The following is a 72089-nucleotide window of genomic DNA, read 5'->3' on the forward strand; positions in this document are numbered from 1 at the left end:
CTATCTTGGAGGTTTGCTGATGTTGTGCCTCTATTTAAGAAGGACTGTGAAAAAAAACCTTGGGGTTAGGATATACATGCATTTTCAAAAGGCAAGGCTCAATTAGGGATAGTCAGCATAGTTTCATGCATGGGAGGTTGATGGTCTTTTCCTGGCTCTTGAATGTCATAGATGTTACTGACTGCGATCAACCCAGCAGAAAATCTTATCCAGATTTGAACGGAAGTGGCGGCGCCTAACGGCTGCGGCTCGCTAGCAGTCTGTTCGTCTTTTTTCCTTTTTTTTTGTTGTGTGTCGGTGTTGGGATGGTTTTTGTATTTTTTTTTTTTAAATTTGGTTGTGTATGTGTGGGGGGTGGTGGTGTGGGTGGGGGGTGGCGGGGGAAACTTTTCTCTTCCTCACGGTGCGGGGTGCGGCTCGGCTGCGGGGCCTAACATCGCCCGGTGCGGCTCGGCCGCTGGACTTTACATCGCCCGGTGCGGCTTGGCCGCGGGACTTAACATCGCCCGGTACGGCTCGGCTGCGGGACTTTACATCGCTGGTGCGGCTCGACCACGGGACTTTTCATCGCTGGTGCGGCTCGGCTGCGGGACTTAACATCGCCCGGTGCGGCTCAGCTGCGGGACTTTACATCGCTGGTGCGGCTCGGCTGTGGGACTTTACATCGCTGGTGCGGCTCGACCACGGGACTTAGCTGCGCAAGGCTTGGTCGCGGGGCCTTTCATCGCCCGGCTCGGCCGCGAGACGTTTCAGCGCCCGGTGCGATTCGGCCGCGGGGACTTCCATCCCCTTGCGGGGACTGTGTGGGTCGGTCGGGGACGAGCTGTCTGTCCGTGGGCGTGGGGAAGAGAGTGGAAGTTTTGTTGCCTCCATCATAGTGAGGGGGTGTTTGGAGTCACTGTGATGGACGTTTGTGTTGGGGCTATGTGTCTTGTGTTCTTTTTTTCTATGACTGCTATGTAGTTTCGTTCGGTACTTCGGTACCGAATGACAAATAAAGCTCTGTTATACTCTGTTATACCACTGGAGAGATAAAACAGAATAACAATCAATGGTTTAAACGGAGATGTGATTTTAAAGAAGGTTCCAATGGCAGCCCTTTTCCCTAGCCAGTGGCAAATTTTGAGTAATGATTAAATAGACTGCTGGAGTGCAACAGATCAGATAGAAGAAAAGAGTTAAAGAAAGAGCTCATCCTGCCTCCTCCATGACTCTCAACTAATGTCACTGAAAGACCTATCAATCTTTTTCCACCACTGGGAATGAATATCTGTCATCAGACCAGCTGGGAGACTAGGCAAAAGGAAATGGTATTGTATATTGGCAGATCTAGACACCAACATTTAATTGATATCAAGAAGCACAGACACCTGGGTGCCCATGATAGCAACTGTAACATAAATATCAGTCATTCCAGCTGAGTGTTGGCAAATGCAGCCCTATTGAGATTTCTAGCCAAAGTGTCTATCCTCAGAGAGTTAACTATATGGGTATTACTTAGGTCGTTATACTTCGGCGAGACCAAACACAGACTGGCTGATCATTTCGCTGAACACCTTCGCTCAGTCCGCCTGATCTCCAGGTTGCCAAAAAATGTAATTCCCCTTCCCATTCCCACACTGACCTTTCCGTCCTAGGCCTCTTCCGTTGTCAGAGTGAGGCTAAACACAAATTGGAGGACAGGATCTCATATTTCGCTTGGGCAGCTTACAACCCAATGGTATGACTCTTGATTTCTCTAACTTCAAGTAATTCCTGCATTCCCTCTCACTCCATCCCTCCCCCACTGAGTCGCACCAGCTTCTCATTCTCCCCTAGCAAACAGCTAACAGTGGCCTGTTTCCTTTATCATCATTACTTTTTTGCATATCTTTCATTCATTTGTTCTATATCTCTCTACATCACCATCTATATCTCTCATTTCCCTTTCCCCAGACTCTAGTCTAAAGAAAGGTCTCGACCCAAAACATTACCCATTTCTCTTCACAGATGCTGCCTGTCCCACTGAGTTACCCCAGCATTTTGAGTCTATCTTGGGTATTACTTAGCTTGGGCATGGGATGTGAGTGATATCTATCCCCAAAATCAGAATCAAGTTTTGTTTTTGGTCATTAAAAGTAATGGAGATATTCTCAAAGTATGTCACAACAACAGGGTGGCACGGTGGCACAGCGGTAGAGCTGCTGCCTTGCAACACCAGAGATCCGGGTTCAATCCTGACCACGGGTGCTGTCTGTATACTTTGTACAATCTCCCCGTGACCTGCGTGTCTTTTCTCCGGGTGCTCCGGTTTCCTCCCACACTCCAAAGACGTACAGGTTTGTAGGTTAATTGGCCGGTAAAATTGTAAATTGTCTCTGGTGTGTGTAGGATAGATTTGGTGGACGGGGATCGCTGGTCGGCGCAGACTCGGTGGGCCGAGGGGCCTGTTTTTGCGCTGTATCTTAAGCTAAACTAAACTAAACCAAAACCTTGGTGATTGTCAAAGAGCATGGTGAACTGAAAAAAAACATTGATATGTTAGCTCAATGAAAAGGAAGATAGTGAGACTCTGGAGGTAACTTCCCCTGCATAATCTCAGCAAGGCTGAGACCCACTGATTGATCCCATGCAAAATCCAGTGGTGAAGCAAAAAAAAAGATTCAATCTTCTGAATTTGTCGACAAGTACGAGACTTCTATTTTATAGCATATTCACAGAACTGTTTAACTGGCTAAACACCAACAGTCCCATTCAGAACCACTGATGTCAGCAAAGTGTGACCAGATCCAATACATGTCAGCGTTTTCTTTAATTGAGTGTAAATACCATTCTCACGATTAATAGTTTCAATTAACACTTACAGTTATTTCAATAAAATGTGTTGTTCTCATAGAATTTCAATATTACCAGAGAGTAACTCATATTTGCCCGAGAGGAACAACTAGGCAAATGTCGATAATTCACAGAAAAATGTTCAAAAACAATTTGCTTTAAAATTTTGAGGAGATAAAATATTTCCTTTCCAGCCTGGAGTGAAGGCTCATTCTGCTTTCAATTAGCAGGTTTTGGAGTGCAGCTGATTTTTGGACAAACTAATCCTAGTCGAGCAATTAGTTTTGCACACAAGCCCATTCCTTTGAGAACCAACTTGTTCTTCAAGGAGATTGAATACATTCAGATTTTCACCATTCTTTCAGTTTTGCTAAATTTTGTTCACCAACAGAACTTGAAAACATGTTCAGCAATTAATATATTTTAAAGTATATTTATGTTTCCTTAACAATAAGTAACACCTATATTGCTTTTATTAGAGCTCTTGTTAATTCATGAGTCTTTTATATGTGAAATGTCTTTTTTGTCTTATCTATATGTAGCAGACAAGAATGGCACTGTGAATTTGAATGTTGTTCTTTCACCTCTGAAACATGGATTTGAATCTAGTCCAGGCTGATGAGATGAAAGCTTTTCCTCTCTGATGGATGTAAATGAAATGAATTTGGACAATCTGTGGCAGATGTGAATCCACGGTACAAATCTGCCCATAATTCAGCACTAATTGACATAAAAGAGCTGAAATTCCTCAGTGTGCTTTTTTAGCAATGTTGTCGACCCATTTATTGTAAGCAAGCTTTGCTGAAATGGGGAACAAAGGAATTTCACATTAACTAGCTCATTAAAAATATGCCCAAGGAAATTTCTACCTCAAAGCTGACAACCTCATTCAGATGCCATAAGGATGTCTGGTATGAGAAATGGAAATTACGGTCTCCTGCAGTACTGGATGTTTTTTTTAGCAGGGGTAGGGGGTGGAGAGAGCTTAAATGTGGAACTTTGCTGTGTTGCATCTAACCTGTGAGTGCTCTGTGTTAAAGCTGCTCCATCTTTGTTCATGCTTTCTTACAGAAAAGCTTCACCGGAGAATTTTAAGAAAACACCGGACCAAGTGGACCCATTGGGCCCAAACCTCTCCTGCATTGGTGCAGCACCCTTCGCTCCCCTCTCACCCCCCTCCCCTCCCCTCTGCACCCCCTCACCCCCTCCCCCCCTCACCCCCCCTTCCCTCCAACCCCCTCCCCCTCACCCCCCCTCCCTCTCTCCCTTCCCTACACCCCCCTCCCCCTCCTCTCTCCCCCTTCCCCTCCCCATCCCCCCCACTTCATCCCCCTCAACCCCCCTTATCCTCCCTCCATCCCCTCCCTCCCTCCCTCCCTCCCCCCTCACTCCCTAGGAGATAGATTTAAACTTTAAAATGTGAATAACTTAAAAAATATAACACCAATTTCAATGAAACTTCTTCAATTAGCACCAAAGGGATGACGGTGAGTAAGGTGGGCCTAAAATTGTACGCTATCGTGTACTGTCTTGGCTGTGGTTCAGGAACAAACAAACAAACAAACAAACAAACAAGTTTTAGTATATAGATTTTCATTTCACCTCAATGGTGACTCCATTCTGAGGTCAAACATGGTTTGTTTTGTTCAAAGTAACATTCTGAGGAAGGGCACTGACCACTTCAGCATGTATTATGAACACACATTTGTAACAATAGAGCACAGAGCACAATGCAAGAGTTAATTGCGCTGTCGGTGATTGAAAAGGCTCAGATCATGAGTTCCCACTGTCAGCCGCCCATGCTAGAGAGCTTCAGACACAAAAGGAGCTGTCTGCAGGGAAGAGAAGAGAAGCACTAGTGAACTAGACCCTTAAGCAGCTTTCACACTGTGCTTAGTGGAGTGCATGTGACTGACAACTTCTGATGGGGCTTACATCTGTGAAATAAGGAATCGTGATAATGGCGAATGTAGCTTTTCCACTGATGACCAGGTCAGCATCAGCAACAGCAGTTGCCAATGATATTGGGAAGGCAATATACGCTATAAGTGTCAGAAAACCACTTTTGAAGTATCTACAGCACATTCCCTTTTTAAGTCAAGGCTTACTTTATTCTCCAACACAAAACTCTTCTATATTTACCAGTTTAAACACATCTGACTATGCCCGTGCCACACATATAAGGTGCAGGTATTGGCAATCCCATGTCTTATATCTCATTCTACCTTATCCTCAGGTAAATGTAAGGATAAAGCGAGTGAATCCAGGGCACTAGAGCTTATTGCAGTCGTGAGAAGTAAATTACAATTAGGTGGCCAGTAAATTGCAGATTGAACGACATGGAATTATAGAATAATATTGGATAATGGTTTAGAGAGAGACCATTCTGCCCATTTTGACACATTAGCCAAACAATTTGCAATCTAGCCTCCAACACCATATCATCAGTGAGTTTTATACAAATACCAGCCGCACGGTGGTACAATGGGCAGCACGGTGGCGTAGCGGTAGAGCTACTGCTTTACAGTGCCTGAGACCCGGGTTCGGTCCTGACCATGGGTGCTTGTCTGCATAGAGTTTATGTTCTCCCTATGACCTGCGTGGGTTTTCTCCGAGATCTTCGGTTTCCTCCCACACTCCAGACGTACAGGTTTGAAAGTTAATTGGCTTGGTGTATGTGTAAAATTGTCCCTAGTGAGTGTAGGGTAGTGTTAATGTGCAGGATGACTGGTCGGTGCAGACTCGGTGGGCTGAAGGGCCTGTTTCCATGCTGTATCTCAAAACTAAACTAAACCTGCCCTAGATTAACTTTTTGCTAACTTTTTCTTCAACCAATTATTACGCATCTATCTCTCTATCAAAGTTTCAAGGTTTCAATGTCAATTTATTGTCACATGTACCAATTAAGGTACAGTGAAATTTGAGTTACCATACAGCCATACTAAGTGCAAAGCAACAAGTCACACAACCACATAAAAGTTAACATAAACATCCATCACAGTGGATTCCACATTCCTCACTGTGATGGATGGCAATAAAGTTCAATCTTCTTCCTCTTAGATGAAACAGAATATTCATCTTATTCATCCTATCTATGCACCTCATTATTTTACACATATGAATCTTCTCTCAACTTTCTCAATTCACTTATGATATGGAAAGCTGGGTTCAGTGGAAACCAGCCAAAACATCTGAAGAAGGGTCTCGACCCGAAACGTCACCCATTCCTTCTCTCCAGAGATGCTGCCTGTCCTGCTGAGTTACTTCAGCTTTTTGTGTCTATCTTCAGTTTAAAACAATATCTGCAGTTCCTTCTTATACAAAACATCTTTTAGTCCAATATTCAAAGGCAAAATACTGTGGATCATGGAAATCTAAAATGAAAGGTGGAGACACTTGAAATATTCAGCAGCTCTGGCAGCATCTGAAGAGGGAGACACAGTTAACATTTCTTGGCTGATGGAAGATCATTGACCTGAAATAATAACAGCTAAAGGGGACAAATGCTGGAGTAACTCAGCAGATCAGGCAGCATATCTGGAGAACATGGAAAAGTGATGTTTCGGGCCGGGTACTTTCTTCAGGTGACCCGAAATGTCACCTATTCATGTTCTCCAGAGATGCTGCCTGACCCGTTGAGTTACTCCAGCACATTGTTTCCTTTTGTGTAAACCAGCATCTGCAGTTCCTTCTTTCCACATTAACTGTTACTCTCTGTGACGATACCGCCTGACCTGCTCAGTATCTCCAAATTTGTTTTCTTTTGCAAATTGTGGATAAGGAGGGGAGGGAGGGGGTGGGGTTATGGGTGAGGGATCAAAAGGAAAGTCTAAGATGGACACAAAGCTGGCTGTGGAGGCTACAAATGGCTGTGGAGACCATCTTTGGGTATTTTTAAAGCGGAGATTACCAGTACTTGATGAGCAAGGGAGCTAATGGTTACAGGCAGGGGGCAGGAAATTGGAATTTGAGAGGGAAAGATAGATAATCAAATGGTGGAGTAGACGCAGTGGACCAAATGTCCTAATTCTGCTCCCGTGACATGAACTTAAGGAGGGAAATAAAAAGTTATATTTAGAAATGTAAATAAGACAACAAAATCTCATAAAAATTCTACGTGTGTCATTCAAACATTCCTATCTCAGCATTTGCTCACCTTTTGTTTTCATTACAACTCTACCATTTTCTGTGCCGCAAATATGTTTCATTTCTGACTTTATACAGTTGTGATGAAAGTTGATGATTAAAAATGTTTGTTTAATATCTCGCTCCATAAATGCTGCCCGAGTTACATTTTCTATTTTTATTTCTATCCTAATATGCTGGTACACAGTATATACTGGTTCTAATATGGGCACTAAAGACAACCCTCTCAACCACAACCAAATGGTTTGTGCTGCTGAATACCTTTCTGAGGAACATACGTATTATGCCATCCGTTTGACAATCAGATCAGCCCTAATACTTTGCAAAATCCACATAATGTAAGCCTGCCAGAAGCAATGATTTTTCTTTAAAGCAACATAAAGATAGTGCTTTAGTTCCCTATTCTGAACAGCCTAAATTAGCAGCATGTTATACTGGGAAAAGATAGTGACCTCTATCTTGTCCTAATATAATATGCTGTTAATTCAGTCTGTTCAGATGATGTTCTGCTCCAGATTTAGCAGCAAGAAGATGAAACCTCAGAGAAAGTAAGCATGCAATAACAGCAGGCAGTGAAGAAAGCTAATGGCATGTTGGCCTTCATAACGAGAGGATTTGAGTATAGGAGCAAAGAGGTCATTCTGCAGCGGTATAGGGCCCTGGTGAAACCAAATCTGGAGTGTGAGTGTGCAGTTTTGGTCTCCTAATTTGAGGAAGGATATCCTTGCTATTGAGGCAGTGCAGCATAGATTCATGAGGTTAATCCCTGGGATGGCGGGACTGTCATATGAGGAAAGATTGGAAAGACTGGGCTTGTATTCACAGAAGTATAGAAGGATGAGAGGGGATCTTATAGAGATGTATAAAATTATAAAATGACTGGACAAACTAGATGCAGGAAAAATATTCCCAATGTTGGGGGAGTCCAGAACCAGGGGCCACAGTCTAAGAATAAAGGGGAGGCCATTTAAAACTGAGGTGAGAAGAAACTTTTTCACCCAGAGAGTTGTGAATTTGTGGAATTCTCTGTCACAGAAGGCAGTGGAGGCCAATTCACTGGATGAATTTAAAAGAGAGTTAGATAGAGCTCTAGGGGCTAGTGGAATCAGGGGATATGGGGAGAAGGTAGGCACAGGTTACTGATTGTGGATGATCAGCCAGGATCACAATGAATGGTGGTGCTGGCTCAAAGGGCCTAATGGCCTCCTCCTGCACCTATTTTCTCTGTTTTTATGTTTCTAAACTACTTAATACTGCTTCATGCCATTTCCCCCATGCGTTCCATTGACCTCCTGTCGATGTCGTAAGCAGAGATCAGGATTAATGTGAGAATGATAGAGTTTATGGCAAATAAACAAGTCATAATCCCATACGGTCTATCCTCAGTGTTTATGGTCGACACAAGTCATTTGGCATCTCCTTTCATCTCATTTGGCATCTTCCTTCATCGCACCTAACCATTATTTCCTTCTAGTGTGTCTATCTTTTGTGTCTATCTTCGATTTAAACCAGCATCTGCAGTTTCTTCCTACACATTATTTCCTTCTAATCCACTCTCTCTGCAGCATTTATATGATTTCTCCTTACAAACATCTCTGCTCTTTGTTTCAACTCCCCTCCACGTTAGTGTGTTTGATTCTAATCACTCACCTGGTTAATAAAAGGTACTCCTGACTACCTCAGTGAATATTTCAGTAACTATCCAGAATTTGTGACCCTGGTTTGACCTCGTCAGCCATATTGCAGATCAATTGCTCTCCCTCTGTGCAAATTTAAAAGCAGTGCAATTGAGGTTTTTGTCATTGCTTTTGTCACGCTTCTTTATTACACTCTACAGTAAGGTGTAGTAAAATCTGCGGTAATAAAGTATAATGTACCTGACTTACTTAGTATTCTGAGCACATCTTATAATATACCAGTCAGGACCAGTACAAGCCAGTCGGAAAAAGTAGTTTGTCCTGGTATGAACTGAAATTTCTAAGTGTCAATCTCATACAAATCAGGTTAGATATATTACTTCCCTGGCAGAGGCAAAGATTTTTAAATTTAGTGCAGTATGTTTGCAAGTTATTGATGTTGAGTTAAATATCTCAGAATAATATGCTTTGAAATAACTTCATGCAATTTTTTCCCTTTCAAGAATGAATAGCTTAACATGGATTATAAAGCCTGTGCCTTTCAACACTGTATATTTACAAAATCCAAAGTATAATTGCATTTATTTATTTCTTTCTGTTTGTCCAATTCAAATGAAAATTAAACCGTCCAGTTTAGAATAGAAAATGCTGGAAGTTCATTGGGATAGAAAGAGTGAGTGCATACTATTTTGTATCTGTCCAAAGTATTGGTTCAGATCCTGATGCAAACATGACTTAAGATCAGATTTACTGCTCCAGATGGCCACTCTTGCCAGGGCAATAAAGAGGGGCAATCTTGTTGGCACTCAAGTTGGATGATGAGTCTCAACAGTAATTAGGCATCAGGCATCAGCAATTGGAAACCTCAACAGATGGAGGCTGTGGTTGGAGCTTTGCCTTCTGTCAATAGTCACAAAAAGCTAGAGTAACAGCGGAACAGGCAGCATCTCTGGAGAGAAAGAATGGGGGACATTTTGAGTCGAGAGCCTTCTTCAGACTCTGACTTTTGTCTTCTGTCAAAACTGTTAACTAGTCCATGATCTTAACAACTTTTCATTGTGTTAGACACCCTAATTCAAAACATTAAATAATTTTAAAGCTATTAAAATTGAAGACAATGGTTTTAAACAATTAAGTTACATTTTTTATAAAGGTATAGAAATAGTTCATTGCAACACTCGTCAAATGCATAGAAATTATTAAAGACATTAAACTAATGCTATGAACCCCCATGTTTAGATTTTTTTAGATTTAGAGATACAGCGCAGAAACAGGCCCTTCGGCCCACCGGGTCCGCGCCGCCCAGCGATCCCCGCACATTAACACTATCCTACACCCACTAGGGACAATTTTTACATTCGCCCAGCCAATTAACCTACAAACCTGTACGTCTTTGGAGTGTGGGAGTAAACCGAAGATCTCGGAGAAAACCCACGCAGGTCACGGGGAGAACGTACAAACTCCGTACAGTACAGCACCCGTAGTCAGGATCGAACCTGAGTCTCCGGCGCTGTTATGACAGTTCAGGTAATAGAAATTTCCCCTTATGGAATTCATAGATCACTATAAGAAGGAGATGCTGAGTATAAATTCATTGTTATGAAATATATGTGCGAAACAAAACCCTATATAAACACAAAATATGAAAAAAATCAACACATTTTTACAATTTTGCCAAAGGTTCAAATTGCAGAAAATGGCTATACATGTTGTTTTCTAGTTATCCCTCTGATTTGCTGGGGTGTACTCCATAATGTTTGTTAAAAAGTTGTTTTTCCTCCTGAGCTGCATCGTGAGAATCCCCATTGAAATCCATAGGTATACATCCCACCACTAGGCCTGACCAAGCACAAGATTTGAGCGCTGATTTCACTAAGGCAATGATTGGGAATCCCATCAAAATTGGCACACCATGTGGAGTCCAACAAAGCAGCTTAGGGACAGATATCTATTGTTATCTGTCATTCAGAAAGTCTCAGAGGTCTGCCTTTAGCATCCCATGCATGAAAGTCCCATATCCTCCTGATTTTTAACAATTAAAGCTATGAGTTGCATTTCAGAAATTCAGACAGGTAGATTATGCTCGTTATCATCATTTGATTATCTTTAACAAGATTACTCCTTCCTTCAATCATTTCCAATTTCCTCTTCTGATCAATACCACCTTCCTTCTCCTGATCTTTGACTTTGTGTCTCCTCATTGCTCGTCCTCCTTCTCATGATCACTGTCCCTCCATTTCTGATTTCTGACCTCTTTTCTAATCATTACCTCCTCATTCTCACAATCTCTGATCTCTTCCACCTGCCTACCACTTTGTATTTTTGTTTAAGGTTCACCACACTTGATATCTTGTTTTTAAAATAAATTCAAATTTCCAACACCATTTTGATTTCAGATTTTCAGTGTACCAAACTGGAAAATCCTAATTTTCTCCCTGATCTGTACTCAATTTATAGCCTTCAAAAGGACAATGGTACTCTGTTCTTCCCTCATTTAATGTTGCCACCTCCTTCTTCTGAGCACTGCCTCTTGCAATCGCTTCATCTCTCATTTAATGTCCCCTGCCCTCTCTGAATCAATGTCACATTATTTCTCCACATCACTCATCTATTTCTTCTTTCAAACATCTCCCCTCTGCTTTCTCTCTCCCACATCTGTCCCTTCTTTCATCTGATCATTGCTCATTCTGACTGAGAGGCCCTCTAGATCTTTGATTATCATCATTAAGTCCTGATGTAGGGTCTCATCCCAAAATGACAACTATCCCTTTGCCTGCAAGGGATATAGCATTGCTTGCCTGCAAGCAAATAGAACGCTCGGCCTTCTTAAAAGAAATTTCCACGCATGTAGTACATCCGTCAAAGAGAATGCCTACAAGTCCTTGGTCAGGCCCAAATTGAAGTATTGTGGAGCTGTATGGGATCCTTTCAACAACAACAACAAGATCACCCTGGAGAAAGTACAACACCGAGCAGCTCGCTTTGTATGTAATGACTACAAGCGCAAATCAAGCGTGAATAATATGCCGACTTCTCTCACATGGGATACCCTAGAGCTCCGCAGAATCAGGCTAAGACATTGCAATTTACAAAGAGATTCACAAAATCACGGCATCAAATCTCCCGTCATCCCAGAGCACCAACTGCCATGAAACATGACAAAAATACCGATCCCTACATCATCAACTCACTGAATTTCAATAAACTTTGCTACCAATATTCCCTTTACCCTAGGACGATAAGGGAATGGAATATGTTACCACCCAACACACCCGATGTCCAGTCATTTAAAAAGGGGATTGAGCAACTAGATCTCCTCAACTTGGTCAAAAAGGCCCACTTCAAAATTTAATCACTACTCTACTCACTCCGACCTGCGCGAGATAACCACTTATTTAAAACCATCAGTGAAGTCCTTGGGGTGACAGTGAGGCTTTGCCCACTTGTAGCTGTATTCGGCGTAACAGATGGAACTTTGGGTTTAAATGCAAACCAGTCTGACATCATTGCATTCACATCACTTTTGGCCTGTAGGAGAATTTTGCTGGTCTGGAAATCTACAACTCCTCCATCTGCTGCCGCTTGGCTAGAGGACATAATGTTTTTTTCTAAAACTAGAAAAGATCAAATTTACACTAAGAGGGTCTGTGAAAAAGTTTTATTCAAAATGGGAACCTTTTCTGTCATACTTTGAGAATCTAAAAGAACTACCCACTGACTGAGGGCACTTGATTGTAGTTGGGGATCTGCCTTTAATTATGTTTTTAATTTATTTACTTATTTTTGTTTACACAATTGCCGATTACCTCACAGGATGGCTGATGCATAATGAATGAGTGTATCCTGAACCATCTGACATGTAGATATGTATGGGCCTGCGCCTTGGAAGAATGTAGAGGTTTTGCTGTCAAATTGTGCATTTGTATTTGTGATATGATGTATTGTGAACACATCAGCTGCAAAGGGGTGTCCAGGGAGGGTGGGTGAGGGTTATTTTTGTTGTTATATATAAAAAACAAAATGGAGGGGAATGTAATGCATTACATCATTCGTATTGTATCTTTCCTTCAATAAAAACATTTTTTTTTTTAAAAAGGGCCACTTCAAAATTTAATCACCACTCTACTCACTCCGACCTGCGTGAGATAACCACTTATGAGGTGTTTGCGCAATAATCAACCAGAACCAGAAAGATACTGCTTGGCCCACTGAGTTCCTCCAGTAGTTTCTAATTTTGCTGGCTCTTGTGGCTCTTCTTGATCTCTGCTCACTTTAGATTTCTGACCACTGCCCAACCTCACAATAGAAACATAGAAACATAGAAAATAGGTGCAGGAGTAGGTCATTCGGCCCTTCGGCCCAGCACCACCATTCAATATGATCATGGCTGATCATCCAAAATCAGTACCCCCCATTCCTGCTTTTACCCCATATCCCTTGATTCCATACACACACACACACACACACACAGTGAAACTCCCTTCGCACCATCCCGTCTCTCTCTCACACACACACACACACACACATCCAATGAAGCTCCCTTCGCACCAACCCATCTCTCACACACACACACACAGTTACACACACACCATCTCTGCCTCCTCCTTTTACGGATGACTGCTCTTCTTTTCTCTCGGTCAGTGAATTCTTCCCTCCCTTTTTACTACGTTTTTGCCAATACCTGTCCCATTTGCTATCCCTCTTGCTCCACCATTAGTTAAATTACTCTAAACAAATACGCCATCTCATTTGGCACTATGAAATTATTTGGGAATTCAGTCCTGGTTGGACATAATTTGTATGACGTTTCACCTCATAGGCATTAATGCTGCAACTTAAAAACACATATGAGGCTCCTATACATGCGACGATATTGAGATCATATTTATAACTCATAGAACAATTATACCTTCAAGAATTTCTTTCACATGACATATTCTTGCTGCGATATCTGCACCCAGTACAAACCAGACCATTGCAGAAACAACAGAAAAGCTTGTAAACTTAATTGTCTATTGCTGAAACTGGATTTTATTAGAATACAATTAGGTGCTAATCTTTCTCACGCATTGAGGAATAGTTCATTAAAATGGAGCACACCTAAAGCAAAATATAAAAACTAAACACAGAATATTTTCACCAAATACTTAACCTGTGATAGATTTAGGACAAAAAAGATAAAGTTGCTTTATCTTATGTAATTGTTACCTTTACTATAAATAACCAATTTGCATCTGCCATGGTATCCAGAGGGAATTAACACAAATTTGTAGTCTCGTTATTTGCATGTCCATTGGCATTGGTAAAAAACAGCAGTTAAGCAGGTTGAAGGTGAGAAGGGGGAAGGATTAAAAGAGTTATACAAAGCAAGTTTTCCTGTCCATGCTGTGGTAAATGCCTGGAAGATGCTGCCTGGGAAGGTGATAGAAGAAGACGCAATAGCAATACATAAGAGACATTGAGACAGGCACCTGAACAGGTAGGGAATAGAGAAGGATATTAGACATTTGCAGGCAGATGGATTAGTTTGGGTTTTTTTAAACACAAAAGACCTGGAGTAACTCAGCAGGTCAGGCAGCATCTCTGAAGAATGGATCAGTGATGTTTTGGTTTGGGACCATTCTTCAGACTGATTTTGTGGGGAGAGGGGTTGTGGGGTGAAAACTGGAAAGGAGGAGGAGCAGTACAAAGCCTGCCTGGTGAGTTATCGGTCATAGAGTCATAGAGTGATAGGGTGATATAGCGTGGAAACAGGCCCTTGGGCCCAACTTGCCCACACCGGCCAATATTTCCCAGCTACACTTGTCCCACCTGCCAGCATTTGGTCCATATACCTCCAAACATATCTTATCCATGTACCTGGCTTAAGAGAATTATATTTAGTTCTTAGGGCTAAAGGAATAAAGGGATATGGGGGAAAAAGTAGGAATGGAGTACTGATTTTAGATGATCAGGCATGATCATATTGAATGGTGATACTGGCTTGAAGGGCTGAATGGCCTACTCCTGCACCTATTTTTCTATGTTTCTATGTCTAACTGTTTCTTAAATGTTGGGTTAGACCCAGCCTTAACCACCTTCTCTGGCAGCTTGTTCCATACACTCACCACCCTTTGTGTGAAAAAGTTAACCCTCAGATTCCTATTAAATCTTTTCCCCTTAACCTGAAACATATATCCTATGGTCCTCAATTCACCTAATCTGGGCAAGAGACGCTGTGCATCTGAGGTTCACTTGCACCTCCTCCAACCTCATGTAATGTATCCGCTGTTCCAGGTATGGGCTCCTATATATCAGCGAGGCTAAGCGCAGGATGGGTGAACATTTCACTGAACACCTCTGCTCAGTCAGCCTTGGCCTACCCGATCTCCCGGTTGTCAAACACTTTCACTCCCCCTCCCATTCCCACACTGACCTTCTGCTTGGGCCTCCTCCACTGTCAGAGTGAGGCCAAATGCAAATTGGAAAGCTTACAACCCTTACAACAATTTCTTTAACTTCAAGTAACCCTTTCTTTCCCTCTCACTTCATCCCTCCCCCTTCCTAGTTCTCCTGATTAGATATTCAAGTCAAGTCAAGTCAATTTTATTTGTATAGCACATTTAAAAACAACCCACGTTGACCAAAGTGCTGTACATTTGATTAGGTTCCAATAGAAAAAAAATGAAAACATACAGTAGCACGCAAACAGTTCACAGCGCCTCCTCAATGAGCCTCAAACGCTAGGGAGTAGAAATATGTTTTGAGCCTGGACTTAAAGGGGTCGATGGAGGGGCAGTTCTGATGGGGAGAGGGATGCTGTTCCACAGTCTAGGAGCTGCAACCGCAAAAGCGCGGTCACCCCTGAGTTTAAGCCTAGACCGCGGGATAGTGAATAGTGAATAGTGAATAGTGAATATTACTGATTGTATGCCTCCTTGTCCCCTTCCCCTCAGCTAACAATGTACCATTCTACATTTTCTTGATCACCATCCCCTTTGATCTGTGTTTTCAGACTTCACCCTTCCATATCTCTATATCGCTCTCTCCCCTGACACCCATTCCTTCTCTCCAGAGATGCTGCCTGTCCCGCTGAGTTACTCCAGCATTTTATGTCTATCCTGTGCTCTACTGTTCAGTGTTAAAACAATTGTTAAAACTGGACCAACCTTAAAATATCTGTTCAGCCTTGAAAAATATTCGCTCAGTAACCGACTGGCACCATTCAGATAAAAGGGACACAGTGCTTGGCTCTTTCATTTCTCAGCCAGAGCTTCATTGCATGATTTAGCAATATTTTTTTGTTTTGCTTATGCATAATTAGTCACAAAAAAGTCACTATTCAAACATCATTCTTGCTCAGAGGGAATATGATGCATGGAACAAAGCTGGTGGAGTCGTGTATTCAACTTCTTATCTTCTGAAGGGTATTGAAGGGTGGGCAAAATCATATTTCTCACGATATAGAAGATGGCCATTTAGCCCATTTAATCTAAGCTGGCTCAGAGCAATCTCTTCAGTCCCATTCTCCCAGTTATTTTTCCTTTAATTTGTTGCCTCTCACGTGCACCCTGACTTTCCTGCTATCCACCTGTACCAGGGGTACTATGACAGTATCCCAAAGCAACCCACCAGCATGACTGGGGATCTGAAATGAAGCCACAGAAAGTGGTGAGAACTTGCAAACTTCCAATGCACAAAAGGCCGGGTCATTTGAGCAGCTCGGACACTTGGTACCGCTATTGCCCTGAATGAGCAGTTGCGCCACCTGGATAGTGGTGCTGGTTTACCTCAATGTCGAAAATACCAGCGACTGAGATTCATCCTTAAGGAAGTTTATTTGTTTGCTTAGGAAATAACTGGAGATGCTGGTTTTAATCGAAGGTAGACACAAAATGCTGGAGTACCTTAGCGGGATAGGCAGCATCTCTGGAGAGAAGGAATGGGCATTTCCAGAGATGCTGCCCGTCCAGCTGAGTTACATCAGCATTTTGTGTCTACCTTCTATTTGTTTGCTTATGTCTATTATCGCAACTCTTGGAGAGTTCAACCAGAATGACATCTTCCAAACATAGAACAACGTGGCACGAGAACAGGCCCTTCAGCCCATAATGTCTGCACCGAACATGACATTAAGGCCAATTCTTATCTGCCTGCACGTAACCATATCCTTACATTCCCTGCTTATCCATGTGCCTACCCAATAGTCTTTTAAATGTAACTAACATAGTTGCCTGAATGGCTACCCCCAATCATACGTTCCAGGCATACACCACCTGCTGTGTAAAAACCTGGCCCACACATCTGGCCCGAACATCTTTAAACTTTTCCCCTCTCACCTTAAAGCTATGCATTCGACTATTTTATTTTTCCACCTGGGAAATTGGTTCTGACTATCTACCCTATCTATGCCTCTTGTCATTTCATATACTCCCTATCAGGTCTCCCTGTAATCTTTGGCATCCTAGAGAAAACAAACCAGGTCTGTACATTTCTCCCTTGAGCTAATCCTCTTCATCATTTCAAAAGACTCCACATTTTCTTATAATGAGATAACCAGAACTGCACGCAATACTCCAAATGTGTACTAACCAAAGTCTGATAAAGCTGCATCATGACTTCCTGACTCTTATACTCAATGTCCTGACCTATGAAGGCAAGCATACCATATGACTTCTTTGTCACTTTATCTACTTATGTTGCTGCTTTCATGGAATTATGGACTTGGACCCCAAGATCAAAAGAGTGAATTCACACAAGGAATCCCATAAAGCATCATAACCACTGCTAGTTTGGAGGAGAAACAACTATCAACCATATGACCACTTTGCTACATACATTTGATATAATAGTACAGGTTGTCAGTTCTACTTAGTAGTGATAACCTCAGCAACATAAGTTCAAAAGCTCAAGTGTTTGGAGCAGAATTAGGGAGGGGCTGGCCAAAGTTGTCTGGAAAGGGACCCTAGCAGGGATGACGGTGGTACAGCAATGGCAGGTGTTTCTGGGAATAATCCAGAAGATGCAGGATCATTTCATTCCAGAGGAAGAAAGATTCTAAGGGGAGTAAGAGGCGACCGTAGCTGACAAGAGAAGTCAAGGACAGTATCAAAATAAAAGAGAAGATGTATAATATAGCAAAGATGAGCGGGAAGCCAGAGGATTGATCAACTTTTAAAGATCAACGGAAGGTAACTAAAAAGGGAATACGGAGAGAAAAGATGAAGTATGAAGGTAAGCTAGCCAAGAATATAAAGAGGGATAGTAAAAGCTTCCTTAGGTATATGAAGAGGAAAAAAATAGTTAAGACAAATGTGGGTCCCTTGAAAAAAGAAACAGGTGAATATATTGGTGATCATTTTCCATTGTTCTATAGATTCTGGATCAGTTGCTGTGGATTGGAGGGTAGCTAATGTTATCCCACTTTTCAAGAAAGGAGAGAGAGAGAAAGCAGGGAATTATAGACCAGTTAGCCTGACATCAGTGGGTAGGGAAGATACTGGAGTCGATTATCAAAGTTGTAATAGCAACGCATTTGGATAGCAGTAACAGTATCGGTCCAAGTCAGCATGGATTTACGAAGGGGAAATCATGACAAATCTTCGGGAATTTTTTGAAGATGTAACAAGTAAAATGGACAAGGGAAAGCCAATGAATGTTGTGTACCTGGACTTTCAGAAAGCCTTTGATAAGGTCCCACACAGGAGATTAGTGGGCAAAATTAGATCACATGGTATTGGGGGTAGGGTATTGACATGAATAGAAAATTGGTTGGCAGACAGGAAACAAAGAGAAGGGATTAACAGAATGGCAGGCAGTGACTAGTAGGGTGCCACAAGGATCGGTGCTGGGAGCGCAGCTATTTACAATATACATTAAAGATTTAGATGAAGGAATTAAAAGTAACATTAGCAAATGTGCAGATGACACAAAGCTGGGTGCCAGTGTGAACTGTGAAGAGGATGCTATGAGGATGCAGGGTGACTTGAAACAGGTTGTGTGAGAGGGCAGATGCATGGCAGATGCATTATAATGTGGATAAATGTCAGGTTATCCACTTTGGAGGCAAGAACGGGAAGGCAGGTTATTATCTGAATGGTGTCAGGTTAGGAAAAGGGGAAGTACAACGAGACCTGGTGTCCTAGTACATCAGTCACTAAAAGTAAGCATACAGGTACAACAGGCAGTGAAGAAAGCCTTCATAATGAGAGGAGTTGAGTATAGGAGTAAAGAGGTCCTTCTGCAGTTGTACAGGACCCTAGTGAGACAGCACCTGGAGTACTGTGTGCAGCTTTGGTCTCCAAATTTGAGGAAGGATATTCTGGCTATTGAGGGCACGCAGCGTAGGTTTACTAGGTTAATTCCCGGAATGGCGGGGCTGTCATATGTTGAAAGACTGGAGCTACTAAGCTAGTACCCTAGGCTACTAGGGGATCTTTTCGAAATATATAAGATTATTAAAGGGTTGGACACGTTAGAGGCAGGAAACATGTTCCCAATGTTGGGGGAGTCCAGAACCAGGGGCCACAGTTTAAGAATAAGGGGTAGGCCATTTAGAACGGAGATGAGGAAAACCTTTTTCAGTCAGAGAGTTGTAAATCTGTGGATTTCTCTGCCTCGGAAGGCAGTGGAGGCCAATTCTCTGAATGCATTCAAGAGAGAGGTAGATAGAGCTCTTAAGGATAGCGGAGTCAGGGGGTATGGGGAGAAGGCAGGAACGGGGTACTGATTGAGAATGATCAGCCATGATCACATTGAATGGTGGTGCTAGCTCGAAGGGCCGAATGGCCTACTCCTGCACCTATTGTCTATTGTCTATTGTCTACTCAGAGGCATTTAAATGTTCTGAGAGTCAGACGTAAACCCATCAGTTCCTGATGAAGAGTAACAGGTGCACCCCATATTTTATTTGGTTATCTGGTGACCACATTTTCCAGGAAGTGAATCTTCAGAAATCATGGTGAAGCCACAAAAGACTTTCTCCATTTTATTTGGTATTTCCATCAGAAAATAATTTTCCTTTATTTTGTCAAAAATAATTGAGAGATTTATGGCATTACAATAGTTTATTTAACCAGTTCTCAAACAGTTAATGTCTGTTGCTAAAAACACTGTCGGCAGTCTAAGTCAACACCATCTTAGATTAAATATCAACTTGAAAATTCCCAGTAATGAGGGCAACATTCCTGAAATGTCTAATGTGCGCTGATGTAAAAGATATTATTTTGCATTTTTTATTGATGAATTCAGCTGATAAGCTTCATGGATTACATATAGCAATAAAGTTAGGGATACCTGCTTGACAACTCTTCAAAGAGTTGAAAATTGAATTACTCTGTTATAATTATAATCTGTATATGTCATGATGGTCTTCAGATTAAGTTCCTAGTCTATATAGAATTATCAAGGGAAGCGATAACAAGGATGATTATCGTATCCTTAGATCAGATAGGGAGGAATGGTTAAAGTCAGAAGGGCCAGAGTCATAGAGTCGTGCCGCACAAAAACATACCCTTCAACACAACTCATTCATGCCAACCAAGATGCCCCATCCAAGCCAGTCCAATATGCCTAAGCCTGGCCCATATCCCTCTAAACTTTCCCTTACCATGTATCTATCCAAGTGTCTTTTAAATGTTGTTACAGTAACTGCCTCAACTATTTCATCTGGTAGCTTGTTCCATATACCCACTGACCTCTGAGTGGAAAGGTTGCCCTCAGGTTCTTATTAAATCTGTCCCGTCCCCCCCCCCCTTCACTTTAAACTCTATTCCCTTCATGATTTTACACTTCTACAAGATTACCCTTTAGCCTCCTGCACTGCAAGAAATAAAGTCCTAGCCTGCCCAACCCATAAATCTTCTCTGCACTTTTTCTAGTATGATTTTTTTTGTCCTGCTGAAAATTCAAGTATAAATATTAGTTGAAGACTGGATGGGACACTTTAATTCTCTATAAAAATAGATGGCCAATTAAATTGGATTAGGATTTCATGAATAGTTGAGCTCATTATTTTCCAGGTAGGCATCGTGCAAAGAAAATATACAGGATCTTCCGAATGTGAGGAGAAAGTGGTAAAATAAAGTAGGAAATGCAAACTATGAAAAGTAATATGAATGCACACCTTTATAAACTCTGAATGACGAGCAATCTAATAATGCTGTCCAAAGTCTGCCTCACTTAGTTTGGTCTGTGTAGTTGTTTTGGAAGAAATGATTGATATTTCAGCCAGTAGTCCATGAAATTAATATTTACTTATTGCCTTATTGTCATGAGCAGCAATGATGTATGTCGACAGAGACCTTTAAACTTGGTTAATGAGTGCTCAATTCATGAAGAGTCTATTTTTTGTGCACTGTAATACTCTAGCAAAAAATATCAATACACAGATATGGATTAAACTACTCTTAAAAACAATCTGTGAATTTAAAAGATATTTTCCCAAGGGGAGAAATGATTTTTAAATGACAATTTTATCAATCAACTGCAAACGCGATTGATTAACTTCTAATTAAGAAGGAATGTGAACAAAAGTACTTGCCCCAGAGGGATAAATGAAATAGTGATAATGATTTAAATTGAAATTTTACTTCATGACAGCAGTTTTTTATGAATGATTGTAAAACAAAGACTTAATATGATGCACAAACTTTCAGCCTGACGCCAATGTGAGATGGGAGATGCAAATCTTAAATTGAGATTTTGTTAATAACGTATTTATTCAAACACATGTTATTGTTGGGTGCTTGTTACATTCCTGTCCTCATTAATTTGGTTCTGACATCATTGGTATCTTAAATTTTAAAACAACTGCATGTAATTCATCAACTTTAACAAACTTTAACAAAATGCTAACATTGATTTTCCAAAGAGTCCGTGTGAAAAGGTAAATAATCTCAGAGATAATTCGTTTTTGGTATGGATTGCTCCTGACAATTACTTTCAGAGTTGAAGAGTTACCCAGCTTATTTAAAATAAGGATTTGCCTGTACTTCATCGAAAGGATACTTACCTGATCAAACATTCCAGATATCTGCACAGTAAGCACTTTTGATCCTTTACAGCCATGACATACCTAAGCCAATGACAATGGCAATTCCAAGGCATAGGAATGCAAGAGGCTGCTGACAGTGGCAGACTCAGCCTGGTTGATCACAGGCATCGCCCTTTCCACCATCAAAAGCACCTGAATGAGGTGCTGCCTCACGAAGGTGGCATTTATCATCAAGGCCCCTTCTCACTGCTACCACCGGGCTGGAGGTACAGAAGCCTCAAGCCTCACACCTCCAGGTTCAGAAACAGCTACTTTCTGATATCTGTCATGGTTTTGAACCAACCTGCACTCTAATCCTACCTCGAAATGTAACAAAGTCGTAGCTCAAGTAATATCAGTGCATCACTCTTAGATGGGCTCAATGATTTTTATGCGTGCCTCAAAAGGAGAACATTTTTGGGGTCCCCACAGCCTCATGATAATGTAATCTCAGTCACCTGGGTGGATTTCAGAAGATTCTTCTTGAGGGTAAATCCTTGGAAACATCCAACCTGAAGGTGCGGCTGGCCACGTTCATAAACCAGCATGAACCAACTGGCTGGAGTTTTTTCAGGCATCTTCAACTTCTCACTACTGAGGTCCAAGATCCACACCTGCTTTAAAAGGACATCTATAATCTCAAGAAGAGCAAGGTGACATGCCTTAATGACGTCCGACTGATGGCACAAACATGGTGATGAAGTGCTTTGAGAGGTTGGTTATGATACATATTGACTGTCATACAGCACAGAAACAGCTCCTTCAGCCAGCTTTCCCATGCCGACCAAGGTACCCCATCTACTGTTCCACCTGTCTGTGTTTGGCCAATATACCTCTAAACCTTTCCTATCCATTCATCTGGCCAAATGTCTTTTAAAAATTGTTATTGATTCTGCCTCAATTACAGGTACATCCTCTGGCAGCTCATTCCATGTACCCACCACCATCAGTGTGATAAATTTCCCCTTCATATTCCTATTGAATCTTTTCCCTTTCACCTTAAACCTATGTCCTCAGGTTCTTGATTTCCCTGCTCTGGTAAAAGACTGCATCAAACTTATCTATTCCCCTCATGATCTTATCTATCTCATCCCCTGGGCTGCAATAAATAGTCCCAGCCTGCCCAGCTTCTCCCTATAGCTCAGGCCCTCATTCTTGTAAATCTTCTCTGCACTCTTTTCAACTTAACACCATCTTCCCTATAACAAGTTGACCAAAACTGAACACCATGCTTCAATTGTGGCCTCACCCGCGCCTTGTACAGCTGTACGATAACATCCCAACTTCTGTACTCAAAACCCTGAGACTTCGGCCTCATTAAGGTACTGGATCCATTAGAATTCACCTACCATGACTGTGCAATAGCAACATCGTCTTTAAACTCACAGGCACCACCACCATTGTTGGATGAATAATGGGTAACAATGAGTCAGAGTACAGGGGGGAGATTGATAATCTATTTTATTGGTGCCAGAACAACAATCTTGCTCTCAACATTAGCAAGACCAAAGAATTGATTGTTGATTTCAGGATGGAAAGCCAGGGATCCATAAACCTTTCTTCAGAATCAACAGCTTCAAGTTCATGGGCGTGCATTTCTCTATACTGGGCCCAGCACATTGATGTAATCACAAAGAAAGGGTCTGAAGAAGGGTCTCGACCCGAAACATCACCCGTTCCTTCTCTCCTGAGATGCTGCCTGACCCGCTGAGTTCCTCCAGTATTTTGTGATACCTTAATCACAAAGAAAGCTTATCAGCACCTCTATTTCTCTCTGCCTCTCCACCTCTATGAAGTCTGGAGATTCGGTATGTCACCGAATACTCCCCCAAACCTCTACAGGTGCACCATAGAGAGCATGATGACTGGTTGCGTTACAGCTTGGGTCGGTAACTCGAACACCCAGGATCAATGGAAAGTGTAGACATTGCCCAGTCCATCACTGGTATTGACCCTCCCCATTACACAAGGCAGCTAATATCATCAAAGACTCACTCCACCCTGGCCATGCACTCAACTCGCTATGACAATTGGAAAGAAGGTACAGGAGCCTGAAAACCATGACCTCCAGCTTCTTCCAAGCAACCATCAGGCTCATGAACACTGCACAACACCACCACAAACCTACCTCAGCAACTGTGATCTTCTATGGACTTTGTTTTGGGTACACTACAAACTGCAGTTTTCTACTGTTATGGTCTTGTCACCTAGAATTACTGATTATTAATTTGGTGTTTTTTGAATTATTGTATATTCATTTGTGTGTTATTGCATTAGTGGGGCAGTAAAGCACAGCTAGTAAGAATTCTGTTGCTAGTCCATGTGACAATTAAACAGCCTTGACTCGTGACAACCTGCTGCACTGTCATAGATTTGTTTTCCAATTATGTATTTAGCTTAGATATACAACACAGAAACAGGCTCTTCGGCCCACCGAGTCCACGCCGACCAACAATCCCTGTACACTAACACTGTCCTACACACTAGAAACAATTTACAATCTTTACCAAAGCCAATTAATCTTCAAATTTGTACATCTTTGGAGTGTGGGAGGAACCCGGAGCACCCGTGGAAAACCACGCAGGTCACAAGGAGAACCTACAAACTCCATACTGACAGTACTCTTAGTGGGGATGGAAGCCGGTCTCTAGAACTGTAAGGCAGTTGCTTTACCGCTGCACCACCATGCCATTGTTGCACCAATGTCTTTTTTTTTGCAGTCTTACTTGTAAAATCTGTGTAATTTATGTATAATTGATGTAATGTCTGAGCCTATGTGCCTGTGATGCTAGGGAAAGCACGATTTTCATTGTACCTGTACCTCACCCTGCTTGTATATCGCAATAAACTTGACTTGACTTGACTTTCTCACTATTGATGGTGGCACTAATATCTAGAGCAATAGATTGTCAGAGATTCCAGCTCTTTGGTTGTGAAGCAGGGACCCAAAAAATTTGACCCAAATATATTTCTTGATTAGTTCGGGTGTCAGAGGTTGTGGGAAGACAGGAGAGTGGGGTTAGGAGGGAGCGATAGATCAGCCATGATTGAATGGCGGAATGGACGATGGGCCGAATGGCCTATATCTACTCCTATCATTTATGACCTTATGATCTTAAAGGCACATGGTACCCACGAATTCAAGACAACATGACATATTTTCTACCAGTTAAGTGATTAACTTAACTCTGCCAGTTAAGTGATTAACAATAGGACAGCTAGGCAGAAGCATGGCAGCCCAGTGATCAGGTCAGTGAGTTACTATTCCAGATGACTGAACTCAAAGACATGGTAACCCAAATCAAGTCAAGTTGGTAGAAAATTTAAGTTCAGTTAATTAAATTCAATGGGATTGATACATGATTGTTCTTAAAATCTCACCATCTTCACTGATGTCCTTAGGGAAGAGAAAATGCCAGCTCTCGCTTACATGTCCTCCAGATCAATAGCAATGTGACTGACATTTAACTGCCTTCAAAACACATTGCATTTAAAGGCAATAAGGGTGATAATAAACACTGATACCATGCCAGTCATGCACGCATCTCAAAATGAATACAAAGCATGCTACGAGCAACTGCTGATCCACAATGCTTGAGGTAGTTGCGCACAGGATGCATTTTTTAAAAAGTTTACGAAATAATCATACATCATCTTTGCTGCGTCTTATTTGCTTGGAATGTAGTACTCAGACTTCATGAATATGACCAGCAGTAGCCCCATGATGAACAGAAAAGTGGAATTGATTACTTTTTCACTAGAAGCTTCACAAGAAAATATTTTGTTTTGTACCAAGGTCTGCCTATTTTTCTGCACACATATGTTCTAATTGTTTTGTTTAGAGATAGAGCATAGAAACAGATCCTTCAGCCCACTGCGTCCACACTGACCACAGATCTTCCATTCAAATGAATAGGTGATGTTTCGGGTCGAGATCCTTTTTCGGGCTCGACCTGAAATGTCACCTTTTCCTTTTCTCCAGAGCTGCTGTCTGACCCTCCAGCTTTTTGCATCTATCTTTGGCTTTCAGGTAAATCTATGCTACTCCCTAGAATGAATGAGGTGAACAAAGAAATTAGAATTGTAGCATTGAAATTAGCATTAGCATTAGCATTCGCAAAAGTATTGCCGACAACAAATATCCAGCTCTGATGCATAGGGTTTAGGTGAGGAGACTAGTCACCGAGATTGGAAAGTAGCACTGCTCCACTTTTACCCCGCCACTCAGGAAAGGAGGGGGAGAGAAAATTGGGAACCAACAACCAGCTGGCCTGACTTTAGTTACAAGGAAAATACTGAGATCTGTTATTGAAGAAGGGGATGCAGGGCACTTACCAAAAAAAATAATAGAATTGGGTTAATTCAATATGGATTTATGAAAGGAAAATCATGCTTGAGGGAACTATTGGAGCTTTATCAGTTTTGTACCAACAGAATAGATAAGGAGGATGAGCCAGCTGATGCGGTGTATTTAAACGTTTAGAGTCATACAGCACAGAAATAGGCTCTTCGCCCCAACACATCCATGCCGACCAAAATACCCCATTTAAGCTAGTTGTATTTGCCTCTATTTGGTCCATATTCCTCTCAACCGTTCCTATTCATGTACCTGCCTCGGCTACCTCTTCTGGTAGCTCATTCCATACACCCACCACCGTCTGACAGAAAAAGTTACCTTTAGGTTTTTATTAAATCATGCCCCTCTCACTTGAAACCTATGTCCTCTAGTTTTTAGATTTAGATTTAGAGATACAGCGCAGAAACAGGCCCTACGGCCCACCGGGTCCGCGCCGCCCAGCGATCCCCACACACTAACACTATCCTACACCCACTAGGGACAATTTTTTTAACATTTGCCCAGCCAATTAACCTACATACCTGTACGTCTTTGGAGTGTGGGAGGAAACCGAAGATGTTGGAGAAAACCCACGCAGGTCACGGGGAGAACGTACAAACTCTGTACAGACGGCGCCTGTTGTCAGGATCAAACCTGAGTCTCCGGCGCTGCATTCGCTGTAAGGCAGCAACTCTACCGCTGCGCCACCGTGCCGCCCTTGATTCCCCTATCATGATTCCCCTATCTAGTTCTTGATTCCCATATCATGAGTAAAATACTATGAGCATTCACCCTACCAATTCCCCTCATGAGCTTATACACCTCTATATGATCACCTTTCAAGCCTCCTGTGGATCACCCTTAAAGTCATAGCCTGTGCAAACTTAATGACATCCTTCCTATAGCAAAATGACCAAAACTGAATACAATATTTCAAATATGGCCTCACCAATGTCCTGTACAATTGTACATAACATCTCAACTTCAACACCCTGACTGATGAAGCCTAATGTAACAAAAGCCTTCTTCACCATCCTATCTACCTGTGGCACCACTTTCGAGGAGTTATGCACGTGTGGAGGCGCCGTAACGGCTGCGGTTTGCTGGCAGTCTGTTTGTCCTTTTTCCTTTTTTGTTTGTGTGTTGGTGTTGGGGTGGTTTGTTTTTGGCTGTGTATGTGTGGGGGGTGTGGGGGGTGGTGGGGTGGGGGAAATCGTTCTGTTTTTAGGTCTCTTCCTCGGGGGGAGACTTCGCCGCGGGGCCTTCCATCGCCCGGTGCGGCTCGGCCGCGGGACTTTCCATCGCCGGTGCGGCTCGGCCGCGGGAATTACCATCGCCGGTGGGGCTCGGCTGCGGGACTTACCATCGCCCGGTAAGGCTCGGCCGCGGGGCCTTCCATCGCCCGGTACGGCTTGGCCGCGGGATTTTCCATCGCCCGGTACGGCCGTAGGACTTTCCAGCACGGCGCGGCTTGGCCGCGGGACATTCCATCGCTGGTGCGGCTCGTCCGCGGGACTTTCCATCGCCGGTGCGGCTCGGCCGCGGGACTTACCATCGCCGGTGCGGCTCGGCCGCGGGACTTACCATCGCCCGGTATGGCTCGGCCGCGGGGCCTTCCATCGCCCGGTACGGCTCGGCCGCGGGGCCTTCCATCGCCTGGTACGGCCGCGGGACTTTCCAGCGCCTGGTTCGCCTCGGCCGCGGGACCTTCCATCTCCTTGCGGGGGCTGTGCGGGTTGGTCGCCTCGGTAGGGGTCGAGCTGTCTGTCCGTGGGAGGGGCATGGGGGAAGAGAGAGGAAGTATTTTTGCCTTCCATCACAGTGAGGGGGTGTTTGGAGTCACTGTGATGGATGTTTGTGTTGGGGTCGTGTGCCTTGTGTTCTTTTTTTTTGCTCTGTGACTGCTGGCATATGAATTTTGTTCGGTATCGAATGACAATAAAGGTATTCTGTATTCTGTATTCTGTACAACTGGATCCCTCTGCTCTACAACACTCACAGAGCCATACTGTAACTGTGAAGGACTTGCCCTGGTTTAACTTCCCTAAATGCAACGCCTCACACATATCTGCATTAAACTCTGCTCAATATTCCTTAACCCGCTTGCCCAGCTGATCAAGATCCTGCTGTAACTTTTGATAACCATCTTCACTGTTGACAATACCACCTACCTTAGTGCTATTTACAAACTTACTAATCATGCCTTGTACATTCTCATCCAAAATGTTGATAGAAACCAAGAACAACAATGGGCCCAACACCTATTTCTGAGGCACGTCACTAAACACAAGCCTCCAGTCTGAAAAAAAAAACTTCCACCACCACCCTCTGCTTCCTTCCATGAAGCCAATTCTGCATTCAGTTAGTTAGCTCTCTGTGGATCACATGCGATCTAACTTTCCATGTTGCCTACCATGTGGAACCTTATCAAAGTCTTTGCTGAGGTCCATATTGACAACAGCAACATCCTTGCCTTCGTTAACCGTTTTGGAAATTTCTTCATAAGGTGCTTTACAAGAGCTTATTAAACAAAATCAGGACACAAGGTATTTGGAATAATAGACTGAAATGATTTGAGGATTTATTAATGGACATAAAAAACTGTGGGAATAAGCAGGTCATTTTGGATAGGGAGGCTGTAGCCGAGGGCTATTGCAAGGACCAGTGCTGGGGAGCCAGTCTTTCACAATATTTAGCAATTATTTTGTTGAAATCAGTTTTCTGATGGTAGTAAGCTAAGTAACAGTGAGGACTCTGAGGAAGATATAGAGAGGTTTGGGGAGGCAAAGGCTATGTGAATGGACAAGGAAGTGACAAATGGAGGTACAATACAGGAAAAAAAGTGAGGCCATCCACTTTGGCAGAACAAAATTAGAGACAGAGTATGTTTTAAATGCGAGGGACTAGAAGGTGTTGGTATTTACAGGATCATTAATGTTCTTATATATGAATCACTGGAAGTTAATATGCAAGTTCAGCAAGCAATTAAGAAGCCAAAAGGTACATTGGCTCTTATTACAAGAGAATTTGAGTACAAGATGAGAAATAACCAGCTTTAATTAGACAGAGTCCTGGTGAGACCACATCTGGAATATTATTTACAGGTCTGGTTTCCCTGGCCTTTTACACGATAGAGAGACTGCAATGAAAATTAATCAGAGAGATTCTTGGGATATCTAATGATGGTAGATTAGGCAGATTACAGTATATTGCGCTCTCTTGAGTTTTGAAACATAGAAACATCGAAAAGAGTAGGCCATTCAGTCCTTTGAGCCAGAACCGCCATACAATATGATCCTTCCTTCCTTCTCTCCCGAGATGCTCCCTGACCTGCTGAGTTACTCCAGCATTTTGTGAATAAATCGATTTGTACCAGCATCTGCAGTTATTTTCTTATACAATATGATCATGGCTGATCATCTAAAATCAGTACCCCATTCCTGCTTTTTCCCCATATCCCTTGATTCCTTTAGCCCGAAGAGCTAAAACTATCCCTCTCTTGAAACCATCCAGTGAATTGCCCTCGGTGGCAGAGAATTCCATAGATTCACAACTCTCTGGCTGAATTTTTTTTTCCTCATCTCAGTCCTAAATGACCTATGCCTTATTCGTAAACTGTGACCCCTGGTTCTGGACCTCCCCAACATCAGGAACATTTTTCCAGCATCTAGCCTGTCCAATCCTTTAAGAATTTTATATGTTTCTAAGATCTCCTCTCATCCTTTTAAATTCCAGTGAATACAAGCCCAGTCGACCCATTCTTTCATCATTTGTAAGTCCCTCCATCTCGTGAATTAATCAGGCGAATGTACGCTGCACTCCCTCAATAGCAATAATGTCCTTCCTCAAATTAGGAGACCAAAATTGCACACAATATTTCAGGTGCGGCCTCACCAGGACTATGTACAACTGCAGATAACATGTTCCCAATGTTGGGGGAGTCCAGAACAAGGGGCCACAGTTTGAGAATAAGGGGTAGGCCATTTAGAACGGAGATGAGGAAGAACTTTTTCAGTCAGAGGGTGGTGAAGGTGTGGAATTCTCTGCCTCAGAAGGCAGTGGAGGCCAGTTCGTTGGATGCTTTCAAGAGAGAGCTGGATAGAGCTCTTAAGGATAGCGGAGTGAGGGGGTATGGGGAGAAGGCAGGAACGGGGTACTGATTGATAGTGATCAGCCATGATCGCATTGAATGGCGGTGCTGGCTCGAAGGGCTGAATGGCCTACTCCTGCACCTATTGTCTATTGTCTATTGTCTATTGCAGTAGGCCGTCCTTGCTCCTAAACTCAAATCCTCGCACAATGAAGGCCAACATGCCATTAGCTTTCTTCACTGCCTGCTGTACCTGCACGTTTACTTTCAGTGACTGGATGAAACATGAGAAGTGATTTCATTTGAAATATACCAAATTCATGTTGGGTGTTACAAGGTGGATAATTCGCTCGGGTAGCTTACAACCCAGCAATATGAACATTTAATTCTCTAATTTATAAGTAACTTCTACTTACCCCACCCCTCCTCCTCCCCCCTTGCCCCCTTCCTCTACCCTAGTCATTTTAACAGTTCCGCAATTCTCCACATCGTTTCTCTCGAGATCACATCAATCAGCTTGAGATTGTTGGCTTCTCTCGAGCCAACAATGGGCTTACCAGGCACCATCCTGCCCGAGGTCATTTGTAGCTGGCTTTGATCAGTTCTGACATTTCCTCCCCTCCAGCTCTTCAAACCACCAACCCACACCCCCTCCCCCACAACTCCCACCCACCTACCTTTTCAGTCTGAAGAGGGGTCCCAACCCGAAATATCACCCAACCCTTTTTCTCTGGAAATGCTGCCCGACCCGTTGAGTTACTCCATCATGTTGTGTCTATCCAAAGTTGGTTTTCCCTGTCCTGGGTATCTGGACCCAAAGATCACACTCCCAAAGTAAGCAGGTGGTCATTTAGGACAGAGATAAGACGGGATTTCACCAGATGGCAGTGAATTTTTGGAAGAGAGCCACAGGTGCTCAGTCACTGGGTATATTCAAGGAAGAGTTTGATAGAAACTTAGATACTTAGATATGAGGGAAATCAATGGAATTTGGTTCTAGGATAGAATATTAGCCATGATGAAATTGAATAGTAGAACGGGCTCAAGGATCTAAATTACTAACTATTTCTTGTATTGCTGTGCTCCCTCCAAGACTAATATATTCTTCTGGAGGTTTGGTGCCCATTTGCTTATCAATTGTTGGACACCGCAGGCCAAGAAAGCACATCATAACTAAGTTCAGCAAATTCCACATTATTTTCCAGTCAATTTCCCTCTCCCCTTAAAAAAAATCCATGTAGCACAAGGTGTAGGACTCAATTGTTAAACTTCAAGCAATAGACAGGCAATATTTTGAGATGGGACTCTTCCTCAGACTCAGTTTGTGATTCCTATGCTTTCCTGCAGTTCAACCATGTTCCGTCCTGCACTCACTGCTACAACCATGTCTGTTTCCTCAGCACGTCTTCCCCGCCATCTTGTCCCACTTGGCTTCCAACTGGCTCCACTTCCGCACCTCCCCATTCAAGCCCAACCAGAGCTTTAGGTATATTTCATCGACCACTCTCGCAACAGTTCTCCCTCCATGCCCTTTGCTCTCCCTCTCCGGCACGCACCAGTACCTTCTGGCCCCCGCTCAAAACTCTCGACTATTCTGCAAAGGCCAAATCACTGTACATGAACGGCGGCCTTTCAGTGCGGCACAGTGGCGCAGTGATAGAGTTGCTACCTTACGGTGTCAGGGACCAGGGTTCGATCCTGCCTACGAGTGCTGTCTGTACGGAGTTTGTACGTGATCCCTGTGATCGTGTGGGTTTTCTCCAGGTGCTCCAGTTTCCTCCCACATTACAAAGATGTACAGGTTTCTCGGTTCATTGGCTTCGGTAAGTTGTAAATTGTCCCTAATGTGTTGGATAGTGATAGTGTATGGAGTGATCGCCAGTCGGTGTGGACTCGGTGGGCCGAAGGGCCTGTTTCCGCACGGTATCTCTAAAGTCTAAAGTCTAATAGTATTCTATTGCTTTTTCATCCTCCACAATCAGTTTCACTCCTCAACGTATTGTGAAACTGATAGCCATTACGGTGAAAGATGCTCAGTACCATTGCCAAGAAACTTGTATTTTCTGCAACAACATTGTTTTTATATGATTGGGAACAAAGCATAAGGAGAAAGCAGAGAAACTGTTGAAAATACCAATTAATCACTAAGAATACTGGCATCAATGAGTTCAACATACATATGGAACATAGTTAATTTGGCCTGTGTTGAATTTTTAACGAACTCTGCATTGCTGAGCACAGTACAGCATGGTCTCGTATCTCTGACTAGCCAAAAGCACACAACATATGCCAGCCCAAAAACACTTGACAGGATCCAGATATGGTGGGTTAGATCAGGCAGAATGTCCCTTAGACAATTACTATGAAGTATACTTGGCAATCTGTTAGTATTCTGCATTTGAGACTCAAAGGCAACGGTAGCAGAACCGAATGGTTAAGTTTTCATTCTAACTAGCTAGGGAGTATACTGAAACTGCAGCAGGCAAACCTGAGTTCAAAAAAAGTAAAGGCAGGCATATTTATTACTTTTTATGCTTCAAGAGGACCAGTTAAAATCTATTTCACTGTTTCATATTATTTGCTGTTCTTTCAACTGTTATTTGTTAGAAAAAAATACTTCAGTTCAAAGCCTGAAGCTTCTAGGGATGGTGAATCAGTCTATCTTTGAAGGAGAGGAGAACCTGATGAATCAAAAAGTGCATTAAATAAGGGGTTCTCTGATATTTGGATCCAACAGATATTAACCAGTTAGAAGTACACTCCACCTCAAATGATGAAAGACTACTTTTATGATACTGATAAAATATTAATCCTCTATGTCCAACAACCTGTGAAAGCCTAATGAAAGACCGGCCTGTAATTCTCAAAGAAGTCTTACTGTTATGAACTCCTGGACTTTCAGCCACTTAACTAAAAACAAATTATACAGAATAGCATTACTCTTGTACCTTAACAGCATATGATTGCGATGTTAACACAATTTATATATTTTTATATATTTTTATTACAATGAGAGGAAAGCCTGCTGAATAAATACTATTTATGTCCTCTCTCTCCTTAATTCCTTCTTTGTTTCTTTGTGCATTCCTTGACACATTCCTTACACTTTGATGGGTATGATGCTGAACAGGTGAATTGCAGTTCACCTGCTGAGGTACATGAGGGCAATCCAAAGCACTTCAATGGGGGTTTGCAATCTATTTCTTTATTATTGTCAATAGTTTGGACTGTTACCTTTGGGCAGCATCGTGGCGCAACAGTGCAGTTGCTGTCTTACAGCACCAGAGATCCGTGTTCGGTCCTGACTACATGTGCTGTCAGTACAGAGTTTGTACATTCTCCCTGTACTGAGTGCTCTGGTTTCCGCCCACTCTCCAAAGACGCACAGGTTTGTGGATTAAATTGGCTTTGGTAAGTTGTAAAATTACCATTAGTGTGTATACGTTAGTGTATGGGGTGATCGCTGGTCGGCAGAACTCAATGGACCAAAGCACCTGTTTCCGCGCTGTATTTCTAAAGTCTAAAGTAAAGCTTGTTCCAAAAGCTTAAATTAGCATCTTGCAATGTGGACCTGAATATCAGCACGTTTCTTAGTACATTCCTGTGAGTCAAGCTGTTGCAAATCTCTTCCTTCACTCAAACTTGGCATCTCAAGTCAACTTGAGTTTATTGTCATATGCACAAGTACCGTGGGGTAAATCTTGCTTACAACAAAATTACAGGCACGTAACCTCAGGCAACACTCAAGAACATAAATTATACAAAACGTATGCATAAATTACACATAAATCATGAAAGGCAGTGAAAAGAAAAAAAAAGACTGCAAAATAAAAGGCATTAGTGCAGGACACAAGAAAAAAACAAGTCCATGGTGGTCTGTAAGTGGCAGTCTGTAGTGTTTAGTTGCCGAGATAGGATAAGGGTTGTGTAAGTCAGTTCAAGAACCGGATGGTTATTTCTGAATCTGATGGTGTGCCACATCAGACTTCTCCACTTCCTGCCCGATGGAAGCAACAAGAAGAGGGCCTTACCCAGATGCTGGTGATCCTTCATGATTGACTACGCCTTCTTGGGCCAGTGCCTCATGTAGCTGCTTTCGATGGTGGGGAAGGGCTGTGCCTGTGATGGACTAGGCTGAGTCCACCACTCTCTGCAGCTTCTTGCATTCCTGGGCTTTGAAATTGCCATATCACGCGGTGATGAAACCAGTCAGGATACTTCCTACAGAGTTCCATCTGCAGAAGTTCACTCGGTGACATGCCCAATCTCTTTAGATTTCTAAGAAAGTAGATGCGCTTGTAATGACATCCATGTACAGCATTGGTGGAGGGAATGGACAGGCAACATTTCAGGTCAAGACCCTTCCTCATAGGCCACTAAACATCCCATTTTAAACTGTTATTTCGTGCAACAAAGCTGGGGACAACTTAATTCATAGCTGATAATTCGTGATATATTATATATATCTCAAAACTGATTATCCCCATCGTTGAGCCGTAAGAAACAAAGATTTTCTATTATTTTTCTATTTTCATATTTCATGGACTTGGCTGTTGAGGTCATGCATTCAGCCAATCAGCAGCATCGTTACAAGAGTATAATGAGCCGATAAAGCACTTGACCAATTGATAGGGATCGCCGTGCATGTGCTTGAAGACCAAGATGGTGGCGCCCATGGATAACCCGGCCACAGTGAAAGCTGTCGTATTTCCGTTGAAATTTTGTGTAATGCATGTCGTTCCTTCAGCTAAAAACAATTTTATTACATTTCTTAATGACAACTGGAAACGATTTGTCGACTTCGAAACAATGTGGCTCAAATTCGACTGCTAGAGAGTGAAATTGTCACCGAGACCGCGACGAGATGGGAATTGATTTTCGTGATGTAGAATCATGCATTGCTGCACAGTCAACAAGTGCCAAAATCGGCTATCACTATAGTTGTTATCGACACTTCTGTGACATCAACAAAGAAATAAGCAAAGAGAGCAAAACTTCAGTTCCAGATGGGTACAAAAACACAATTTATAAGCTTAAAATGGACATCTATTTTGATAAACATGCGCTTACTGATCATTGAACATTCTTTTGTTTACAAAACAAATACCGTAACCATGGTACTGTGCGTATCCCATTCTGATCACTGCTGCACTGGCTGGGCAGTGAGTCAGCATTGCATGACGACTTTCAGTCACTTAAATTTGAGCATTAACATGAAGTAAAGGTGTTTTGCAAACCCAAATTCCCATGGTGCTTTTTTTTCTCATTTCTTTTTCAAAAGTATGCTGCCTTTTCAAAGTATGTGCATGGGCCTGACCGACCCAATTTTATTTATTTTTTGTTCTGAATGTGCAGGGTTTTTAGTGTCTGGTTATGGCAAACATATATTTTATTCCTATCTGCCCTTGTTTTTATCCCATGCACATTAAAATATATATTTTATTGATTTATTTTTGGATTGAGCATGAAGCAGAAAATCAACAGTTAGTTTAAAGATGGGTAGATACTTGTTTCTTTGTTTGTTCATGTATCCATTATCCATTGTGGACCAATTTAAAATGAACATTTTATTCCATTTTGTAGTTTATTTTTAGTCATTAGATCAAAAAGGAAATATGAGACCAAAGTTTGTCACTGTGTAGTAAAATATGTTGAATCAATTTGAAGCAGTTTTTTTTTCAAATGGGTTTAATTTGGAAATAATTTGCTGCTTTGTTTGCTGTACGTTTGTTTCTTTATTTTTAATATGGTAGGCCCCTACCTTTCTTATTGTGATGAGTTGTCAGTTTTTCTTCTTAAAAAAAACAAGCTCAGGGTTCAGTCCATTTTTTAAAACAAATATGATACTGGGTATTTTATTGCTTTAAATCTAGTCAGTTTGAATTCCTGGTGTGTTGGATTGCATTCACTAGCCTCCCCTTCCTCTTGACAGAAACATAGTTTTCCACATAACACGGTGCCTTTTTGCAATATATATATTTTCTTTGCCTCTTTTTTGTTTGTTGTCATTGTGCAGATGAGGGAACAGACATGAAGCAGCTAGATGATGAACGAATTACAGTCCAAGATGTAGGAGAGCCACCAAGTAAACGTAGGCTGCGATCAGATGTCAAGGGCGGACAAAGAGAGTGGAGGAAACGTCACATGCCCCCGGAGGAATGTATATTCTGCCATTCAAATAAATCCAAGCCAAACAACATAACAGGTAATTATATGCGAGGGAAACAGCTTGGTAAAGACTGAAAAATATGCAACCAAGCGCTCATATTTTCACTATTTCTCCCAGTTATTGGCCTTATTGGAATAAAAATAAAGCTTTGAATTATTTTGACTTTTAAAAAAAAGCACTATCAAATTATTTAATAAATTTGATGTATGAATTTAAAACAAAACAAAAAAATTAATTGATTTTGCTTATTGGTAGTCGGCTAGTAGAGCAAAATTAATATGGTTGTAAGCCTCACAAAACACAATACTTATACTGTTAAAGTACAAATACGCAATAGCTTGGGCATTGATAAAACAGCTCCTCGTCGGCTCAAAGTGGCTCCCAGTTCACACCATAATCCTGTGAACTGGGAGCTGTTTCTTTTTTTCCTTTCAAAATTATCTCCTGGTTAATTTTTTGTTTTTGTTTTGCTTTTGTTTTTGTTTTTATTTTTCCCCCTTGCAGGTAAATGAGCACTAACAAGACTGGTTAAATGTGAACTTGTTACCGGTGGACAACTGTTAGAGGGAGCATGAAGAAAAGGACACATTGAAATGCTGGAGCAGACAGAGGATAATAAGGACTTGGTTGCTCCTGAACTTCAATATCACCGAGATTGTTGTAAGGATTATACAAGGTTTCTTAGTAAGACAGGTAAGCCATTAATAGAAATCCAAAGTGGGTACATGAAAGCATTCATGCGGTTCTGTGAAGATACCATAACAAAGAGACTACTCCAAGGTAAAGAGATATTAACATTGGCCAGACTTAATCGTATTTTTATACGCACCATCAAAGAAGTAGAAGACATTGATGCACCATACAGAACATGGAACTTGAAGATATCATAAAATGCTGGAGAAACTCAACGGGTCAGGCAGCATCTTAGGAGAGAAGGAATGGGTATCGAAGAAACATTCCCCCAGCTGGGTTTTTTTACACCATCCAATCGCAACATGAGCTATACTGTTTTCAATGAACACCTATGTACTGAAGATTTGACTCCAGATTTGGCCGATGATGACTAATTATCATTTTATTGCAAGTACTTATTTTTTCCCTTAATAATGCTGCTGAAACTTGTGAGTTTGTTCTGGTCCTGGATTCGGAAATAACATTTTTTCAGTTCATGTGTTTTGTGAGACATGTATAATAATTATTAAAACCCTGTAATGCAGCTCATAAAAACATAGATAAGAAAAAATACATTTCTTAAGATTGGTGAACATATCATCACAAAATTGACCCGGTAACAAGAACATTACATCAGCGTATAGTTGATGCACCATTCCTTTAAATGAGCTTTCATTAATTGCATACTTAAAATTTGTTATTGAATGAACTCAAAAACCTTGAGAAGATGAAAAGTACCCCTTTACTATATCAACAATCATGAAATTTGCAAAGAAATGTTAACATCGCATCAAGATATATTTGATGTACCATCCATTAACATAGGTTTTCATCAACTATAGGTTAAAAAATCATAAGTACACCCTGTATTTTGCACCAGAAGCTTAGACAACAGCCCCCCAACAGTCCCCCACAGATTAATTAGTATAAATTGTAAAATTGGCCAGGAAAAGTCCACATTACATTAATGTATAGACAATAGACAATAGACAATAGGTGCAGGAGGAGGCCATTCGGCCCTTCGTGCCAGCACCGCCATTCAATGTGATCATGGCTGATATGTACTTGATATGTATTTTCATCAACTGCACGTTAAAAAATTAGTGACCACCCCCGGTATTTGGGGACATTGAAATTTGTGATCAGGGGGGCATACCCAACCAGTCTATGATAATTTTAGGTTGTCCCCACTGCTGTTGCACGAAAATCCCATATCGAGCATATAAATGGCACATGGCCTATCAGACTTAGAGTTTGAGGAAGTGTTCTGACTGAAGCGTTGTCTGTACATTCCCTCTACAGATGTTGCATGGCCCACTGGGTTTCTCCAGCAGTTTGTTTATGCTCACGATTCCATCATCTGCAGTTCCTTGTACATCCATTTTACTGCTCCACTGCAAAATCTCCTCAAAGTAGGCCTGGTTCCCTGTTCTCTCCTTCTCTCCAATGGGTGTTCTGTGAGACCCTCTCCCACTGCTCCCCCTCTGTGATTTCTGCTTCTCTCCGGCTCTTCAAACAGGTTCTGACCCAGACTCGCTACTACAGTCATGTGTCTTTTCTTCGCACTTGTCTTTTCCACCATCTTGTCCCACGTGGCATCCAACTCAGTTTCCATGCCTCCCAGTTCGAGCCCAACCAGGGTCTAAGGTGCCCACATCCTTACATCCTCCGCCTGTCGCAATGGTTCTCCCTCCATGTCCTGTGCACTCCCCGCCATGCGTCCAGACCCTCTGATGATCGTTCCGGCAGCTTTGAGACGATCTCTCAGATGCTCCAACTCACCGATAAAAACTGGAATGAGGTGTCCTGATTTCTAATCTCTCTGCAGGGTAATGCTGATAGTGCATATTCCTCAATGGAATTATTTCTGCACTTAAATAGAAAACTAAGTGGCAGACTGTACTACTCAGCAGGAGACTTTCTGTAGACATGCAGCACTTCTGTGTAACTAATGCCTCACCATGCATTGATTCCAGAACGTGTCTATTTCTCTGTAAAATAAAAGTACTGGGGTTGCATCTTCTTTTGCTACAGATGTGGGTGACAAGTTCATTCTTAACAGTTTCGTTGATTTGTGTTCTTTTAGGGATGAACAAACATAATTGCAATAGCACCATATACACTTGTAATTATTAATGTATTGAGTAACCCAAATTTCTGACACATCCTGCAGGGGGTGAGACAAACAGCCAGCAGATGACAGCACACTATGTAATGTACATTACAGTAATGTACAATAATGTACATTAAGCAGATGCAAGAATATTGCAAGTTCAGCTCCACATATTTTACCTTCACTGGCCAAAGCTAAACATGGCAATTTGAGAAAGATGGTAGCCATAAGAAAAAAAGAGAACTTAGAGCAGTACAGTGGAATATCTTGCATTAAATGTTTTTCCCTTATCATGTACCTGTACACTGTAAATAGCTCGATTGTCATCATGTATAGTCTTTCCACTGACTGGTTAGCATGCAACCAAAGCTTTTCACTGTACCTCGGCAAGTGACAATAAACTAAACTGAACTGAACAGGCCCTTTGATCCACAGTGTCTGTGCTGAACATGATGCCGAGTTAAACTAATCTCCTCTGCCTGCCAATAATCAAATATCCCGCCATTCCCTGCATTTCCATGTGCATGTCTAAAAGACTCTTAAGTGCCACTGTCATATCTGCTTCCTGCACCACCCCTGGCAGCATGTTCCAAGCACCCATTACCCTCTGTGTGAAATACTCGCCCCACAACACTCCTTCAAACTTACTTGCTCTGAACTTACAGTTATGCCCTTGAGTCATTGACATCTCCACCCTGAGAGAAAGGTTCTGACTGTCTACCCTATCTGTCTCTCGTTATTTTGTAAAATTTTATCATGTCGCCCCTCATTCTCTGGAGCTCCAGAGAAAACAACCTCTCCTTATATACAATACCCTTTAGTCCAGGCAGCATTGTGATAAAGCTCTTCTGCACTCTCTCCACAGCATCCAAATCCTTCCTGTAACAGGGCAACCAGAACTGCACACAATAGACAATAGACAATAGACAAAAGGTGCAGGAGGAGGCCATTCGGCCCTTCGAGCCAGCGCCGCCATTCAATGTGATCATGGCTGATCATTCTCAATCAGTACCCCGTTCCTGCCTTCTCCCCATACCCCCTGACTCCCCCTGATACCCCCAATACTCCATATGTGGATAAACCAACATTTTATAAAGCTGCAACATGACTTCCTGGCTTGCACTCAATGCTCCCACTAATAAAGGCAAGCATAGCATATGTGCACTTTACCACGCTCTCTATTTGTGTTGCCACCTTCAAGGAATAAAACAAGATGAAGATCGCCAAAGAGACTCCGTCTAGATGTAGACCAATTCCACACAGTGCCTTCCAGGCCCATTTTGCAATGCTGAAGGTATCAGCAAACTCACTATTGTTTTTGGTCTGTGAATGTTTGCAGCCTCTTTACTTTATGCATCTCAATATAACTCATTGTGATCTCTGGCTTACTAATTCGACATCCAGCAGTTACTTTTAATGTAGGATGTCCATCCTGGGACAGCTGATTGGCTTGGAGATTGTCATCATATCATGTTATAGGAGCAGAATTAGGCCATTTGGCCCATCAAGTCTACTCTGCCATCCAATCATGGCTGATCTATCTCTCCCTCCTGACCCCATTCTCCTGCGTTCTCCCCATAACCTCTGACACCCATACTAATCAAGATTCTATCTATCTCTGCCTTAAATATATCAACTGACTTGGCCTCCACAGCCTTCTGTGGCAAAGAATTCCACAGATTCACCACTATCCGATTAAAGAAATTCCTTGTGTCCTCTCTCTTTTTTTCCCGCACCAATCTCTTGTGCAGCTGAACTGTAGATACCACATGGAGAGGTCTTCAAGAAAGGAGCGAGAGAGAAAATGGGGAATTATAGACCAGTTAGCCTGACATCGGTGGTGGGGAAGATGCTGGAGTCAATTATTAAAGAGGTAATAACGATACATTTGGATAGCAGTAAAAGGATAAGTCCAAGTCAGCATGGATTTATGAAGGGGAAATTCTGCTTGACTAATCTTCTGGCATTTTTTGAGGATGTGACAAGTAGAATGGATGAAGGAGAGCCAGTGGATGTAGTGTATCTAGACTTCCAGAAATCCTTTGATAAGATCCCACACGGGAGGCTGGTGAGCAAAATTAGAGCACATGGTATTGGGGGTAGGGTATTGACATGGATAGAGAATTGGTTGGCAGAAAGGAAGCAAAGAGTAGGAATAAATGGGTCCTTTTCAGAATGGTAGGCAGTGGCGAGTGGAGTGCCGCAAGGCTCGGTGTTGGGGCCGCAACTATTTACAATATATATTAATGAATTGGATGATGGAATTAGAAGTAACACTAGCAGGTTTGCAGATGACACAAAGCTGGGTGGCAATATAAACTGCAAAGAGGATGTTTGTAGGTTGCAGGGTGACTTGGACAGGTTGAGTGAGTGGGCAGATGCGTGGCAGATGCAGTATAATGTAGATAAATGTGAGGTTAGCCACTTTGGCGCCAAAAACAAGGAGGCAGATTATTATCTCAATGGTGTCAGATAAGGTAAAGGGGAAGTGCAATGAGACCTGGGTGTCCTTGTACACCAGTCACTGAAAGTAAGCATGCAGGTACAGCAGACAGTGAAGAAAGCTAATGGCATGTTGACCTTCATAACGAGAGAATTTGAGTATAGGAGCAAAGAGGTCCTTCTGCAGTTGTATAGGGCTTTGGTGAGACCACATCTGGAGTAATGTGTGCAGTTTTGTTCTCCAAATTTGAGGAAGGACGTCCTTGCTATTGAGGCAGTGCAGCGTAGGTTCATGAGGTTAATCCCTGGTATGGCGGGACTGTCATATGAGGAAAGATTGGAAAGACAGGGCTTGTATTCACTGGCGTTTAGAAGGATCTTATGGAGACGTATAAAACTATAAAAGACTGGACAAACTAGATGCAGGAAAAATGTTCCCAACCAGGGGCCACAGTCCAAGAATAAAGGGGAGGCCATTTAAAACTGAGGCGAGAAGAAAACTTTTCACCCAGAGAGTTGTAAATTTGTGGAATTCTCTGCCACAGAAGGCAGTGGAGGCCAAGTCACTGGATGAATTTAAAAGAGAGTTAGATAGAGCTCTAGGGACTAGTGGAATCAGGGGATATGGAGAGAAGGCAGGGTTACTGATTGTGGATGATCAGCCATGATCACAATGAATGGCGGTCCTGGCTCGAAGGGTCAAATGGCCTCCTCCTGCACCTATTTTCCATGTTTCTATGTTTCTATGTCTTTTAAGAGCCGATGAGCAGCAACAAATTGGCTGCATCTGCAGCTTCTCAGGCAACCTGCAGTTTGCTTTATCGGAGGTGGGAAATAACAACGCTTTCAAAGAACTTTCCATCCAATTGAGCAATTTTAAAGGGGGTAGAAAAACCATAGCTGAGGTAAAAGATTGGACACAATCTTATTTGAATGTCAGAGCAGGTACAGGGGGGTGATCCCAAACTAAATGCTTTAGTGCACAATATAGGGCCTGATCTAATACCTAGTCACTCACTTCCACAATATTAACAGAAGTAATGTAATCTGTTTCAGTATCTTTCATTCATTCACCCATCCAAATGGTAGACGATGAGTTGATTATTAAAAATTACAAAGTGCTCTACTGAACAAAAGCACATACATACGTTTTACATGAAGAACTCTGAAGAAGGGTCCTAATCTGAAATCTACCTATCCCATCAGCTGAAATCCACCTGTTACCTATCCCACTGAGTCACTCCAGCACTTTTTGCCTTTTTTGTAAACAAACATCTGCAGTTCCTTATATCCACCATTTATTTTCTACGTGCTTCAAATGCACAGAGAGGCAGTTTCTCCTGAGGGGCAACAGATTGATTAGTGGGAAGAGGGAGTAGACACATGAGGAGAGAATAAATAAACTGGGTGGGAAGGAACTGCAGATGCTGGTATAAACCAAAGATAGGCACAAAAAGCTGGAGTAACTCAGCAAGACAGGCAGCATCTCTGGAGAGAAGGAATGGGTGACGTTTTGGGTCAGACTGAGTAAGGGCATACACATTCTTGAGTTCAGAACAATGAGAAGTGCAATGTACAACATTCTTACAAGGCTTGACAAAGTTATTGTACAGTTCATGGCTGTCTCCCTGGCCAGAGTGCCAAGGACAATAGACAATAGACAATAGGTGCAGGAGTAGGCCATTCAGCCCTTCGAGCCGGCACCACCATTCAATGTGAGCATGGCTGATCATTCTCAATCAGTACCCCGTTCCTGCCTTCTTCCCATACCCCCTGACTCTGCTATACTTAAGAGCTCCATCTAGCTCTCTCTTGAATGCATTCAGAGAATTGGCCTCCACTGCCTTCTGAGGCAGAGAATTCCACAGATTTACAACTCTCTGGCTGAAAAAGTTGACCTAGGTTATCGTCTTAAAATAAGGTGTCAGGCATTCAAGACAGTATTGAGACAGTATTGATTATTCTACCAGTGATGTGAATCTTTGGAATTCATTGCCAATGAAGAGGGCTCTGGAGGGTCAGAGAGAGGGTGAAGACAAGAGAGATTGATTTTAGAAATGAAGGGAATCAAGAGAAAGCATTGCTAAGGTACATGATTAGGCACATTGTCATCTGAATGGCAGAGCAGGCATGAGTGGTCTGAATAGTGTCATCCTGTTCCTGTTTCTAATGTTTCATGTGGTAGTTCTGCTCTTCCTGACATACAAAGAGCAGCATACAATGTTCTCCCTGTGACTGTGTGGGATTCCTGCATCCCAAAAGACGTGCGGAATTGAAAGATTAATGGACTGTTGCAAGTCATTCCTGGTAAGCAGGTGGGTGGTAGAATCTGGGAATGAGTTAATGGAAAGTTGGAGAGAATGAGTGGAATTGAATTCTGATTAAAACAAAAGGGTTCATAGCGATTGGGCCAAGAGGCTTGTTTCTGTGCTGTCACCCTCTGACTCTGATGAAGAATGAGTCCCATCACCGGATCCTATGTGGAGCCCAGCACCCGAACACAGCGGTAGATTCAGCCCCTGAGCCACTCGTGACTCCTGACTTCAAAGCACGCGTGCCAACATCTGGACCAGACTTCAGTTCAAATGCCTGAGCACAAATGATGCCCTCCATTGCCACTGATTTATATTTGAACTTCTCTTTCTTTATGTCACCTCCACCAGTCCTGTAGCTACTTCCCACATGGCAAGGCAGTCTTAATATCAAGCCAATAGAGTTCCCTTTTCTCTCATTGTAGTCATTTGTCCGAAGCAAACTGCTGTTCCTGTTGTGTCTGTGCTCCAGTCCTATTCTCCATTTCAGTAAAAGATGTAATCATTTTGTGCTCAGTGATTAACCTTCACCATTGCAATTATCATCTCTGCCCTCAGGACAAGAAAATCCCTTTTTAATGTTTCAACCTTCCCATCATCATTGGCCTCCTTTAATGACAACCAGCCTGCTCTGTCAGTTTTTGCTAATCTGCACTTCTCCCCCTCACTGAGCCATTGAGCAGATTGTGTGTTTTCCCTTGCCCCGACTGATATGCTTAATAGACCTTGGCTTCCTTCCAGTCAGCCGCAAAACAGATCATGAAGGCTTCTTATCCTTCAGGAAGAAAGTGGGCCGTGAGCAATTGCCACCCCTCCCCACTGAGCAGGGAAATAGCAGGCAAGAAAATGTACAATAGTTCTCATCTCACACGCCAGCGAAACTGCCTCCTCTCATCGAAGAGGAAAATTAGCCTCCGTCACCTTTTGTAATCCCACTGAGTGAAAGAATGGACTCTGGCATCCTCTCCCTCCACCCCTTCCATCCCCAACCCCCTCCCTCACCCGCTGAGAGTAAAGCCGTGCCGAAAGAAAAATGGTGCAGAAATGCTCTCCCCTCAGTACCAGAGAAAATCTAGTCACATAGGACCAAAAGAGTTTCCTGCTTTCACCACTGTTGAGGTCGTTTCCAGACTTTATCTCCTTCTTTCTGCTTTTCCCTCACCCACAAACCGTGGATAATTGCCTTATAACTTATGCCTTTTAATGACATATTTTTTTTAAATTTCTATTAACAAAACTGCCGGAAACATTCTGAGGGATAGTTTCACAAAGCTTTTCTAACTATGTGAAAAGCCATACTAGGGTTCGAGTGAAGCATCAAGAGTGTTTAATTGTCATGTGCAGCCAAATGGAACAATAAACTAAGGTCTGCAAGCTGGTGCAGCGGTAAAGTTGCTGCCTTACAGTGTCAGAGACCCAGGTTCCATCCTGACTATGGGTGCTGTCTTTAGGGAGATTTTACATTGTCCCCGTGACCTGCATGGGTTTTCTCAGGGATCTCCGGTTTCCTCTCACCCTCCAAAGACGTACAAGTTTGTAGGTTAATTGGCTTCTTTAAATTGTAAATTGCTCTTAGTGTGTATGATAATGCTAGTTAGTGTACGGGGTGTTCGCTGGTCAGCGGGGATTCTAAAGCTGCAAACAAGTTATGTGTACACTTAGTTTTATGCTAAGGGGTTAAATCTAAAAGTCTTTCACAGTAGCTACAATTACACTGTTTTTAATACTGAAACTCCAGTATTAAAACATCTGAAAATAAATCTTACAGGAAGCTCTTACTGTTGAGTTATCCTTTAGCAAACACAAAGCCTTTGGTACCGTGCTCTCTTAACTCAGAAGATGCATAGAAGCTGCAAGAACTCCTGTATTGATTTTGGAGTGAAACCACATTGTACGCTGTTAACACATGATCACATAGATGTCTTCACTTTGTCCTACTGCAATACACAGTGTGGTTTCCAAACAATCCTGAAGCAGTTCAGTCCAATCTATCTTACAGTGTTTCCAAAGCACGCTTTTCTGTGATAAATCAAGATGTGAGGAACAGTCAGTGGGTTAGAGGCTGCAATAAAAATATACAAATAAAACAATGATGCACATTATTCAAAATTATGCCATATATATTGTTACAATTGATCAAAGGTCGTGAATTTTTTCTGGAATGAAAAGTAGTAACTAACAGCATGAAGATACTTTATGGAAGAAATTATTTCCTACAACTTTTTTGAATCATGAAATCCAAACATTTTTTATCAATAAATTAATGCAATGGCCAAAGGAAATTTTGCCAAAGGTCTCATTTAGTGCTATCAACCACTCTGAGCGCATTGAGGGCGAAATTTGAAGAGAATTAATTCGAACCGATGTTTTTTTGTTTCTGTTATTTGGCATCTCCACAAAACCACACTCATCATGCTACTTTTGAGCATAGATGTGCAAAAATTTTTAAAATGCAAGACAAAGCAGGTCTACTACGCTCACTGTAATGGGCCCAGTTTGTAACTGAAGGTATGATAAGAGTAAAGGAATGCTAAAGAAATGAGCAAATCAACTTCTCATCAACTTCTTGAAGCAATAGTTACCTTCACTCGTTTATTTTAATGTTATTGAAGATATTCTTGTTATGACAAGAAATGTTTTTTTTGTTTGATGAATCTTGTGATTTCACGGTATTTACATTATTCTGTCAAAGATGTGATCTCACTACAAGCATGGCGCCAGCATCAGACCGACAGCCTGATAACAGTTTGTTTCATGCATGACTTTCCTCGCACAAAGAACTTCTCAAAAATATCTTTAAAATGGATGATTTTATAACTGCTATCTTTGATAACCGAAGCATTTCAAGTGTGTTTGTTAAAAGTGAATGCATCTTCAGGTTTTATTAAGGTCAAAGGAAATGCAGGAGAAATCAGTTTGGATCCTTTGGCCTGTTTGGCTAGTTATCCAGCAGATTGGCAGCAGATCTGCTACAATTTAGAAGTGGCACTTTAGGTTTGTATCACTTTACAAGCCCACTGAAATCTAGATATTTTCAAGGGCAGGTGTCTCAAAATGACCTCTCCTGACAACCCGATTCTGCAGGTGTAACAGCATAATATTAAATGATTAAAGGAAAATGTCACACAAGGTAATTCCCTTAGATACGCCCTTAGCAATGCTGAGTGGCATGAATGATTATTGATCCGAACGGTCACATTCCCTTAGCTCACAACACATCCATATGCTTTGGCCAATCTGCCGTGCTACTGCTTCCCAGGAAAGTATTGTGTTTAACCACTTAATTCTTCATTCACCACAAGCTTCACATTCAGATGGATATTCCTCAGTTTTTAATTGCACTGGTTCCAGTGTTTTGTTATCTTTTCCTTAATCACTATACGTGCCCTTGTGAAGAATTGTAGTTTTCCGTAACTACTTTGCTGAGGCTGCTGTCTGTAACCCTTGGTTTACCAGCGACTACCAACTAGAGTCTTCTTCCCACTTGGCCAGAGCACTTTCTGGATGAGGCCACTGCCCCCAAAACATGAGTGGTCCAAGGATCTCTTCACCATGCAACAGCATGATCACTTCAAATACCCAGCTCCTCCGTTTAGATTAGTTTAGTTTAGTTTAGTTTAGCTTAGTTTATAATTGACATGTGTACTGAGGTACATTAAAAAGCTTTTGCTTGCATGCTCTGGAGTCAGAGAAAAGACTATACATGAACATAATCAGGCCAAAGATAGATACAAAATGCTGGAGTAACTCAGCGGGACAGGCAGCATCTCTGGAGAGAAGCAATGGGTAACGTTTCAGTTCGAGACCCGGTCTGAAGAAGGGTCTCGACCCAAAACGTTACGCATTCCTTCTCTCCAGAGATGCGGCCTGTCACGCTGAATTACTCCAGCATTTTGTCTATCTTTGATGTAAACCAGCATCTGCACTTTCTCCCTACACAACACAATTAAGCTGTCCAGAATGCACAGATAAAATACAAAGGGTACAACATTTAGTGCAAGATATAACATTGGAGTTCCACAAAGTCTGATTACAGATGGATCAAAGATCTCCAATGAGGTAGATGGGTCAGGACCATACTCTAGCTGATGAGTTGTCCAAGTGACCCCAGTTCATGCACCAGTTGATACTTATAGAAAACCAGTACATCAGGGAACCACATCCACTTGTCACCACAAGCAAACCAATCGCTCACCTCTCCACTAACTCAGACATACCATCTTGCATCAATGGTCCAACACCATTTTGATCCAGCTCAGTGGAATGTGGTTGAAGTGCTACAGCTGCTTAAGATGGTGCACAACACAGCTAAGTGAAACAGTACCAACGATCATATTCATAGATACATCCTCAATCAATCAGGTGGCCTTAAACACATTGTCCTTCTCAGAATCCTTGGGTATCCCATAGATAACAAGCAGCATTTCCAATTTCACCTCTTCTTTGTCCAAATCTGATGTAATCCCAGTGGGACATCTCCAAAGGTCTCCCTTTGGGTATTTTAATAATAATAATAATAATAATAATAATAATAATAATAATAATAATAATAATAATAATAATAATAATAATAATAATAATAATAATAATAATAATAATAATAATAATAATAATAATAATAATAATAATAATAATAATAATAATAATAATAATAATAATAATAATAATAATAATAATAATAATAATAATAATAATAATAATAATAATAATAATAATAAATCCTTTATTCGTCCCACAACAGGAAAATTTACATGTTTATAGCAGCAAAGTGGATAGCAAAAATAAATAAGCATTCATTAAAAAATAAAATAACGGTAATTGCCTTTATTTACTGGTCTGCTGGGAGCAGTGCTGATTGTGCAGTTTGACGGCAGCGGGAAGGAAGGACCTTCGATATCTCTCCTTCACACACTTGGGGTGAAGAAGTCTGTCACTGAAGGAGCTGCTCAGCGCAGTGACAGTGTCCTGCATGGGGTGGGAGTCGTTGTCCAGCAGTAATGATAGCTTTGCCATCATCCTCCTCTCTCCCACCGCCTGCACTGAGTCGAGTGGGCAACCCAGGACAGAGCTGGCCTTCTTGATCAGTTTATCCAGTCTCTTCCTGTCAGCAGTTGAGATGCTGTTGCTCCAGCAGACCACTCCATAGAAAATGGCTGATGCCACCACAGTGTCGAAGAATGTCCTCAGGGAATGTCCCCTGCTCTCCAAAGGACCCGAGTCTCCTCAGCTGGTACAGTCTGCTCTGGCCTTTCTTATACAATGCATTAATGTTATCAATCCAGTCCAGTTTATTGTTCAGGTAAACACCCAGGTACTTATAAGAGTCCACTCTCTCAATGTCCATTCCCTGGATGTTTACCGGTGTCGAGAGGGCGTGGCTGCGCCTGCGGAAATCCACCACCATCTCCCTGGTATTTGAGGCAAATGGGCAATAACATGCATATCCTGTTCCTTTCCTAAGTACACGTGCCCTCATCTGTACCATTTGTAGTACCCGGCCACCTTAAAGAAGCATTCCAAGGTCATGTAGCGCCCATTACATTCACAACAGGCCGCCTGCCCTTAACACTTAGAGAGCCGACAAGCTTCCCACCAAATGCACGTAGCATTTATGTGACTTGGCCAGGAAGAAAACCACGTTAATGCTGTCTGAGCGCTTGTTCTCTGCATGGATCTTGTAACCATACCATGAGATATACTACCTCACAACTTATCTTCATTCGGGCAGCACCGTGTGTTCTCTTGAATATTGTCTAATGTATCAAATCACCTCATCTGGATTCTCTCGTTCATCAGGCCACAGACTTAGGGGTTCAAATACCCAATCTAAAAATGCCTGGATTATTATACCTTTTAGCCAGGACCTTTGGCCTGACTATAAATTCACCACATTTTCATTTGGTCCGTAGTTGCATGTACCAAAAGTGTGCTCTGCAAAAGTTCTGACATCTCCTTATTGTGATTTCTTGTTTTTCACCGTCCCAATTGGAGTCCCACATACACCAAGACACAATAGCAGAGGTTTCCACCTCTGTATTATTGCTTGATACCTCTTCTGCCTCAGCTCATTAGCTATGGAAATGTTCATCTATGCCCTGTCTGTTGTTCTTGGCTTTGTGCCCTCACCAAAGATCGTCAGGCTATCAGCAACAATATCCTCCTCTTGTATGTGACCACACTTCATTGCCCTGCATGATTCCCCGGGACTTGGGTGATATTATTCATCCTCAGGATCATTTCCTCTTGCCCTATATACAGAACAAATGACTGAGTCCACTCATATTACTGGAGCTCACTAACATAATCGTCAAACACAAGTCCTGGAGGGACTCAGCAGGTCAGGCAGCGTCTGTGGAGGTAATGGACGGGTGACATTTAGAGTCAGGACCCTTCTTCACACTCTGCAAAGTCCAGCATCTGCAGTTCCTTTTCTCAACATAATCACCATCCCCATTACCTGCCACTGTCACTTCTATGCAAGAAACAAGGAACTGCATATGCTGGTTTGCTAAGAAGGACATCAAGTGCTGGAGTAACTCAGCAGGTCAGGCAGCATCTGTGGGTGGAAATAGACTGTAAGAGATTACTGCTTCAGCATGTAGATAGAAACAAAGCACATGTTTTCAGTACACGCTGTTGCCAGTGTGGGTCTTTATTTCACAAGTACACTGCGCATACTCAAATATTCACGAAACTGATAAGATATAGAATATATCACATGACACAAATCATACCATTCTAGTACTTAGTTCTTAAAGTTAGTTATCATTATATACACTACACTGCGCTCCCCTTAGAAAGTAAAATAACTTGTAAATTAGAAAAACAAGAATAATTTTATAAATTTAATCTGATGACTGGTTTACGCACTCTTTCTGATCTCCTGAGTGGTTTAGGGGGAGTGTCAGGTTGTGGTTCTAAAAGAGAGTCAAGTTCAGGATCATTTACCTTTGTCTCTACCTTCTTTGGAGATTATGATTTTACATCTGAACTTGGAATAATACCAAAGTCTGACAGAACTGCTTCTACGTCTATGCTTTGCTCTTGTACCGGTTCATCCTTTGCTGGGATCATATGATTTATTTGCACACTTCGAACATGTCCTCCAATTTCTACCAAGTACCTCCTAGTACCACACACCTCAACTACTGTTCCCACCTCCCATTTGTTTGCTTTGTAAGGGGGGGCTGAGAACACAAACCTGATCAAGTGTATTGAACCTACATTCTTTTTTACTTCCACCATAATGACGTTTCTGATCAGATTATTTGCGTTCAACCATAGGAGATAGGTTAGGTAGAACCAAACAGTCTAGTTCTGAGCCTTCTTTGCATGAGAAGTTCAGCCAGCATATACCCTGTGGTAGATTGTGGCGTGGTATGATATTTCAGTAAGAAACTAACTAGCCGCTGTGACATACTGAATTTTGAATTCCCTTCAAGAACTTGTTTCTTGAGAGCTCCTTTGACAATCCAGACTGACCCTTCGGCTGCACCGTTAGATGCCGGATGGTAAGTTTGCGCTAGGGTGTGCCTGATACCACTTAGCTTTGTGAAAGTTTGGAACAGTGCAGCACGAAATTGGGGACCATTGTCAGAGACAAGCTCTTCAGGTAATCCATGACACACAAAGATAGACCACAATGCGTCTATTGTTCGTTCTGTTGTTATGTTTGCACGCATATGTACCACCTCAATCCACTTTGAGTGGCTATCTACCAAAACAAGTAAATTATTATTCCCGTGTTCATAAAAATCCACATGAACCCCCTGAAAAGGTCTAGTAGGCCAAGACCATGTTTGCAAAGGGGTTTGGGCAGGCCTACCTCTACAACTCTGACAGGTGCTACATTTGCTTGCCATTGCTTCTGTCATTGTCCAATCCTGGCCAATACATGCAAACTCTGGTTGTAGACCTCATTCCTACAATACTTGTGTGTTCAATATGAAGTTCTTTAAGTAATCTTTGACTTAAACAATTAGGTACTACAACTCTGTGACCCCATTTAATACACCCTTGCTCACATGATAGTTCTATTGTGATAAGTTTTTATTTCATTAGTACTTGGTTTTATTTCTTGTACGTATACAAGGCTGTACGTATATGTATGCAAAGCTTTCTTGGCCAATCTCCAGCACTTGAGAAATTCTACTCTCTGTTCACTTGAGAAATTCCAAATCCCTGCTGTCTGAATCGTAACTCACACCAGCTACCCTTTACCCACCTTCCATGTGCTTCCTGATCGGCACTGTCTCCAAGTTAAACAACATGTCATTTGGAAATTTCTCACTCTTGTTTCCAAATCCCTCCATGACTTTGTCACTCACCACATCCAGGAACTCCTCCAGAAACTCAACTCTCCTGTAAAGGACCTTGGTATGTGTTCACTATATAAAAGGGCTATAAAATTGGAAGATTGCTGCAGGGTGTTTACATTCTTACTGCAGTAGTTGGTTTTTCAATTCCACCCCCTCTCTCCCCCAGCAAGCTTTTCCTTTAGGATTCCCACCATGATATCCCCTTCACTAAACATATTTTTAAAGATTCTATGGTTCTCCATTAATGAACATAAAATAAGATTATTTGCTGAGTATCTGTAATTTTCCTGGCAAGATTGTTTACGTTACAGGTCACTTAAACGGTGGGGATTCTTTACAACCACTTGCTTCTATAATTACCACACTTTTTTTTAGTATATTGGGTCTGGATTTTGTTGCACACCAAAGTCTAATTGACATTTGCAATTATACCTTCAAATAAAAATAATATTACAAATTTTAATAGGCTTTCACCAAAATAGTTCTGTGTTTATAGCTTCATTTAACTCCATCATTGAAAAATTCTCAAGCATTACTCATAGTTAAACATAGAATTAAATAGCTGTTGTTACAGGCCTTCCAGCATAAGTATAAAAATATCCTGATCTTTTGCATTAACTATATCTCCAGTTGTTAATCGCTGGATACAGTTCTGAACCAGATAGACCCAGCAAGTAATGGCTATTGTTCTATTGCCAATCTCAAGCAAACATGTTAGGAATACTACAAATGGCTTCAGGTTTCCACTCTGCGATGCATCAAAAATTGATTTTAAAAAAATGCGAGCCCAAGTTCCTGCTTCTAATTTTTCTCCCACATGAATTAAACATCTTTATTCCTTACTTTGGTCCTCAAGGCTCAGAACTGACAGGCAACTTTCTCTCTTTCTCAAAGATTTTACATTAGTATGGACCTCAGTCCTCCTTGGGTTTTTTTTGTGATACGATGACAAGCAGTTGCTTTTCCTGGCTGTTGCTACTCCTGCTACTTTTCTCCACCGTAAGTGAAACAATCCTCCAAACCACATGTACAACATTTACTTAAACTTCCATTAAACGAACAAAGACCAGGGTGTGATTTTAAAGCAAACTGGCCACTGCTGTACTTCATGAACAAGTACACTACTGTCAGCTGCAAAGAATCACCATGCAACATTTGAAGTTGTCACATCCCCAAGTGCACATGTTTTATAAGTAAAAGTAAAGTACAAATGGAAACATTTGGCACCATATGGAAACTTGCTTGGTTTCTCAATGTTTTTACATTAGCTCTCGGAGAAGATTGAATTTAATTCGATAGAAGAATCATACTGTTGCGTTACTTATATGACCAAATAAAGTAAAAAACCATTTTGATTATAGCCACTGCTTTCAATAAGCATTCTCAGGTTGACGCAGTTACTCAGGTTCTCCAAGATATGTGTCAACCGTTCATTAAAACAAATCTAAACTATTAGATACATACCAGGGGGAAAGGGAGCTATTTAAAACTCAGCCAATGAATGATGTGAGTTTTCCCCACACAATTAGTTTTGTTTACTTTAGTTTATTATTATCATACGTACCAAGGTAACGTGAAAAGTTTCTGTTTGCATGCTATCCAGTCAAAGAAAAGACTACACATGAATACAATCAAGCTGTCCACAGTGCACAGATAAAGGATAAAGGGTACAGTACTCAGTGAAAGATATAACATTGAAGTTTGATAAAGTCCAAATAAACATTAAAACTAATATCAGACTCAAAAAGCTGGAGTAAATCAGCGGGTTAGGCAGTATTTCTGGAGAAAAGGAATAAGTGACGTTTCGGATCGAGACCCTTCTTCCAGTCTGAAGAAGGGTCTCAACCCGAAACATCACCTATTCCTGTCCAGAGATACTGCCTGACCCAATGAGTTACTTCAGCTTGTTGTGTCTATCTTTGGTTTAACCAACATCTGCAGTTCCTCCTTACACTTTAAAGCCAATAAATTGACCAATCAATTAGCCAATGGATGAGGTGAGCTTTCTATGTACTCAGCACCGAGGTGAGCTTTTTCACACAATCAGCCAATGAATAAACTGGGTTTTTCCACCCACTCAGCCAATGAATGAGATGTGTTTTCCATACTTTCAACCAATGAACAAATGAACGTTCCACACAATCAGCTAATCAATGACGTGAGCTTTCCCACACTCATCCTATGCTTGAGGTGAGTTTTTCTCAACACTCAGCTGCAACAACCTATACAAAAAAAGGATAACTGCAAAATAAGGAAAATAATCCAAACTTGCGCAGCCTGTATTATAAGGTAGGTCTGAAGATGGGTCTCTCCAGAGATGCTGCCTGTCCTGCCGAGTTACCCCAGCATGTGTCCCCCTTGCACTTATTGTCAATTGTGTTGAGCCAAATTGCACTAAGGGCTAGATGTTGGTTCTGTCACTGGAGTGTACATGTCAGACTTCTGTGCTTGCACAATGTATGGAATACACTGGAATCAGATAATGGCACATTGCACCTCCCTCTGCTTAACTGCAGCTCTATGTCAGCCAACCCCGGTCTATTGGGAGCAGCTGATATTCATGAAGTAAAGGTGAGGTAAAGAAAAATATGTGGGAGCCAGGGCATGTTGCAATTAGAATATTTAGGTTCCACAAAAGGACATAGACAATTTGAAAGAGCGGACAAAAACTTGGCAAATGGAGTTAAACGTGAGAAAGTGTGAGGTCATACTCGTTGGTACGAAGGATCAAAAGGCAGATTATAATCTGAGAAGTTGCAAATGAGTGGAGTACAGAGGGTCTAGGTATCCTTGTGTATGAATCATAAAAGGCAGCTCAATGGTTTAGAAGGCAAATGGTACGCTGCCCATTATTTTGCATGAGGTTTTAAGTTTAGAAATGATTTTGCCAGTAGAGACAATCCAAAAGAGATTCACAAGACTAATTATTTAGATGAGAGGGTTGTGTTGTCATGACTACCTAAAGAAGTTGGATCTGAAAACTTTTAAGTTTAGGAGAGGTGATCATGTAAGATTCTAAAGGGGCATGAAGGGTAGGTGGTGAAATGTTTTCACGGTGGGAATGCTCGAACATAGAGCTTAGTTGTAAGGCAAAAGAATTATCATTTAATATTGAACTATGGAACTACAGGAGCCTCATGATCACAAGGTTCACGGGTTCACAAGTTACAGGAGCAGAATTAGGCCATTGAGCTCATTGTCAACTCCACCATTCAACCATGGTTGATCTATCTTTCCCTCCCGACTCCATTCTCCTACCTTCTCCCCATAACCCACAACACCTGTACTAATCAAGAATCTGTCAATCTCTTGACTCAGTCGACTTGCCCTCCACAGCCACCTGTGATGATGAATTCCACAGATTCACCAGCCTCTGACTAAACAAATTCCTCCTCATCTCTTTCCTAAAGGTACATCTTTTTATTCTGAGGCTATGGCCACTGGTCCTAGATATCCTCTCCACATCCACTATATCCAGGCCTTTCACTATTCAATAAGTTTCAATGAGGTCCCTCCTCATCCTTCTCAACTCCAGCAAGTACGGACCCAGTGCCGTCAAACGCTCATCATATGTCAAACCAATCATTCCTGGAATCATTCTCTTAAACTTCCTGTGGAACCTCTCCAATGCCAGAACATCCTTCCTCAGACCTGGGGCCAAAAAAATCTACTCACAACACTCCAAATGTGGTCAGATGAATGCCTTATGAAGCCTCAGCAATACACCCCTGTCTTTATATTCTAGTCCTCTCAAAATAAATGCTAGTAAGGGTAAATGCCCTCCATCACCTGGGCATTCCACAAGAAGGGATGTGAGACGCAGACATAGTCCAGCACAATCCGACTCAATGCTTTACTACTAATATTGCTCCCAAAAGTGTGTTGCAGCCTTATTGCATTGGTTTTGCAGCATTAATGCTACTATGCCTAAAGGAAACGAGGTTGTAAAACTTTAATCCTCTGTTCCCTGGCTTACATTTCGACCACTTGGAATTGTAGGATCATCATATCATTCCTAATGAGTCATGTTGGAATGCAAGTGTTGACAGCCTTTTGAAAATGTCATCTTAATGGTCATTTTCAAACACAATCCACACAATAAATGTTGGCAGCCAATTTGACCAATGCTATCCACACTCAATTTCAATAATTGTATAGCGAACAAGGACTCCATCTTTAGTTGATTTTTTGTTTAGCCAAAGAAGACAAATTATTGCATCCCCACATTTGCCCAGATTCATATCAGTCGATTCAGAACAGACTGTTGTGCAAATCTGGCAGTTATCCCAGTTCTTGTGACTCAGTACATTAACCCACTGAAATTCTTGAACAGTACATTAACCCACTGAAATATCAGGACAACTTGTAAACCATTTACAGAGTACCAGATTTTTAGGTCATGTGTAGAACCTTTAACATAGCGAGCAAAAGCTCTAGTCTCTCTTTGTGCATTCACACTGACAACATAAATGTTTATTTTTTAAGGAATGCCCTTTTTTAAACATCTATTTACAAACAGTTGGAATCATTTATACGCAACTCTTTCTGCATGTCGTAACATTTTTACAAAAGTGAAAAAGGAGGCACAATGCATGAGCCTTAATTCAGGAAGAAAACTTAAAAGCAACCAACTAGTTTGAGGGGTTGGAAAATTGATTCAAGAAGAAAACAAAAGCCTCCAATCAGTTAAAGGAAGACAATGTATTGATTGGCCTCCAGATTGATCAAGCACAATAGTCATCCATCACCTCTCTAGTAGGTGAAGGCTTACGGGGACAGGCCTGTGCCCCATACATGGGCATTTCTAGAGCTTCAGCTGTTGATATGTTATGCCCAATGCAGCAGATTTTTAAAAACTATTTGCATCCTTTCTTAAATGAAACAGGGAAAGAGTTACAATCAAATTTGTGGTGATCATTAGAAAACCTTCACAGATGTAACAGCCGTCCCCAATTCTAGCCTGTAGTTAGCTAGAATTATTGATCTGATCCTTGACTGATCTGGAAATAAGGTTAGTTTCAGTCCTGCTTTGTGCTCACTCAGACCAGATCAAATGGGACACTGACTTAATCACTGATCATAGAACATGCTGAACTGATTTGCATGGTATCAGGTAGAGGATGCCTGGCTTTAAAGTTATATCTGTAAAGGTATTACTCGCACACGTTTGACTATATTGTAAAGTGCTTGGTGCAGCTAAAACATTGTAAGCAGACATGGAATTCAGCCATGACAATGAAAACAGATGTAGAAACAACAAACAAATCACAAGCAATTAAATACCAATTATACTTCTATATATGGGATTGAAATGTTAGCCTTTTTTTTAAATAAATGTGGGCAAGTTCTCCATGTGCTCCAATATTTCAGAATAACATCTAAATTTAACTTGGTTAAACTTGATGAGGAGGATTTTGTGAATAATAGCCCAGTTGACCCATTCTTTCATCATATGCCAGTCCCGCCATCCCTGGAATTGCCTGGTGAACCTACCCTGCATTCCCTCAATAGCAATAATGTCCTTCCTCAAATTAGGAGACCAAAATTGCACACAATACTCCAGGTGCAGTCTCAGCAGGGCCCTGTACAACTGCAGTAGGACCTCCTTGCTCTTAAATTCAAATCCACTCGCAATGAAGGGCAACATGCTATTAGCTTTCTTCATTGCCTGCTATACCTGCATGCTTACTTTCAGTGATTGATGTACACGCACACCCAGGTCTCATTGCACCTCCCCTTTTCCTAATCTGACACCATTCAGATAATAATCTGCCTTCCTGTTCTTGCCACCAAAGTGGATAACCTCACATTATACTGCATCTGCCATGCATCTGCCCACTCACCCAACCTATCCAAGTCACCCTGCAGCCTCATAGCATCCTCATCACAGCTCACACTGCCACCCAGCTTTGTGTCATCTGCAAACTTGGAGATGTCACATTTAATTCCCTCATCTAAATCGTAAATATATATTGTAAATAACTGGGGTCCCAGCACCAAGCCTTGCGGCACCCCACTAGTCACTGCCTGCCATTCTGAAAAGGACCCGTTAATTCCTACTCTTTGCTTCCTGTCTGCTAACCAGTTCTCTATCCATGTCAATACCCTACCCCCAATACCATGTGCTCTAATTTTACACACTAATCTCTTTTGTGGGACCTTTCCAAAGGCTTTTTGAAAGTCCAGATATAGTATTATCTGATCTGATTGGATAGCATGCAAAACTGAGGTTTTCACTGTACTTTGGTACATAAGACAATAATATGCCTCAACTTATACAAACCTGGAATTTACTTTTTTAATTGTCTAAACTGTCTAAATACCCTTTAAAATCACTCAACGAGTTGTGAAGCTGTGGAACTCTCTACCTCAGAAGGCAGTGGAGGCCAATTCCCTGGATGCTTTCAAGAGAGAGTTAGATAGAGCTCTTAATGATAGCAGAGTCATGGGATATGGGGAGATGGCAGGAATGGAGGAACTAATTGTGGATGTTCAGCCATGATCACGGTGAGTGGCAGTGCTGGCTCGAAGGGCTGAATGGCCTACCCCTGCACCTATTGTCTTTTGTCTATTGTCTATTGTCCAAAATCATGCCAAACTCATGGCAACTCCTGTGGCTCGAACCCAGCCTTGCCTCCGGTCAAACCTATCAGAGGATTTAGGGGATGATGTACACTGCTTGAAGCCTGTTTGCTACTGAGGACACACCAGACACCTCCTGGGTGCAGAGGCTTAATAGGTTCTGCCTCCACATCTGAACCAGTTAACTGTAGGTGGGCATGAATTGTAGGCAGCAAGTCCAACTGTCAGACCAAATCCATCTTGACTCAGTCTTAAGGTCAGGCATTAGCAAGGTTAGACAGTTGAGAGGCTACAATACGATTATGCAAGAAACAAGGAACTGTAGATGCTGGTTTATAAAGGACACAAAGTGCTGGAGTAACTCAATGGTTCGGGCAACATCCTTGGAAACCATGGAAAGGTGACATTTCTAATGTCACCTATCCTTGGAGAACATGGAAAGTTGACATTTCTAATGTCACCTATCCATGTTCTCCAGGACGCTACCTGACCCGCTGAGTAACTCCGGCACTTTGAGTCTTAATATGATCATGCAAACTGGTCACTGGAAGAACAACAAAAGATGTGGGGCCATGGAGCACCCATCCTTGGAGGCTGACAGCCAAAATCAGCACTGCTGAAACGAGAGAAGGAATAATCTTCCTCTAACAGGCGCCACCATGAAAAAAGTGTTCCTTCATTTGTACATGTTTATAATAGCATCTAGTAATCTCTTTGAAGGTGAATAGTTAGGACGGTGCAAAGTTGGCTCATCGTTGACTGCACAAGGAAAGCCCATATTCTAAAGCAACTCATGAGCTAGGTGTCAGGACCACAAACATACCTATATTGAGAAAGATAATGCCTGGTTTAGTCATGGGCTCTGGATGCCTATAGTTCATCAATATGGCGAGTAGCACACCACCAATACAAATATGCAAAGAAAATCCTCTGAATTGGACATCCTACATATTATCTTTTCATTCTTGTGTGCAACTTTTGAGTTTACATTGATGTAATCTGGTTAGGTTTACTACAAATTCACTGTTGACCCAAATTAAAATAGCCACATAAATGTCACTAAGCACTAATTGTGATCCATTTTTATTTAAGTCATGCAAATATCCCTTGCTCAAATATTCATCGATAATACAATGAATATTTGAGCAAGGGATATTTTTGCATGACTTAAATAAAAATGGATCACAATTAAAATGCTTAGTGACATTTATGTGGCTATATTAATTTGGGTCAACAGTTAATTTGTAGTAAACCTAACCAGATTACATCAATGTAAACTCAAAAGTTGCACACAAGAATGAAAAGATAATATTTATGCTGACATTCATGTGCAGAAAATCAGCTGAATTAAATAAGTTTAACTTCAAATCTTAAATTTTATAGCGAATTGTCGATTTGTAGTAAAATATTGCATGTTAATGGTCTTTACAAATTAATTGAATTGAAAGTTTTATTTCCAGGGGTGTAACTAGTGCCCAGCCACCCTCCAGTGAGGGGTATGAATGCATTCAAGAGAGAGCTGGATAGAGCTCTTAAGGATAACGGAGTCAGGGGGTATCGGGAGAAGGCAGGAACAGGGTACTGATTGAGAATGATCAGCCATGATCACATTAAATGGCGGTGCTGGCTCGAAGGGCCGAATGGCCTACTCCTGCACCTATTGTCTATTGTCTATTGTCTAAATGTGTTCAGGGGTCAATAGAAAATTAGAAATGGAGGAAAAACTGGAGATACACGAGGCTGCATTTGCTGGAATCTTGAGCAAAACACAGTGGTGGAGGAACTGAGTAAGTCAAGAATGGATAGGTGATGTTGCTGATAGGGACCAGATTGATTGGAGTTTTAGGGAGAAAGCTTTTAAATCTTTCTCCCTTCAACTCCAATCGAACTCTCTCTTGAAAGTATCCAGTTAATTGGCCTCCATTGCCTTCTGTGGCAGAGAATTCCACAGATTCACAACTCTGAGTGAAAAAGTTTTTCTTCATCTCAGTCCTAAATGGCTTACCCCTTATTCTTAAACTGTGATCCCTAGTTCTGGACTCCCCCAACACCAGAAATATTTTTCCTGCGTCTAGCCTGACCAATCCCTTCAGAATTTTATATGTTTCTATAAGATCCCCTCTCATCCTTCTACATTCTAGTGAATACAAGCCTAGTCGACCCATTCTTTCATCGTATGTCAGTCACGCCATCCCGGCAAATAACCTGGTGAACATACGCTGCACTCCCTCAATAGCAATAATGTCCTTCCTCAAATTAGGAGACCAAAATTGCACGCAATACTCCAGGTGTGGTCTCAGCAGGGACAACTGCAGTAGGACCTCCTTGCTCCTAAACTCAAATCCTCTCGCAATGAAGGCCAACATGCCATTAGCTTTGTTCACTGCCTGCTGTACTGTATGCTTACTTTCAGTGGCAGATAGGTGGAGCAGGTGACCAAGGCTAGAGGTGAAAGGAGACAAAAGGGTGGCATGTAAGGAAGTAAGTGTATTTGTAAAGCCAGAGGGAGGGAAGTGGGTGAAAGGGAACTGGCAGAGGAAATAGAGAGAGTATAAAAGGGAAATGTGAGACTCAGTGATGGGGGGTGAATGTACGAAGCAGTGGAAATGAACAGGGTGGGAGGTAGACTTTGCTTTACTTTAGGGATACATCATGAAAACAGGCCCTTCAGCCCACCAAGTTCGCCCCGACCAGCGATCACCCCTCATACTAGCACCATCCTGCACAGTAGGGAACATTTTACAAAAGCCAATTAACCTTTTAACGTCTTCAGAGAGTGGGTGGAAACCAGAGCACATGGAGAAAACGCACACAGTCACATGGAGAACTTAGATGTTTCTTACAGACAGCACCATATTCAGGATCAAACTCGGGTCTCTGGCGCCGTAAGGCAGCAACTCTGCTGCTGCCCCACTGTGTCGCCTATATGGTGGGAGATGTGAGACCAACCCCAGGGTGGGAGCTGGTGAAAGAAAGTGGGGGATAAGGGGGGCTGTTACTTGAAGTTGAAGATTTGAGTGTTTATACTGTTGGATTGTAAGGTACCCAAGCGAAAGAAAAAGTGGTGGCAAAGTAAACTGACCAAACCATAAAGATCAAGTCTTTCCCAATGATTTACCTCTCGTGTGGGATCATTGTCATCCCACCAAAAAATAATGAGGTTTTGGTGTCTCCACATTGATATCAAAAACATATATCATATCAATATAGCTATATTCACATTCAATTGCTTAAATCAACAAATCTTCTAAGCTTCTAAAAGAATTAAAGTTAATATTTTATTACTGCTTCTGTCAAAAATATTCAGATCAAAGATTTGGTAATGCTCGTAGAACTCTGATCACCACAAGGAATCTCGATTCTCAGATCAAAGACTTGAAATGCTTGATTTCAGGAAAAGTTTTATGAAAAAAAAGATATATAGAGCTATAAGCATTTTGTTTACTTTGCATTCGTTACCTTTAGTCCAGGTGAAATTCACCACAATTGCAAAAATAAATGATTCATGTCGACAATCTACTAACTTCAATGAAATTAGAAAGAGTGCCCAAAAGTCAACGTAAGTTGATAAGGCTGGCAAATAAAACAGCCCTGGGCAACTACAGCAGCACAAATGATCCTTTTCATTAATTCTGACATTTAGCTGTTCTGTGCACCAACCCAGAAAATCGAAAATATCATCTTGCTTGTGCAATGTCATTTATTCACATCCTGCATCGTAACTGGCACCAAAGTACAACAGGACCCTGCTTCTTTTGAAATGTTCCTAATATTTGATAGCTTTGTGGTGAGATACCCAGTTTCTAGATGTGGGTGGATAGGGAGGTAATATTGCCCATAGATAATGGCTATCATCAGTAAGATTATATATATATATATATATTACCCAGTTCAACTTGTCATGAGAGGTTAATGACAGGTGTCCTAAAACTGTGAAGAAATATGATGACACGAGGAACTATAGGTATTGTGTTTGTAGAATGGTCCTGACGCAAGATGTCTGAAACATCGTCTGTCTATTCCCTCCACAGATGCTGCCTGAGCTACTGATTTACTCCTCCACTTTGTGTTTTGCTTAAGATTCCAACATCTGCAGTTCCTTGTATCTCCGTGAAAATATGATGATGGAGATGGGTCGTGTTCCAATTTTAGATTATTATTCTATCCAACTGCTCTGCTGGTTATTATATATCCCTATGTGTGCTAGTATTTTTGTGTATTTTCCCATGCTCTGCTGGCTATCCTTTGCATTTCTCCATATTCTGTGTCGTTCCATGATCAGTGAGTCGTTCTGTGCCTCCCCCCATTGATCATTCTCTACATTTATCCATGCTCTGCTGATTATTCTGTATTCCTCCCCATGTACTCCATGCTCTATTGGACATTCGGCATTACTCCCCATGTTTTCTGTGCTCTATTGGTCATTTATAGTTATACAGTGTGGAAACAAGCCCTTTGGCCCAACTTGCCAAAGCCGACCAGCATGCCCCATCTACATCAGTTCCACTTGGCTGCATTTCACCCATATCCCTCTCAACCTATCCTAGCCTGAACCTGTTTAAACATTTCTTAAACATTGTGATAGTACCCACCTCAACCACTTCCATATACCTACCACCCTTTGTGTAAAAAAAAGTTGCCTCTCGGGTTCCTATAAAATCTTTTTCCCTCTTTTTCACTTTAAACATATGTCCTCTGTTTCTTGATCCCCATATTCTGGGTAAAAGACTGTGAATTTACCCTATCTATTCCTCTCATGGTTTTATACACATTTTATATTGCTCCACATATTCTATCAGTCATTCGCATTACTCTCCATGCTCCCTGAGCTCTACCAGTCATTCTGTATTACTCCCCATCTTCCCCATGCTCGACTGGGCATTCTCCATTACTCCCCAGGCACCCTGTCCTCGAGTGGTCACACTCTGCTACTCCACACACTCCCACTATTCTACTTGTTTTACTGACCTCCGTTGGTCATTCTTCCCATACATTTTCTCCAGCGCCAATGTTTAATTTATGTCCAATATTTATTCTTAGCTATGGGCAATATTATGACCACTATTTATTTATGGCTGGAAATGTTGGCCAAATGTTGGCCTGTTGACAGAAAATGTTTCTGCAGTTTCTACAGTTTAAAGAGCCTCAGGCTTTGGATTCTGAGAATTATTTTGTCTCTAAGTTTTGACATATTAAAACTCAGAGGAGGAAACCCTTCCCTCCAGAAATAAACGCAGCTTCCTGGAACCATGCAGACTTCAAAGGATGTATGTGTGGGTTGATCTGCATCTGTTTAATGTACACATGTATAATTCGTCTTAATCGTTACCAGGAGCATTCCAAAGCAAGTGTCACTGGCAGTGTAAATCAATGATCATTCCAGAGGACTCAAAGAGACCCTACTTTACAGTTTGCTTCTGTTTGGTCCATAAGGGTGACCCTGTCGCTTTAGTTCTCCACCGCACTGCCACCTGGACCAGTCTGCTTTTGATCTACAGTGCTCCAATCAAACCCAATGGAACCTCAAGGAACAGCACCTCCATTTCCAGTCAGACATTTCACAACTGAGAGGACTCAGTGAATTCAAAGATTTCAGATAACAAGCCCTCCTGGTTTGCATCAGCATTAGCCGGTCCTGATAACAGACCATCAACCTGAAGAATTCATTTGGTTTATCTCTCTCCAAAGAGGGGTGGCACAGTGGCATAGCGGTAGAGCGACTGCCTTACAGCACCAGAGACTCGGGTTCGACCCTGACTACAGGTGCTTGTGTGTCCGGAGTTTTTTATGTTCTCCATGTGATCTGCGTGGGTTTTCTCCAAGATCTTCAGTTTCCTCACACCTCCAAAGACGTATAGATTTGTAGATTAATTGGCCTGGTGTAAATGTAAAATTGTCCCTTGTGTGCCTAGGGTAATGTTAATGTGTGGGGATCGCTGGTCGGTGTGGATACGGTGGGCTGAAGGACCTGCTTCCGCGCTGTATAACTAAACAAAACTAAACTAATCTAAACTAATGTGCTGCCTGGCCTGTTGAGTAGCTCTGTTCTTATTCCAGATTGGCAACTTCAGCAGTGATTTGCTCTTCTGATCTAACTTGGTCGTTGCTGCCTCATTAATTAATGGGTGTCAACTGAGAGAGGCATTGTGAAGGCTTGCTAATTACAGCTATCCTGTTAGTATGCGATGCAAATAGAAGCAGAATGAAATCAAAGCTTTCAGTAGGTTTTTTTCCCCTTCTCTGTTTTTGATTCACCAGCTCCCATCTTAATTTCACACAAATAGGTTAGTGGTCATAAACAAATCTTTACAACCTTTCCCTCAGTAATACAAACTTTATTTTCACCATAGCACACACATTTCCCTTTTCATTTAGTTTAGAGGTACAGCAAGGAAACAAGCCTGTTGGCCCACAGAGTCCATGCCGACCACACCAGTTCTATGTTATCCCACTTTTCATCTTCCCACGACACACTAGGGTACCAATTTACAGATTCCATTTAACCTACAAACCTGCACATCTTTTGGATATGGGAGGAAACCAAAGCATCCCGAGGAGAGGAGAACGTGCAAACTCCACACAACCAGCACCCAAGGTCAGGAATGAACCTGGGTCTCTGGTGCTGTGAGGCAGCAGCTCTAACTGTTACACCATAATTATGTAAGTAATGATTGGGCCCATGGCATATCAGAGTTCTTGTGCGCACACATTTCTCCCTCCATCTTCCAACAGCTTTGTCAACTTGCTTCTTTCCCTTCCTCCCTATGCCCATTTCCCATCCTCGAGACCCAGAGTTCCATTTTAATCCCCTCCTCTTTCTTGCTTAGTCCTTCACAGGTACTGACCTCCCCACCAGGTAATCTAAGGGATCTATGTGAGACACTGCCTCAAAAAAAGCTGCTTTTATCACCAAAGACTCATTTCACTCCCAACAGGGAAAAAGGTACAGGAGCCTGAAAACTGTGACCATCAGCTTTAAGAATAGCTTCTTCCCAGCAAACATAAGGCACTTGAACACTACACAACACTAACATCAGCAATTATGGACTTCAATGGACTATGTCTTTGGTTACACTACGGACCTGAGGGTTTTTTTTGCATGAGCATTATGGTTATTAATTTATTTAATTATAATATTTATCTGTGTGTATTGCATTTAAGCTGCTGCATGTGCATTGTTCTGTTGTCGATACAAATGACAATGAAATGCTCTTGACGACTGTAGTATATATCATCTACTCTGTGCTAAAAGATCCAGTGATTCAAAGAAGGCAGCTCCCTACCATCTCCAAGGAACATTTGGATGGAAAATAAATGCTGGCCCTGCCAGTAATACCTGCTCTCAGTGAATGAATATGGAAAACATTTTCTGTGATTCATACCAAGTAGGCTTAAAGCTGCTTTGGAACTGATAAGTGCAGACTTAGTGAATGACAGTCTTGCTTGGGGGAAACGGCTGGATTTATTTGTTCCTGGTGATTGATGATAGGGTTATTAACATTTAAATTGCACTGAGAATGGAAATGGTAAACTATGACAGTAAAAGGCTGATTTATCAATAAGTGGTATTTTGTGTTTATATAGCCCTGGGTTTGATTGCAGCTTCATGCTCTGCTGATGCTCTAATAATTTTAAATGTGGCGGTGGCAACGTTGTGTTGCTATTTCCTAAATGTTAAGTATTCTAATAGTTCTGAGTTGTTGTCGTGAAATTATCCATTGTGTGGCTATGGTTCAGTGAAGCCACAGTCCAAAGATGACATATCTTATTGAATGTCAAGGAAATGTCAACCTATCCATGCTGAAGAGGAGTTTTGGAGCCAGTGTGATGGGAACTGGACATCTTTCCCTAAAATAGTCCCTGTGACCAAAACTTTAAGCAAATTTAAGAAATACCAGGGTGAGCTCTGGATATATTGCGATTTAAGACTCCAGACCTGGCAACATTGTTCTGGGACTGATGGAAAGTGGGATCCATTTCAAAAGCTCTCTTTCTGCGAGATGGAAACAATGGGCCACATAACCTCATTCAGTGCTATAAATTTCATGGTGAATTGTCCTTTAAGTAGTTTTGATGCTATAGCATTTTAAATGGCTTTATTAAAAATAGGTTTAAGTTTCAGGAACATCATTCAGCCCAAACAGCTACATATACCGATCCAGCAATTTGTAAAAAGATGAGAACAAATGTTTTAAGAAACATTTAGACAGGTACATGGATAGGACAGGTTCAGAGGGATATGGGCCAAATGCAGGTAGGTGGAACTAGTGTAGATGGGACATGTTGGCCGGTGTGGCCAAGTTGGGCCAAAGGGCTTGTTTCCACACTGTAAGACTCTTTGGTTCTATGACTCTAATCTTAAGTACTTGAAGATTAATTAATAATATCTTCTGAACATGACAAATAGATAGAAGGATAAGATGGTAAAGTAGCGCAACTGGTTTGATCCTGTCCTCAGATGCTGCCTGGGTGGAGTTTGCACGATTTCCTTGTGGCTGTGTATTTCTTCCAGGTGCCCCGGTTTCCTCCCACATCCCAAAGACGTGCAGGATTGGAGATTATTTGGCTCCATAAATTGTACCTAATGTGCAGGGAATGGATGAGAAAGTGGGATAACAGTGAACGGGTGATCAATGTCGAGCATGGATCCAGTGGGTCGAAGGGCCTGTTTCCTTGTTGTATCTCTGAACTAAACTAAACATCACAGTTTCTGGATGAAGATAATTCAAATGAAGGAGTTCTCTATTGCAGAGCATGTTATAAGATTTGCATACAATTAAATATCTGGCACGGTTATGACTAATCTTTGAGATTCCTTGACACTTCAGTGGGTAAATGTTCTGTAGGCACAAATTGATCCTTAAGAACTACGGAGGTGGCAATTAATCTTAACCAAAGCAATGTTAGTATTAATTATTGGATAAACTCCTTCCTTAAACACTATTACACATCTGCAAAGCCATGAAGAACTGTTCATCCCAATCACAGCTTAAGAGAATTTACAAACCCAAATCACAGAAGTACTCATTGACACAGAAATGGACATGACATAATCGTACCAGTACCAAAATTCAAATTTTCACACACAATATTCTTGTCCCTAATAAGCCACAATAAAGCATACTTAACCCATGACGATATTAAGTAAAGACCAAACTGCTCAAGGAGTATAAGAAAATAACTGCAGATGCTGGTACAAATCGAAGTTATTTATTCACAAAATGCTGGAGTAACTCAGCAGGTCAGGCAGCATCTCAGGAGAGAAGGAATGGGTGACGTTTCGGGTCGAGACCCTTCTTCAGACTGATGTCAGGGGGCGGGACAAAGGAAGGATATAGGGGGAGACAGGAAGACAGAGGGAGATCTGGGAAGAGGGAGGGGAAGAGAGGGACAGAGGAACTATCTAAAGTTGGAGAAGTCGATGTTCATACCACTGGGCTGCAAGCTGCCCAGGCGAAATATGAGGTGCTGTTCCTCCAATTTCCGGTGGGCTTGACTATGGCACTGGAGGAGGCCCATGACAGAAAGGTCAGACTGGGAATGGGAGGTAGAGTTGAAGTGCTCGGCCACCGGGCTCAAGAAACTCAGTAGGTCAGGCAGCATTTGTGGAGGGAAATGGATGAGAAGTATTTCAGTTCAGGACCCTCCAGTCTGAAGAAGGGAAACATCTTCTGTCCATTTCCCACCACAGATGCTGCCTGACTCATTGAATTCATCCAGCAATTTGTTTTTTGCTCAAGATTCCTGCATCTGCAGTTTCCTGTGTCTCCATGATGATATTATATCGATGAGGTTCCGAGAGCTGTCGGTTTAATATCTGCCCATGGTAAAGACATCAGTACCAGTCCCCTATCAGCATACAAGATACACATGTCAACCCTAAAACAATCCACACAATTAGCTAACATTATCAAATCTATTTCTATAAGTTACAACATTGTTATCCAAAGTGTATTGTTTCTACTCCTTGAGGATCCAACAATGTTTCTGATCATGGTACTGTACAAAATCCACTTTGAGAAATATGTGGCAATGTTTAGAAGTGAGAGATTAGGAGAAGGGCAGGATATATTTTACCTGAATTATGCATAACTAAAAAATCTAAGCCATAAAGAAACATTGATTCACAGAGCCCGTGAAGCAGCCAATCACAAGTGCAAAGTTCAGAGTCTGAAGAAGGGTCTTGACCCAAAACATCACCTATTCCTTCTCTCCAGAGATGCTGCCTGACCTGCTGAGTTACTCCAGCTTTTTGTGTCTATCCACAAGTGCATTGCACAGACAAATGGACAAGGTCCAACACAACATCAGGGCAAAGTCCATGTTGAAGTGGTTAGGCCTAAAATCCCCTCTTGCTGCTCAGTGGCAGCACAATCAGTGAAATCAACAAAGATAAAACAACATTGATAAAGAGCTCCAACAAACAACCAGACAAATGTGAGGAATGTAAAGTTTTAATGACACTGGCCCAGTTAATAACTCTAACGAGTAATGGAACCATTTTGTTGGAAGCATCTGTGTGTTGACAAAATGACAAAGGAAATTGAAGTAGGCGTAGGAAAGTCAATCTGTCAAGCCAGCTTTACCATTCAATAAGTGATCTAAATTGTGTCTCAGTACCATCTTCCATCTCTATCCCTCACCCCTCTGTTGGGGTTGGGTCAACCTCCACGATGGGTAAATTGAATGACTCAGTCTCCACGGTTTAGAAACATAGGGAAAATAGGTGCAGGAGTAGTCCATTCAATATGATCATGGCTGATTATCTAAAATCAGTACCCAGTTCCTGCTTTTCCCCCCATATCCCTTGACTCCTTAAGCCCTAAGAGCTAAATCCTAACTCTCTCTTGAAAACATCCAGTGAATCGGCCTCCACTGCCTCTGTGGCAGAGATTTTCAGATTCACAACTCTCTGGGTGAAAACGTTTTCCTCATCTCAGTCCTAAACGGTCCACCCCTTATTCTTAAACTGTAACCCCCAGTTCTGGACTCCCCCAACATCGGGAACATTTTTCCTGCATCTAGCCTGAGCAATCCATTAAGAATTTTATATGTTTACATACAAGATCCCCTCTCATCTTACTAAATTCCAGTGAATACAAGCCCAGTCGACCCATTCTTTAATCATATGTCAGTCCCTCCATCCCAGGAATTAACCTGGTAAATCTATGCTGCACTCCCTCAAGAGCAATAATGTCCTTCCTCAAATTAGGAGACCAAAATTGCACACAATACTCCAGGTGCAGTCTCACCAAGGCCCTGTACAACTGCAGTAGGACCTCCTTGCTCCTAAACTCAAATCCTCTCGCAATGAAGGTCAACATGCCATTAGATGTCTTCACTGCCTGCTGTACTATCATGTTTACTTTCAGTGACTGATGTACAAGCAGACCCAGGTCTCATTGCACCTCCCCTCTTCCTAAGCTGACACCATTCAGATAATAATCTGCCTTTCTGTTCTTGTCACCAAAGTGGATAACCTCACATTTATCCACATTATACTGCATCTGCCATGCATCTGCCATGCATCCGCCCACTCACCCAACCTATCCAAGTCACCCTGCAGCCTCATAGCATCCTCATCGCAGCTCACACTGCCACCCAGCTTAGTGTCATCCGCAAACTTGGAAATGGCACATTTCGTTAATATATATTGTAAATAACTGGGGTCCCAGCACCGAGCCTTGCGGCACCCCAATAGTCACTGCCTGCCATTCTGAAAATGACCTGTTAATCCCTACTCTTTGCTTCGTGTCTGCCAACCAGTTCTCTATCCATGTCAATACCCTAACTCCATGTGCTCTAATTTTGCACACTAATCTCTTGAGTGGGACCTTGTCAAAGGCTTTGTGAAAGTCCAGATACACCATATCCACTGGCTCTCCCTTATCCATTCTACTTGTTACATCCTCAATAAATTCCAGAAGATTAGTCAAGCATGATTTCCCCTTCATAAATCCATGCTGACTCTGACCGATCCTGTAACTCCTTTCCAAATGCGCTGCTATAACATCTTTAACAATTGACTCAAGCATCTTCCCCACTTCCAATGTAAGGCTAACAGGTCTATAATTCCCCATTTTCTCTCATCCTCCTTTCGTAAAAGTGGGGTTACATTGGTTACCCTCCAGTCCTCAGGAACTAATCCAGAGTTGAGAGAACATTGGAAAATGATCACCAATGCATCCACAATTTTTAGGGCCACCTCCTTGAGTATTCAGGGATGCAGACCATCAGGCTCTGGTGATTTATCTGCCTTCAGTCCCAACAATTTACTTAACACCATTTCCAGACATGTGGATTACCTTCAGTTCCTCCCTCCCACTAGATCCTCAGTCACCTAATATTTCTGGGAGATTGCCTGTGTCGTCTTTAGTGAAGACAGAACCAAAGTACTCGTTTAACTGTTCTGCCATTTCTATGTTTCCCATTATAAATTCACCTGTCTCTGATTGTAAGGGACCTACATTTGACTTAACTAATCGTTTCCTTTTTACATCTCTAAAGAAGCTTTTAGTCAGTTTTTATATTCCCTGCAAGCTTTCTTTCATTCTCTTATTTCCCATTAATTAACCCCTTTGTCCTGCTCTGTTGACTTCTAAATTTCTTCCAGTCCTCCGGTTTGCTGCTTCCTCAGGCCAATTTATATGCCTTTTCCTTGGATTTAACATTATCCTTGACTTCCCTCGTTAGCCACGGTTGAGTCGCCTTCCCCGTTTTATTTTTTCGCCAGACAGGGATGAACAATTTTTGGAGTTCGTCCACGCGGTCTTTAAATCTTTGCCATTGCATCTCCACTGTCAACCCTTTAAGTATAATTTGCCAGTATATCCTAGCCATTTCCCATCTCATACCTTCAAAGTCCCCTATCTTTAAGTTCAGGACCCTAGTACCTGAATTAACCATGACACTTTCCATCCTAATGCAGAATTCCACCATATTATGGTCACTGTTACCCAAGGGGCTTTGCACAACAAGATCGCTAACTAATCCTTCCTCATTACACAATACCCAGGCTCAGATGGCCTGTCCTCTAGTTGATTCTTCTACATATTGGTTTAAAAAACTATCCCGTATACATTCCAGGAAATCCTCCTCCTCAGCGCTGCTACCAATTTGGTTGGCCCAATCTATATGTAGATTAAAGTCACCCATGATAACTGCTGTACTCAGGGTGGAGAATTGGAAAGATTTACAATCCTCTGAAAGGAGAAATTCCTCCTCTCCTTTGCCATAAATGACCAATCATTTCATTATGAAATAATGCTAGCTAACTCCCTTGGAGAAATATCCTCTCAGCATCCATTCTGTCAATCCTTCTCAGAATCTTATGTCTCAATCAGTCACATCTTATTTTTCTCAACTCCAGCTTCTCACCATTTCTTCATGTCATTTCCCTCATCGGAATCAACCGGGTGAACCTTCTCTGCACTGTCTTCAATGTAA

The 72089-nt window shown here is 41.8% G+C and overlaps 1 long non-coding RNA gene across 1 annotated transcript; it reads left to right on the plus strand.

Annotated features, from left to right (window-relative positions):
- Positions 1-4218: 4218 nt before the first annotated feature.
- On the plus strand, positions 4219-38652 carry LOC144599437 (uncharacterized). Its single transcript, XR_013547998.1, has 3 exons — positions 4219-4301; positions 36052-36240; positions 36709-38652. It is a non-coding gene; the product is annotated as an uncharacterized LOC144599437 (long non-coding RNA).
- Positions 38653-72089: the final 33437 nt, after the last annotated feature.

This window comes from Rhinoraja longicauda, chromosome 1 (genome assembly GCF_053455715.1).
Source record: "Rhinoraja longicauda isolate Sanriku21f chromosome 1, sRhiLon1.1, whole genome shotgun sequence".
Taxonomy (NCBI): domain Eukaryota; kingdom Metazoa; phylum Chordata; class Chondrichthyes; order Rajiformes; family Arhynchobatidae; genus Rhinoraja; species Rhinoraja longicauda.